Genomic DNA, 72,089 nt, shown 5'->3' with positions numbered 1-72,089 from the left:
TGCTTGAAATATAAAGCATATTTCATAATTTAAAAAATCTATTATGCTCATATATTTTCTATTAAATTTTATATGTAAAACTCAAATTCATTACCCATTGAGATAAACAACAAAATGTATTAGATTCTTCTAACCTATCATAAGTAATCATAAATGTAATCATAATGAGTCCTAATAAAAGATTGCCTGTATTACTTCACTAATACAAATAATAAAATGAGAATCTAGATATTCTATAAAATGTATTCTTTTGGTTATATATTCACTTCTCCAAAGCTATAATTTATATTATTTATATGTACAGTCAACCTTTATTTAGATGTTGCAAAAGATAAATGTCAAGCAAAAGTGCTGTTGAAAGTAATAAAAACGTCAAGTTATTGCAATATTGGGTAAATTAAGTCACTTAAACTGTTCCCAAAGGAGAATATGAGTAGGGTCAGTGAACTGTAGGCAGTATGCAGAACGGGAGAGCCTTTTTCCCCCAGGACCCAGTTATTGTTAGCCTTGTCATATCAAGAATGGATATAGCATTAAAATTAGGAGAAACTTCAGGTCTTTATAAACATGACTGAGAAATAGGATATTCTGTTTATGTTTCTTCCCAAGTATATCCAGCTTCCAATTGCTTCAGGCCACATGCATTGCTACCATCTGAATCTGAGCCACATCCATTGTCACTGGTATTATTGCAGAAGACTCTCAGATTTTCCTGTCTCTTCACTTGCTCCCCTGTATGTTATTCTCGTTACATAATCAGACAGATCCTTTTAAAATGAAGGTTTAATCATGTCAATGCTGGGCTCAAAATTGTAAAATATTTCCTCATTTACTCAGAGAAAAGACGTCCTTACAGAAAACCACATTCTGTGATTCAGCCACCACTCACTCCCTCAAAGAACTTATCTCCTTATAGATTTTCCTTTCACAGTGCACTACACCCACGCTGGTCCCCTCTGGGTCTTTCAGTGACCCAAACAACATCCCCACCTTATAACATTTGTACTGGCTCTTCCCATGGTTAACGCACATATCCTAGACATCTGCTCAAATGTTGCCTTCACAATGAGGTCTATTTCTTTGAACTCCAATTATAATCACTAAAGTTCCCGTTTCTAACTTGCCTCTGGATTACTCTTTCCCAACTCTGTTTTATTTACATGAATAATCTTTAATGCTTGATATACTAGGAAACATATTCTTATATTTCATGTTTATTTCGTGTTCTATCCAGCTAGAATAAAACTCTGTCTGGGCAAAGACCCCTCTCATTTTTATTCATTGATCAGTCCCAAATGCTTCAAAGAGTTTCTGGCATATAGTACGTATATACCTCAAAATTATTGTATGTAGAAGAAATATTATAGAAAATACTTTTAAATCATGCTTTGAGGAAGTAATATATATATATATATATATATATTGCTTTTAATGTGTATATATATATATATATATATATATATATATATATATTGCTTTTAAAGTAATTTAACTAGTACTCTATACAGATACAAAACTCTAATATGGAGGTGATTTGATATAGGAGCAGTTTAACAAAGAGGTTATTTAATATACAGAAACGTTACAAAGTTGTTATTTTTGTGTAAAAAGGAAAACAGAGGAGCTTTTTTTTTTCTTTTGAGAAGAAAGGAGGAACAAAAGGAATACCATGTTTATCTCAGCAATTAAAGCAGCTGATACCCCCAGGGTGGAAGTCTCAAGCCTACACTAGCTGTTGCATTTTGTATAAAGATGCAGAAGAGTTTCTACGTCAACTGAAGCTGGAATTGCCAAAATGGTGTGTTTGCTGGGCTGCTAGTTTCCAGAATTACACAACTGCTATTGTTGCTTCAGCAACTTTTAGCAACTTCTAGCACTGCCTTCATGTTTAAGCCAGAATTTGAAAGATGGTTTTTTCTGTCCACCTCCCTATGTCATACTGACAGAACTGAACAGAAATTCTCTGGAAAGAGAGCCTAAAAAAGTATGATTTGTAGATTTCCTCATACAGCAGAGAAGGGTTGGTATGGAACTGAGAAATAATGGAAAATAGCCAACACAGTAACCAACTACTTTTAACAATTAAATCTGAGTCTCTTTTTTGGCACATACCAGGTCAATGTGTTATGGGGAATTTTGCATGTTATATTTTTTTCTCTGACTTTTTTTTCTATTACATAAATACAAGTTGAGAAATAAATAACATGAAAATCTTGGACCGTTTTTGCCATATGTAATGTCCAGCGTCATTTCACTGGTACCAAACAATGACTTTTCATTTTGGTTTCCTTCAATTTGTTACAAATTATAGTAGCTTTAACTAATCTTTCCATGGCTACATTTTCTAATTTATAATGCTCTATTAACGTTAAATAACATGTTCCAGGCCACCAGATTTGATGATTTTTTAAAGAGATTAAACACGTTTGATCACTAGAATGGTTTCCAGATATTTCATACCTTTGGAGAACACTTTTTTCTTCATGAATCACATCGTGAATTACACTTTCTAGGATAGTAAACATAGTTGGATATTTCCTGAGATGTGTAAAAGCAATACTATTTTCTCACTAAGCAGAAGTAATATACACATGGAAACACTAACACGACAAAAATCCATACCAGAAAACAGATTTATGCATGAAGAATATTTATAACTTCATTATATGCAGTTTCCTTACCAATCTTCTAATCCTCCCTACACAAACCAAAAACTTTCCATATTCTTTCCTTGAAATAAATATAAAATCAAAAGTGAGAGTTGAAGATTTCATCAAGAAATTGTCACCTTAAAAACAAAAAGATTATTAGTCAAATAATAATTCACAATCACAAAGTTCAAAGTCTTGAGCTAAACAAGGACATTTCAATAAGCAAATGTTACAATCAAGACTTTAATTTAAACACTGGGCAGTGTCTCTCTCAGAAAATATAAGTTTGTGAAACAGGAATCAAAACTAAATATTAAGATCATGAAGGAACTTATCAACTCTTATTATTTTTGGATATGATTCATTCTATACACTGTTGTTTTACCTTTAAAAATAGTTTAACATAACATTTTTAAAAATTTTACAGGTAGGGGCTTCCCTGGTGGTGCAGTGGTTGAGAGTCCGCCTGCCGATGCAGGGGATATGGGCTCGTGCCCCGGTCCGGGAAGATCCCACATGCTGTGGAGTGGCTGGGCCCGTGAGCCATGGCCGCTGAGCCTGTGCGTCCGAGCCTGTGCTCCACAACGGGAGAGGCCACAACAGTGAGAGGCCTGCCTACCGCAAAAAAAAAAAAAAAAAAAAAAAATACAGGTAAATTGATTTGGTTACATTTAAAAATCAGTCTTGATGTAAGTCTTCATGAAGAAACAAGGAAACAAATCAAAATAAAAGCAAAAAGAAAGAAGAACAATAATGTCTTGACAAGAAAACAAAATTCCCCTAACATTCTAAGAGACAAAGCCACTTAATAGGCTTTTGCCAGAGTTATACTAACCCCTGCCATGTTTGCCTGTTTCTGCAGTTCCCCAGGACCTGACCTTCCTCCATCCCTAGGCATCCATCAGGAGTTGGCTCCATCTGAATTCTTGTGACTATTTAGTAGCCAACTAAACCCCACCATGCCTAATAAGATCATATCATTGGTCATCACCCAATATGTTTTCCCTCTGGCTATCCATCTCCTGTACTTCTAACCCCAGCTGTTCTGAGCCCTTTCCCCTGACCCCGATTGAAATGCTTCTTTCTGGAACACTTGATTTTCTGTGTTTGTTTGAACATTCTATATTCTAAACCATCTTTGAAGGCTTTCACCTTTAATTAAAAACAGATTGTCTTTTCATTATAACATGTCCCCTGCATCCTAGACTATGCCCATTATCCCATATGCTATATTGTTGCATTGCTTCTGTATGGGAGGAAAATATTTTCTTCTACCCTTCTGAGTTCTTTAGCTAGTTAATAATTAAATTTACATAAAACAGATTAACAAGAGAAAAACCAATATAATTACTTATGTATAGGAGCCCCAAAGATATGGGACCCAAGGGCAAGTAGGAGAGCTGAAACTTATATGTTATGTTTCACTAAGGAATGGGATAGGGACCCAGGGTTTCAAAGGGGAAAATGGTAACTCACAGGACAATAAAGAGAGCCGATGTTTGAAAGTTACATATTTGTCCTTCCATATAGGTAGGTTGTACAGATGAAAGTTATCTCTGGTAACTGCACTCTCTTGGAGCTACCCCTCTACAGAAAATCTTTTAGGTGGTTAAGGGGAAGGTAAAAAGCTCTACCTGGGTCTTCAGCTCAGAATAATCCACATGCCAAAGTGGATCGTTTTGTGGGGTCTGGTTGTGAACACCTTCACTTACCTCTTGCAAAAATACTTACGTTTTTGAAAATTGTGGCTTTACTACTTCTCATCCCTTTCTCTTCTCAGTTTTCTACTGACTTTTTTTTTCTTTTTTTTTTTTTTTGCGGTACGTGGACCTCTCACTTCTGTGGCCTCTCCCACTGCAGATCACAGGCTCTGGACGTGCAGGCTCAGCAGCCATGGATCACGGGCCTAGCCACTCCACGGCAAGTGGGATCCTCCTGGACCGGGGCACGAACCCATGTCCCCTGCATCGGCAGGTGGACTCTCAACCACTGCGCCACCAGGGAAGCCCTCTACTGACTTTTTAATGCCTTTGTTTATGTAGGAGTTAATTGGGTAGTTGCTATTTGTTTGTTTGTTTCTACTCCAAGTTATTTCAATCATCTTGATTATCCTAATTTACCTATTTACCATGTTGATAATCCAGCTATCTATTTAGATTTGTGTTATTGAAATTATGATTTCCAGTCAAAAAACTATAATTGGTCCACAATGAGATAAGCACTGAAACTGAAAGTAAGACATTGGAGATCACAACATCCTTGCATATAATTATTTTTCTAATTTCATTTGTTTGGATTTTTTATGAAAGCACTTCCATGTGACAAATTTGCAATTAAAAAAAAATCATCTTCCTCTTTCATGGGCTTTGAAAAACACTCTTCTAGATTAATTCTTTACCTCATCAATTTCAGAGGCCTTAATATCAACCCTATTTCAAACTTTGAAGTCTGTGCACATCTCAAGGATTTATCAGTGATTTTACAGGTTCAGCGTTTATAATATTATATTGAAATATCTTACTAATTCACTATAATCTACATTTTTGTTTCTTTCATTATAATTCCATCATTATACCTGTACTTTATGTAAAGATATCTAGTCCCTTACTCCCTTTATTTAAGCTGAGTGGCCTTCCTTACTGCTTAGATATCTAGCTAATGTTTCCCATTCTTAATTTCAACTATTCTTTTGCAAATTTACCCCTTTTCAAATTTTTTCCTACAACTGAAAAGTTCAGCACTATTAAAAAAAGAAGAGGGCTTCCCTGGTGGCGCAGTGGTTAAGAGTCCGCCTGCCGATGCAGGGGACACGGGTTCGTGCCCCGATCCCAGAAGATCCCACATGCCGCGGAGCGGCTGGGCCCGCGAGCCATGGCCGCGGAGCCTGTGTGTCCGGAGCCTGTGCTCCACAACGGGAGAGGCCACAGCAGTGAGAGGCCCGCGTACAGCAAAAAAAAAAAAAAAAAAAAAAAAAAGATGTTAAAAAAAGAAGAAAATTTGCTAAATTATGCTACTTACACTATCTTTATTTCTAATCTGACTAGATATTGAATGATCCGAACAAATGTTTTTGTTTTTCCTTTTCTAGTCATCACTCTCTTTACTCTTCTCAGCCTTACCACCCTTCTAATTCAGTGCATATCTTCACCTCCTACTTAACAAACGAAATATAAAGAAAGCATACTGACTTTAGAAAATGAACTGATTGTGTTGCAGGAAGGGGGATCTCTTCTAGAGCTGGAGAGTGGACTCTTGTCTAACACTCGGAAATGAATTGGTCAGGGAGACACGTGTTCTGACAAAGCAAAAAGCTTTATTGGGAAGGGGCGCCTGGGCAGAGAGCAGAAAGGTAAGGGAACCCAAGAGAACTGCTCTGTTAAGTGGCTCACAGTCTCAAGTTTTATGGTAATGGAGTTAGTTTCCGGGTAGTCTGTGGCCAATCATCTTGCTTGTCCCATATTTGGTCCGACTCAGTCTCCTTCCTGGTGGCACATTCATCTTTCAGCCAGTATGGATTCCAGTGTGAAGAATTATGGGAAGTTGGTAGGACAATATTATGGGCTGATATCTCCTCACTCTTTTTGGCCACTCCCAAATGGGAGTCCCTGTTGTGAAACAACTCATGCAAGTGGTTATCATCAAGCCTAGCCAAGGCAGGTGGTTTCAGTCAATCGCTCCCTAACAATCACGTTGCTGGTTTAGCATTTATTCTTTCATCTTCATTTACAATAGATTTATTTTTACTAGTTATTTCTAAACTCAATATTAATACCATTGTCCCTAATTTTATATATTTGTAGAAATTGACCTGGTAAATATTCCTTCATTTTTAAAATATGGTCTACTTTGACCTAAAAACAAAACAAAACAGAAGGCAAGACCAAAAGCAGCAATATCCTGATATTCATGTTTTCCCTGTGACCACTAAATATCTACCATTTTCAATTAAATTTATAAATTAACTTAAAAGGAAATTTGTGATGATGAATAGTCCTATCTTAAGTTTTTTTATTATTTCTATATTGTTAATTTTCATATGAATCATAATTTTATTTTATATAATAAATATGTATATATAACATTATATCTGTTCTTACATACTCTAACACACATAATTATGCATATAATATACATACACACTACATATATTTGTGTGTATGTATATTTATAGTTATATATATATATTTAAAGTTTGATGTTAATGCATTTAGTAGTTGTACAACTTCATTTATTCAGTTATTTATTCATTTAACAAAAATTATTTAGCACCTGATATATTCCAGGGACACAATGGTAAAATCATATGTGGCTTCACCTATTGTACGAATTTGTTTACAATTTATTAGTGAAAAGGCATTTGAAAAATAACCACCCAAATAACTACTCAAAAGCACATTTGATTCCTACTCTCACTGAGATTACAGTCTAGGCACCCAGTTCTCTTTCCTTCTATTCCAAGTGCCAGATTTTCCTTGTTTTTGATAATCTTAACAGTTTAGGAGAGTAATGGTCACATAAATATGGAACACTCCTATACTGAGAGTTGCCATATTTTCTTTTTGCCATTTCTGCTTTCCTGACTGTAACTTGAATTATATATAAATTATAATTATGAATTTTGGGGAACACAAGCATTCAGTCTATAACATAGCCTAACATAAGACTAAAGAACCAACAGAATTAACCTACATAGAGTATTTTATTCTTAATTGTAAATTAAGATCAGAAAGTAATTATGTAGAAACAAATCTGAAATATAGAGAATTAAGAAAAAAACAATTTTTGGAAAGATAATTAAAGTTGACAAATCTTTAATAAGAATGCAACAGAAAAAAAGAAAATACATAAATATGCACTACAAAGAATACCAATTATATCATAAAAACAGAGAGAGCAGAGATAAATATATTTAATTATATGAATATCTATACAATACACGTATCTGTCTATATCTATATACACACATACATACAGTCTACTCTTATAATTTATGTTCTATAAATTGCCACAAACACTGAATTAGCAAATACTTAGCTCTTAGGGAAAAAGCACAGTTAGGTTTCTGCAAATATCTGGTCAGAAAATTTCATCAATTGATCAGTGCAGACCGTTGCTTTACTTGTGTCTTTGTTTACAGTTTATTTAATATATTGATATTTTGTTAATTTATGAACGTTAAATTCTTTGCCAACAGCATTATAACTCATGCCTCAACAGAGCTTATCTGACACATGTAATTTCTCCATAAGTTCCATCACACTCTTGCACTTAGAACACTAGACAGCATTTCAAGCACTAAACTTGGGAGGTATTTTAAAAAGTGACATCACCACCACAAAGTACAAAACTGTGAAAAACTTGGCACTTAATAAACCACAAAATGGATGACTGTTTATAATAAGAGAGCTAAAACAAGAAGGCAGAGCATTACCATGGCCAGTCTCACCTGGAGATATGTGTATTGTATCGGGTAACTCAAAATTTTAGCTCTTTGCATATGTCCACAAAAGACCATGTAAGTGTCACAAATAGTTTTTAGATTCCAAACACATTTTAACTAGTAGGTGAGTTTACAGATATGCAATCCTTGAATAATGAGGATTGCTAGTGTATATATATATATATATATATATATATATATATATATATATATATACATATATATATGGAGAAAGAGAAAAAGAGAGAGTGTGTATATATATATATATATATATATCATAATGCAGCATAAACATACCATACTTAGTGTATATACATCATATAATGATAAATATGTGTGCATGTGTATATATCTGTATATACGTGTAGCTCAGAAACAATGCCAATTATCAATGGTAGGATGAATTTAAGGATACATTCAGAATGTAAATAGAATAGATTGATTCCTAGGGAAGTCCTATCAGTCAATTGATACATAGCTCTAATAGCATACAAAACTATTCTAGTACATAAAAATGTATAAAACACTACTGCTATCATTTTCCATGGCAAGTGTAGTAAACTGAATACAAAAATGTGACAGGGATAATCTGAGAAAGGAAACTTCAGTACACTTATAGATTTTCGTGCAGTGTTTTGTAGAAAATAATTTATCAACACAAATAAAGACAATTACCAATCACGTTTTGTAAAACATCAGAATTGTCGGGTAAATATTGCATTATTTTCTGCAGCTTCATAAATTTATAGTCAATGTGCTGAATGATTATTGTACTTAAGCATATACATGTCTACAAATGGTAATATTGGAAAAATTCTATTTGGCTCTAATAAAAATTGGAAAGAATTTTAGTGCATACCTTGATGAAATATTTAATCACAAATTCAGTAAGAAGGCTTGGTGTCTAATACAGCTCCAAGTCCAGTAGAAGAAACACTTATCATTATCTTATATTCTTATCTTTAATAAAAATCAGTAATACTCAGCTTGATTATTAAACAAATAAAAATGCTATTTTGACATTTCACATATGCACACAAACTTGCACTTCAAAATGCCGATTTATTATATTTTAAAAAGTTTCCTACATATAAATAGGTTCTGTGTTAAAGGTTTATTTTTGGCACTTGAACATTTTCTGCAAAGTCACAGTGATGACCGCTTAAGCAAATCAATCAAGCTACTTAATTTATAAGCTTAGTATAATAGTCTGTGCTTGAGATCTGTATCAGGACCAGAAGGTATTGGAAATAGTTGAAGGAGATGGAAATTAGGAAAGTTCTTTGATTTTCTTTTTTTTCTGACACAGAATAGTTTTTTGGGTACAAATGTCATTGAAACATTCTTACTCTGATTTAACTTCCTCTGCATCAAAATAAGTGCTCACTGAGCTACTTTCTCTCTCTGGCATAGCATTAAGACCTGCTCAAAAGTTCCATGCTTCAAACTGCCTTTATTTTATTCTTCCTAATCAAATATTCTATTTTTTATCAGAGCTTATTTGCTAATAAATATCAGAATTGTCACATTTAATATCACTAAGACTATACAATTTCATTCAAATATATGATTATATGTTATATATTTTCATGTTGAAGAACAAATTATTAGATGAAGATGGATAAATGAAACATTTAAATGTTCATGGACTCAAAAAACCTTATGTTTGAAAATACATAGAATTCATGTGCATAACTTATCTAAAAACAGAGCAAATTTTGTAAGTATATAGGATAGGGGGGTCTCCCGGGAAAGAGAACCAGGCATGGTTTTCTTGACATAAGAGAAGCCATTTTGGCCTAAGCCATTTTGTGATATAAGCTTGGCCAAAATTTTGGCCCTTGAACAGGTCTCAGTAGTTTATGATCTTAAGGGAAGTGAGGGAATTCAGAACAAAAGAAAAGCAGTCAAGAAACAAAAGTTCAGTGATAAAACGGAGTCCTAGTTTCTCCTCAAATGGTAAACATAACAATCTTTTTTGTTGTTGTTTTTTAATTTTTTTAACTTTTTATTTTATATTGGAGTATAGCCAATTAACAATGTTATGATAGTTTCAGATGCACAGCAAAGGGACTCAGCTATACATATGCATGTATACATTCTCCCCCAAACTTCCCTCCAATTCAGGCTGCCACATAACATTGAGCAGAGTTCCCTATGCTATACAGTAGGTTCTTGTTGGTTGTCCATTTTAAATATAGCAATGTGTACATGTCAATCCCAATTTAAGTGTCAGAAGTCTAAAACAAATTGAAGTTGGTGCTTATATCTAAGAAAGAGTTTCTTCTTATGCTACAGTGTACATTATTTTGTATGATTATGATATTTAATAAGACTGTTAAGATTCAGAAATAATTTTTTTTCTATGGTAGGGCATTTAAGGTTATAAATTTTGTCACTCAACATAGGTTATTTATTTAATTGTTTTACTTGCTTAGTCAATAATTTCAATAAAATATTTAAGATCACTTGAAAAGTCATTGTCTTGTGAATTTCTGTTCCCTATTGTTATGAAAATCTTGAGAAACTACTGCCATCCTTTTATCTATCCTTCCTCTAAGTTTTTTTTTTTTTTTTTTTCTGGTTATTGCTCTTGTATTCTCCACAAACAATACTGTTTAGATGAAGCAGAGCACCAGGCATTAAGAAGCAGCACCTAGGGCTCTGCTTCATCTAAACAGTATCGTATCTCTGCTCTATCCCTTTTCACATTCCCCAGTGAGTCAGTTCCTGTCTACTTTTCCTTTATTATTTTCTTACTTTTATTCCTATTAGTTCACGTTACCTTCTAACCAAAATGATCAAGGACTTGACTTTATCATCTCTCCTTCATTGATATTCTTCTGTTATGTTTTCAATCTGTCTTATTTTCCCATAAAAATAGCATGAGTCATAATCCCAGATTGTAAGGCCTAATAACCTTGAAATTGCCAAATTGTTCTTACATGGATAATTTTAAAATAATCTTAAAGTTTTTATTCAAAAAAGGAGAAATAAACGTAATTCCAAATCAGTTTTGTTTAAAGCAACTCTACAGATACTAACAAATTTACCTATTTAATATAGTTACCAGTAAATTTTAAGAATGTCCAAATCACCATGGTTTGGAACAAGTTAAGTACAGAAACTAATTAACAATTCAATTTTTCATAAAATTAAAGTTAAAAATAGTGTTTTTTTACTTGCAGACATTGATGTATTTCTATTATATGAATGAGTGAGATAGTTCTTGGAAGTGTAAGATAAGTAAACCTTCCTCCACCTTCCACTAATCTAGCTCATTTCATGAAAATGAATGTTTTCTAACTATATTGGAAAATTGTGACTCAAATAAATCCCCCTTTTTGATACTCTCTAATAGTGTGCTAGGAAACTTGCAGCTTTGGTTGAGTATTCATCGATTATTTAAGTTTGTATTGTTTTGAGTAATATGATTGAACATTTGACTTTCATCTCTGTGGTGTGTAGGTTTATGTTATTGTTTTATATTTTGCTAATTGCTTGTTATTTCTCTTGTAGATTTTTCTGGAGAGTCTTATTTACTAAAAATTGTACTTCTGGGTGTATTCGTATGTTGCACACATGGAATAAAGTAGGAGTTTTAATTTTATTTTCTTCAAAATGTGGTGTCAGTTGTTCCAGTGCCATCAATAGCTTTTTATATATTAAATTCCAATATATGATCAGATATGTTACTACCATCCTTATTATACCTAGTCTTTTAGTCTGCCCCTTTCTCTCATTATTTTTTTGGTAATAGTAGTTTTTGAAAGAAACCTCATAAGTCTTTAGTTCTTAAAGTCTTTTTATCTTCTGGCTAAATATTATTGTAACTGAGCAGAATCTTATGGGACCTTCCTGGGACAGACAGCTCCCACCCAATGTCCTCTGCCTGCCTCTTGTTTGTAGAAAAACTTAAGCCTCTTAGGCTTTCCCTGAGTTCCAAAGAATAAATTTAATATGAGAAGTGCAGAAATAAAGGAAAACAGTCAAGCAAGAAAAAAAAAATAGTTTAGCTATTAAAGTCAAGGACATTTAGCTCCTCCTCAAGGGCTGTAGAAAATATTTGGAGTAATATCCTTTGAGCTATTTGCAGATACTGAAACCCCCACCAGCTTGAAGTTAACTGTATGCTGCCCACAAGCATTTAGACTCCTGACCAGTTGGAATCAGAAGGTCAATGATGTTGACTTCTGGTTACCTCATGACCAACCAATCAGAAGGATGTCTGGTAGCTGGTAACACACCCCACAACACCCCTCATTCACCCTGTCATTAAAAACCTTTCCCTGAAGGCCATTGGGGAGTTTGAGTATTTTAGGACTAGCTACCTGGACTCTTTGCTTGGCACGTGCAATAAACTCTGCACTTTCCTTCACCACAGTATTTGGCTTTACTGCGTACAGGGGAGAAGACTCAAGTTTGGTTTAGTAATATTTTTGCAGGCTAATAAACAAGCTAAAAAGTTTACATTTTGATTGATATTCTTTAGTTTACCTAATAATTTGGCAAGAAATGAACTTCACTGAATATATTAATGTATTCTATACTTTCTCCCATATCAGGAAAATGAATTTATGTTACTATCTCCTTAGGTGTTGTAGAGGAGAAAAATTGGAGATTCACAAGCTGAGATACAAGTTAGGAAACTATGATAAAGCAACACAAAAAATATAATGCTTTGGGTATTTGACATAATTTAGTAACACAAAGTAAATATTATAAAAATTTATTCTTTTCCTTTTCTCTGATATGAATCCAAGTATAAGTCTCCAGTGATGGAAATATAACTTACAAAGCCATAGTCTTATGTTCTTTCTCTCTTGTTGCTATGCCATGTCCAACAGAGGGCCCTGGTGGTTGTTTATGTTCTCAACCTCATATCCACACTGTAGTCAGATGGAAGGAAAAAGAAAAAGGTGGTGGTATGATCCTTTCTTTGACTGGTGAAACCTGAACATTGTATACACAACTCCTATCCACTTATGAAGGCCAGAATCTAGACCTAAGTCTATATGTAACTGGAAGAGAGGAAACATATATTCAGCTGCTGAGTATGGGTCCAACCAAACTCCCATTAATCGATGTGTTTAGAATCCATATTGGTAGATAAATGGCAATTTCTGCCATAGTAATCATTGTTATATTCTAAATTTAAAAAAAACATTAATTTGTAATTACCACTTAAACTAGGTTTTACTTAAGGGAGGTGGTCTGTTAGTTTTCCCTAACACTTTGTTTTTATTTCCTAGTTTTATTATATGTTGTCAGTATATATATATTTTTCCCTTTTGAGAATTTATTCAGAATTTCCACATGACCTAATACATAATAAATATATAGGTCCTTTGTATCCTATTGGGGTTTTCATAGAAAATGCATTACCTTTTCTACAAGACACTTTTAACCTATAGCTATTGTATCTGATTTTCAAAATTTCTGTATAATTTATCTTGAATTATGTATAAATTTAAAATATATATATTTATTTATTTATTTCACTAAGATAGTAACCATTAACCAAGAGGTAAGTTAATAATATTATCTGGAATTTGTACATAAAATTAATAAATAAATTTTAGTAAATATGATGACTTTTTAGCAGATAAATTAATTCTGCTTCAAAAGCATAACATTTAAGCCTGCATATGCATATTATATTCTTTGAAAACATATTTTCCTATTATATAAGAGGAAAAAATCTATTCTTTTAACTCTCCATTTTGCTTCATAAAATAGAAACTAAATATTTAAAAAAATCATAAAAGAGAAACTAAATGTGTTTGTGTGTATTATATATATATATATATATATATAGAGAGAGAGAGAGAGAGAGAGAGAGAGAGAAATTCAAAAAAACTTTAGTTCAAGGGATTTACAAAGAGATCATTTATTCAAATATACCAGTGAGCTCTTAAAAAGAAAAATTTTTGTGTTCTAATTAAAGTAACAAACTTCACAACTTGAGTTACTCAGCTCATTTGTTTCCTGACTTCTTTATTTCAAGTTAAATACTTCCAAGGTAGGTCATATAATTCAGTGACCTTTAAAGTAAAATTGAAATATTTGATTTTACCAATTTTCTTTATCTCTTTTTCTTTCACCACGTGCAGCCTATAAATTCCAGTAGAATTAATTGCCTAATTAAAGGGAGTAAAAACACTGCCTTTTGTAAGGTTTCAAATTTGTATATCCTGCAGTGGAAATTTTGCTTGACTACCTGACCTATATAGTCTGCACTTCTTAAAGAAGGAAAATAAGAGGTCTACTTTGGAACATATTTTTAACTTGATAATGAGTGCAAAAAGACTGCTCTATAATTTTATATCATTTTATATTTAACTGCTTAATCTAAGCTGTTTTACTGTTTAATCTTTTACCATAACTATTATATATACTCTTTAATAAGATCCATTATATGTATTTTTTTTCCTGGATACAATTTAATAATATGGCACAAAGGTAGGAATAAAGCAAATACTAATCATTGCTAGATTATATCTCAATGGCACACATTTCCCAACAAGAGGATTGGATGAGTTTGATTTATAGGTTACACAAAGAAGCTGTATACCTAAACAACATACATAATTTCTTTTACCATATCACTTGAAGAAAAACAATATATATGTATTTATATATGCTTCATATTAGTTTTACCTATTAGGCAATCGTCTTGCCTCTGAGAATCTTGGGTTTCAGGTATACATAGTATAGTCATGTCAACTTTATAAGGTCCTATTTTAAGCATTAGATACAAAGGCTGGGATATAATGGCAATATTTCTAGATTAAAAAGAGGTATTTTGTGACATTACAGGAAGACAGAAGCAAGAGATATTTTGTGATCAACCTGTGAAGGAAGAATGAACCTGTGACCTAAAATTTAGTTCAGATATCTAAACTGATGATGTCATAAATGAATCAAGGGGATATCAAAAGTTTTATTTCTTATATAGTGTGGATTTCTGGAGAGAGTATGGCAGGCTTCCAAGCAGGTCTGAAAATGGCTTGTGAAAAGCTGGAGAGATCACTAGCTTGCCTTTTATTGTAGTTACTGTTGGGGACAGGTCAAGGTTTCTTGTGAATTTGGTATAGCGTTTACATGGTTTGAATGTCCAACTGGTACCAAGGTAAGAAACAAGATTGTATTATTGGCTTCACAAGATGTGGGACAGAAGAGGGAGGAGGAGTGGTGGGACATGAAAATAGTCAACAATTAAACAAAAATGGATTCAGAGGCAATTACAACTTACCCCAAGGTTTGGCTAAACTAAAATGTACCATGATTCATTTAATTGTGTTTGAAGTTGTTAAAACAAGCCATTATGATGTTCTGTGAGACTGGTAAGGAAGTAAGAGTTTTGATTGAATCCCTTGGTTAAGGGCTGTGATGGCTAATTGCATGTATCAACTTGACTGGGTCATGAAGTGCTTAGATATTTGCTTAAACATTATTCTGAGTGTTTCTAAGAGGGTGTTTGTGGATGAGATTAACATTTAAATTGGTAGATTGAGTAATCAGACTATCCTGCTTATTGTGGGTAGGCCTCATCTAACTAGTTCCAGGTCTGAATAAAACAAAAACACTAATTTTTCCCAAATAAGGAGAATATTTTCTGCCTGATGACCTTCAAACTTAGACATTGAGGTTTTTTTTTTTTTTTTCTTGCTTTCTAACTCAAACTGAAGCATCAGCTCTTCCTGGGTCTTGAGCCTGCTGACTTTCAGACTGAAATTACACCATTAGCTCTTCTGATTCCTGAGCTTTTGAACTCAGACTAGAACTAAACTTTTCTCCCTATGAATAAGTATTTAAATTTTTGTACCATTTGAAAGAAGCTGTAGACATCATGATTTATCACCCTTTAATACTTCAGCACATATCTCTTGAAAAGAAGGAAAATCACATAGACCAAATAATGAAAGTATTCTGTTGTCCTAGTGATGTAAAAGCAAACCCCTCCTGATGTTTTTATTGATAGAACTAGAGGAAAATCAATGGTTGAGAATCAGAAGCCAAGCACTGAATTAATTTGTTCTAAGTTAGATGTTGATATCTAAGAGAGAGATTCCAACTAGAGCACCATTTGATTAAGATTATGGAGGAGGTTGTGATAGAAGATGATAATGAAGCATGAAGCAAAGCCTAAACATGCAGAGCTTTATAAATTATTTGATCAAATCTATATGTTCAAGGATGTAAGTAGTTAAATAACAAGAGGGCTTAAACAAAGCATTTTCATATTCATAAATATGCCTATTTACTTTTTTTAAAGAATGGATTAAAGTTCCAGAAGGGCAAGGCAAACAAGACACAGTTCATAAACTGTAACTGTAATCTAGGGGGATTATCACAGTGATTCAATACAGGATACTTGTCATGGGTTAGAGAAATATAGAAATACTTGATTAAACAATTACAAAAAATAAAGATCAATTTATGACTAATCAGCTAGAGAGAGCAAAGGAAAGGAAGTCTCAGATACATGTGAAGAACTTCATCATTGCTGACTCCACTGACTGAGATAAAGAATATAGATTAGGTTTTCTTTTTTGAGGGTTAGGGATAATGAATGTAGGCTTTTGAGAAGGATGATTAATAATACACCTATATTAAGTATCTATTGCTTTGTAAGAAATTACTCCCAAAATTCATGTCTTGATAAAACAACAAACATATTTATCTCACACAATTTATTAGAGTTAAGAATTTGAGGATTGTTTAACTGGACACTTCTGGCACTAAGTATTTTGTGATGCTGCAATCAAGACATTCCTGGGGCTGCAATGATCTAACTCATTGGCCGGGGCTGGAGGATCCATATCTGATGTAACTCACTCAAATGTTTGCAAGTTAATTCTGGTTAATGAGAGAGACCTCAGTCACTCATTTGATCACTTCCCTCCAAGGCTTCTTGAAAATACCTAAAAAGTATTTCTGTAGATCTGTGTTTAGTAGGATAGTTTATATATCCTTGAGATGGATAAATAGTTATTTAATTATTCACCACCATATCTGGATAACAGCAGGCTCTTCTAATGAGTACAGTCCCTGACCACAAAGCAGGGAACTGACCAAAACATATTAATCCTGTGGAGAAGGAGTAAGAGGGCAAAGAGTAAGAATTTATTCTAATACTTCTAAGATAATTACCTCTAAATAGAAGGATAAGTTTAAGAAGATTTTCCCCTAAGAACGATTTTGGGCATGGAAATCTTTACATATCGTGGGAGTATATCTTGAATCTCCCTGACCTGATCCTATGCAAGGAACTAAACTGGAGATAAAATATTTTATTTGAAAAACTATTGAGATTTACCTGGGGGAATGAAAAGAGTAAACTAAAAGAGAAAAGGGTCTATTAAAGAGTTTGTTATAAATATTTATGCTCTATTTTTTAAAAAAGGTAAAATCACAGCATAACAATCATCAAAGCATCTGGTTTGACATTCATTTACTTTTTCAGTCATTTTTGTTGTTTCTGGAATAAGTCAAAAATAAAGTTAAATTTATTTTACATAAAATAATAAAGATAGTATATCATATATGTTTTATGCATGCATTCATACACGTGGATTAGTAATAGGAAAACTCTAAGAAAAGATGGCTAGAAATTGATGTATGCACAGAGCTGATATGTACTAGAAAGGAAATAGAGTATTTGGGGAGCAAAACTAGCAAGTTTTTTAATAAAATTATATTAAAACATATATCTATCTAAAAAGTTGTTTAAAAATAATTATATATTTATTCTCAAATTTTTGGCTAGGTATTTTGATGTTTGATACTCATTCATGTGAGTTTATATATACTAATGTTTCCTGACCATCCAACAGTACATTTGAAAATTAACAGCAATGTGCAGCAATGAATTGAGACAAGTGGTCCATGGTGTTTCTCTGAGATGTATCACTTCCAACAAAGTCTACTGAAATCCCCTTTAAATTAAATGCTTGTTGCTTACAATAGATTTCACATGGCTTCCTCAGTAATCCTGAAGTTTCTAAAGTAAATAAAAATGGACTATGATGTACACTTGAAACTAATATAATAAGTCAAACTATACTTCAAGAAAAAAAACAGGAAAAAATGTATTAGAATGCTAAAGGTACATTTTCCCTTAAAATTTTATTTATTTATTTATTTATTTATTTAGCCACCTAGTGTGTTTTGTGGGATCTTAGTTCCCCAACCAGGGATTGAACCCAGGCCATAGGTATTAAGAGTGAGGAATCTTAACCACCAGAGCACCAGGGAGTTCCCACCCTTAACATTTTAATTAAACTGATTTACTGCAGGTATAGAATACCTTGTCTCACAAATACCTAGAAAAGTTCCTACTAACCCCCAAGAAGTTATTTATTAATGACAAATATTTCTCAACTAGTGATTATATTTGCAAATTTTTCTATGTAATTCTTTAAATGTTACACTTTAGAGAATATTTTTATAAGTCTACAAGAGTGCTCTAGTATCTTATTCCTAGTCATTGTGCAATATTATTAAATAGTATTTAAATAGTTTACATATTCAAATGTATGTATATGTGAAATATTGGGAAATCATAAATATATGTAATCTTAGAGAAACATCACATTATGGCTTAGAAAAATAACTCACAGCTTCAATAACTGATAACACATAGAGTTGAATATAATTTTCCAAACTATTATAATCAAGAGTATAATCACGCTTTAGTATATCATGAGTAAACAACTTGAATTTTGTAAAATTGCATCTTTATGTACCGTGCAGTGTGTTCTGCTTCATTACCATTATGAAGATTGACTTGCTAAACTGTCAAAGATACGGTATGGTAATGAACAGATAATTACAAATCAATTGCAATCAATCAACAGTTCCCATAACTTCCCAGACTTTCCTCCTTAGATTATTAAGTTAGATGTTATAATGTTGTCACTTAACTAATTCATATTTGATGGGCCATTTTCCTAGCATAATTTTATGTCATGACGGGAATTTAAAGTGAATTTAATCAATTTGCTGCTATTTGAAATAGGAATCAATGCATTCAGTATTTTAATAAACTAAACATTACATTTTTTTTTAATTGTTATTGGAGTATAGTTGATTTACAATGTTGTGTTAGTTTCAGGTGTACAGCAAAGTGAATCAGTTAAACATATACATATATACACTCTCTTTTAGATTCTTTTCTCATATAGGTCATTATAGAGTACTGAGTAGAATTCCCTGTGCTATACAGTAGGTCCTTACTAGTTATCTATTTTATATATCATAGTGTGAATATGTCAATCCCAATCTCCGAATTTATCTCTTTCCCCTCTTACCACCCTGGTAACTATAAGTTTGCTTTCTACATCTGTAACTCTATTTTTGGAATTTTAATAAATTGTTTAAATGATAATATGTAAAGGAAAAAAATTGTTCACCTATATATACTGCATCACTATATTAAGGAACATACCTATGAAGAGATAATATTTTATATACAAAAATTATGTGTATGGATATTAACAAGATCTTTAAATATTTAAGTTTCATCTATGACCTACAAAATTATAACACAACATTTTTGGATATTTTGAGGGTAAAGGAGATAATGCATGTAAAATAATTTACACATAAATGCATTAGCTAACTGTTCTATGCAGGTCGACAAATTTTAGGAACTCTAGTGTCTAAGAAAAGAGTTTGACTCTAACCACAAGGCAAAGCATATGAGCTAGCTGCTGACTACACTTAAAGGCCACGTGGAAGATCAAGGTTGCAAAGTAATGATAAAGAGCAGCCAAAGCCTGATAAACATTTTCAGAAATAAAGACTTGTTCTGTAGTTATAGTAAGATTTTTTTTTTTTTTTTTGCTTCTCTGGATTTGGTTATTCAGAGTTTTGTGAATTATTCACCCCATCATTCTTTGCTCTTCTATTCCTTTAAAAACATATTATTTTTGCTAGCTTATTTATGTGTATTTTTTTCAAGAATGTATATATATTTTTTAAAGTTTTTTTTTTTTAAGATTTATTTTTTATTTATTTATTTTTGGTTGTGTCGGGTCTTAGTTGCAGCACACAGGATCTCTGTGGAGGCATGCGGGATCTTTTGTTGCAGTGTGCTGTCTCCCCGCTGCAGCATGCGGGCTTCATTCTATTTGTGGCCTGAGGGTTCCAGAGCATATGGCTCTGTAGTTTGCAGCATGCAGTCTCTCTAGTTGAGGTGTGCAAGCTCAGTAGTTGTGGCGTGCAGGCTTAGTTGCCCTGCAGCATGTGGGATCTTAGTTCCCTGACCAGGGATTGAACCTGTGTCCCCTGCATTGGAAGACAGATTCTTTACCAGTAGACTACCAAGGAAGTCCCAGAATGTGTATTTAGATTGAGCTAGATGCATATTAGATAATTTACAAAATTTAAGGAATGTACTTTCTGATAGCTTTATATAAATACTTTGCTCAAATTGGAATGATGGCTAATAAATAGGTCAACCAAATGACTTCCCTTGAGACTAAAGCTAAAGGCTGATGACAGGTTTGATTAGATGATGGAGAAAATAAGGCACATGGAGCTGAGCCACGTTAATGGTGGATGCGCTGTTTGATAATACTTGTTCCTAACTGTCCTTCTAGTTCTAAAACCATAAGTCTCACCCATTTTACCTCTCTCTGGAAAGCAATGAATAGATCTTTTAAGTCAAATCCTTGTTTTGTTTTGTCACAAGCTGAAGCAATTAAAGGAATACGAGGTTAAATTTAATTTTATGAAAGAAAAACAAGTGCCAAGGGAAGGGCATTCTGTTTTTCATTCATAAAATTCTTTGGTATAAAAAGTTATTGAAAATAAAATTTTATATTGCTGTATTTGATTATCTATATATATAGTGTAACGCTATATTCAATGAAAAATCAGACATTTTTTAGTAAAATATTTTAAATAATATTTAGAAAATAAATATATTTGTTTATAAATATGTTGTTCAATGTAATTCCCAGTAGCAAATGAATCATTAGAATAAGGGAAAGACATTTCTCCCAGTGAATATCTGACATTAAGGAAGACTCATATTTGAAAATGAGAAAGAAAGTGGTTTGAGTAGTTTATGCAAAAGTAGGACAGTAATCTTGCACATTACTAATGCATCTTGCAATTTTAGCAGCCTTTCTTTCCCTCACAGGTGAAGATGAATTGGAAAGATGCATTAATCATTTCCACATTTGAAAGCCTTTATTTTCCTCCATGTTGGCTGGCAGCCTATGGCAGATCCGTAAGGTCTGTGCCTGCCCAGATGCACAGAAAGTAATTGGCATGTCCATTTTATTCGTTTCTTTCTGGACTTCAGCTGCTATATTCATCCATTTTCTAGTTGTGCTTTTAGTATTTGACACCAATGACAGAAAGTGGTCATTTGCTCTTTAGTAAATAAGATAATGGTATATAAATGATGAAAAATAGATATCAAAATAGACAGATCAATATTGAAAGAGCTCTAATCCCCAGATAACTCTCATTCTTTCATAGATAAAAAGCTGCTAGAATAACATAATTATTTTAAATAGTCAATTTTCAGAGAGTAAAACTTGTCAGTAAACATTAACCAAGTTAACTCTCTCAAGATTCATTATTAATTCTGCAGAAAACGTCTGTCATGGTTGTTGGGCACACACATGGGGAAGAAGGGGAAGGCAAATTGCAGAAAGTTGAAAGGTCAAGTTGGTCTTTTCTGCCAAGCATGGGTTCAAATGTACTCCATGAAAGCTAGAGAGGTGTCAGAACCAGAACAGGTGTCTACATGGCTGGGTCCAAGTGTGTGGTGCAATTTGTCCTTATTGCAAATTTTAGTGAATTTCACAAGTCAGTTGTTAAATATACCCATCCTTATAAGGTGAAATTTATCAACTTAAAAGTAAAAAAATATATTAAAAACAAAGGTATGAAGCACCTGAGCTTTTCATGTCTACTCCATGTTCAGTAAGATTAATTTTATAGCTTAAAATTATTATCCATGGAGATAATATTTACACCATGGAAACAAGCAAAAATACAAATTGGTACTAACACATATCAACTTGACCTTTGACCTTAGACTTAGAGCTTGGAACTTAGATGTGAGCTTCCAATGCTGAAAAAGATCTTGCAAACTAGAACAGTAGAATCTCTGTGGTAAAAGATAGCAATTAATGACTAAAGGAATTTTACCAATGGGACTTGGAAGTGGAATTAACCAATATAAATAAATATTTAAAAATTAAAGCTTAGGAAATTAATACTCTTTGAGATAAAAGAAATTGCAAGGCATCTTACAAAGGCCTATAACGAATACATCTTCTTTCCTCATTGAGCTAGCATCACTCAGAGACAGGCTCGTGACTGTAATATATTCATTCATTTAGAAATAAATAGATAAATTAATAAATAAATAAGGCTGATCTATGCTCTGGTAATGAATACTTCTATTATATTAAGCAAATCTCTTATAGCTTCTGCCCTTCTGGACTGATTATACTCTTGGGTTGGAGATAAAATAAAACAAAATAACAAGCAAGTAAGTAAATAAATATGTCACAAACTGTAGAAAGAACAATGAATTAAAGAGTAGAGAGTAATATAGATGAGTACAATTAAGATGGGACTGTAAGTTGAATTAAATAAAGCAATTATTGAAGGCCTCTATTAGAAAATGATACAAATGGGTGTTCTAATCACCTCCTTCCCTAAAATGTAGTATGTCACCTGAATATTTTGCTCTAACTGGAAACTTCTCAAGTGGAGGCTTTCTTTTTCCCACAAGTCCCTACCCTAAACACTTAACCACAGGTAAATCTGTCTCTGAACCACAAGAAAGATTTCCTCACAGACAACCACTATCATTTCCAAATCATTCATTTTTCCTTCCCCAGATTCTTTGGAATTCTTGCCCTGAGATTTTACCATCAGGTGCCCTTCCTTTTGCTGCCATCTGCTGGCCACCCCATCTCTGCTTCTGATTTTCAGAACACTTTAGAATCAGATTCGCTCTCTTCCTTTCTTCACCTACTCATGTTTCTGTTTTTGGCAATTTCAACAGCTGCAAGTATTCAGCACACTGGCTTCTCATCTACTTGACCATCACTTCCGTAACTCTCCATAAAACCCAATCATACACATACTCCATTACTTGAGGTTATTGGGCTGAATTGTGTACCCCAAAACTCATATGTTGAAGTTCTAAACCCCAGTATATCAGAATGAGATTGTACTTAGAGACAGGGCTTGTAAAGAGGCGATTAAGATAAAATGTGGCCATATGTGTGGGTACTAATTCACTATGACTGGTGCTCTTTAAAAAAAAAAAAATCAGCAATTATTTTTTTAAATTAAAAAATATTTTATATTAAAGCATAGAAGATTAACAATGTTATGTTAGTTTCAGGTGTACAGTAAAAGGATTCAGATATACATATACATGTACTTATTCTTTTTAAAAATTCTTTTCCCATTTAGGTTATTACAGAATATTAAGCAGAGTTCCCTGTGCTATACAGTCCTTGTTGGTTGCCTATTTTAAATGTAGCAGTGTGTACATGTCAATCACATACAATTAACCATGACTGGTGTTCTTTTAAGAAGAGGAACTTAGAAAAGAAGTCTGGGGACATTCAAAATGGAGAAAGAGGAAGACATGGATATCACCTTCCTCCCCACAGGTATATCAGAAATACATCTACACGTAGAACAACTCCTACAGAACACCTACTGAATGCTGGCAGAAGACCTCAGACTTCCCAAAAGGCAAGAAACTCCCCACGTACTTGGGGAGAAAAAAATAAAAGAAAAAAGAAAAAACAGAGACAAATTTAGGGACAGGACCTGCACCTGGGGGAGGGAGCTGTGAAGGAGGAAAAGTTTCCACACACTAGGAATTCCCTTCACTGCTGGAGATGTGTGTGTGGGTGTGAGGGAAGATTCAGAGCCACGGAGGAGAGTGCAGCAACAGGGTTCAGAGGGCAAAGTGGAGAGATTCCTGCACAGATCATCAGTGCCCACCAGCACTCACCAGCCTGAGAGGCTTGTCTGCTCACCCGCTGGGGCAGGTGGGAGCTGGGAGCTGAGGCTTGGGCTTCGGAGGTCAGATCCCAGGGAGAGGACTGGGGTTGACTGTGTGAACACAGCCCGAAGGGGGTTAGTGTACCACAGCTAGCTGGGAGGGAGTCCAGGTAAAAGCCTGCAACTGCCTAAGAGGCAAAATACCATTGTTTCAGGGTGCACAAAAAGAGAGGATCCAGAGCACCACCTAAATGAGCTGCAGAGATGGTGTGAGATGCGGCTATCAGCGCAGACAACAGAGACGGGCATGAAACGATAAGTCTACTTCTGCAGCCACCAAGAAGCCCTGTGAAAGCACAGGTCACTGTCCACGCTTCCCCTCCTGGGAGGCTGGGCAGCCCGCCACTGCCATGGTCCCATGATCCAAGGACTAGTTCCACGGGAGAATGCATGGCATGCCTCAGGCTGGTGCAACTTCACGCCAGTCTCTGTCACCACAGGCTCGCCCCGCACTCCGTACCCCTCCCTCCCCCCAGCCTGAGTGAGCCAGACCTCCCTAATCAGCTGCTCCTTTAATCCCGTCCTGTCTGGGTGGGAAACAGACACCCTCAGGTGAACTACACTCAGAGGCAGGGCCAAATCCAAAGCTGAACCTCAGGGGCTGTGCGAACAAAGAAGAGAAAAGGAAATTTCTCCCAGCAGCCTCAGGAGCAGCAGATTAAATCTCCACAATCAACTTAATGTACCCTGTGTCTCTGGAATACCTGAATAGACAATGATTCAGCCCAAAATTGAGACGGTGGACTTTGGGAGCAACTGTTGACTTGGAGTTTGTTTTCTGCATCTAATTTGTTTCTGGTTTTATGTTTATCTTAGTTAAGTATTTAGAGCTTATTATCATTGGTAGATACGTTTATTGATTTGGTTGCTCTCTTCCTTTTTTATTTTTATTTTTTTAGTAAATATATATGTATTTTCTTTTTTACTTTTTCTCTTTTTGTGAGTGTGTATGTATATGCTTCTTTGTGTGATTTTGTCTGTATAGTTTTGCTTTTAACATTGGTCCAAGGTTCTGTCTGTCCAATTTTTTTTTTTTTTTAGTATAGTTTTTAGTGCTTGTTATCATTGGTGGATTTGGTTTTTTTTGGTTTGGTTCCTCTCTTTTTTCTTTCTTTTTCTTTTTTTTATTACTTTTTCCTTTTTAATTTTTTTATTTTAATAACATTATTTTGTTTATGTATTTATTTATTTTTCTTTCTTTCTTTTTCTCCCTTTTTTTCTGAGCTGTATGGCAGAGAGGGTCTTGGTGCTCCAGAAGGAAGACAGGCCTGAGCCACTGAGGTGGGAAAGCTGAGTTCAGGACATTGGTCCACCAGAGATCTCCCAACTCCAACCAGCAAAAGCTCTCCCAGAGATCTCCATCTCAATGGTAAGACCCAGCTCCACTCAACGACCAGCAAGCTCCAGTGCTGGACACCCTATGCCAAACAACTAGCAAAACAGGAATACAACCCCATCCATTAGCAGAGAGGCTGCCTAAAATCATAATAAGGTCACAGACACCCCAAAACCCACCACCAGATGTGATCCTACCCACCAGAAAGACAAGATCCAGCCTCATTCACCAGAACACAGGCACAAGTCCCCTCAACAAGGAACCCTACACAACCCACTGAACGCACCTTACCCACTGGGGGCACCAAAAACAACAGGAACTAATAACCTGCAGCCTGCAAAAAGGAGTCACTAGACACAGTAAGTTGAAAACAGTGAGAACACAGAGAAATATGCAGCAGATGAAGGAGCAAGGTAAAAACCCACCAGACCAAACAAATAAGAGGAAATAGGCAGTCTACCTGAAAAACAATTCAGAGTAATGATAGTAAAGATGATCCAAAATCTTGGAAATAAAATGGAGAAAATACAAGAAACCTTTAACAAGGACCTAGAAGAACTAAAGAGCAAACAAACAATGATGAACAACACAATAAATGAAATTAAAAATTCTCTAGAAGAAATCAGTAGCAGAATAACTGAAGCAGAAGAACGGATATGTGACCTGGAAGATAAAATAGTGGAAATAACTACCACAAAGCAGAATAAAGAAAAAAGAATGAAGAGAATTGAGGATAGTCTCAGAGATCTCTGGACAATACTAAACACACCAATATTTGAAGTATAGGGGTCCCAGAATAAGAGAAAAAGAAAGGGTCTGAGAAAATATTTGAAGAGATTATAGTTGAAAACTTCCCTAATATAGGAAGGAAATAGTCAACCAAGTCCAGGAAGTGCAGACGGTCCCATATAGGATAAATCTCAAGAGAAATATGCTAAGACACATATTAATCAAACTATCAAAAATTAAGTCTAAAGAAAAAATATTAAAAGCAGCAAGGGAAAAACAAAAAATAACATACAAGGGAATCCCCATAAGGTTAACAGCTGAGGTTTCAGCAGAAACAATGCAAGCTAGAAGGGAGTGGCAGGACATATTTAAAGTGATAAAAGGGAAAAACCTACAACTAAGATTACTCTACCCAGCAAGGATCCCATTCATATTCAATGGAGAAATTAAACCTTTACAGATAAGCAAAAGCTAAGAGAAATCAGCACCACCAAACCAGCCTTACAACAAATGCTAAAGGAACTTCTTTAGGCAGGAAACACAAGAGAAGGAAAAGACCTATGATAACAAACCCAAAACAATTAAGAAAAATTTAATAGGAACATACATATCAATAACTACCTTAAATGTTAATGGATTAAATGCTCCAACCAAAAGACATAGACTGGCTGAATGGATACAAAAACAAGACCTATATATATGCTGTCTACAATAGACCCACTTCAGACCTAGGGACACATATAGACTGAAAGTGAGGGTATGGAAAAAGATATTCCATGAAAATGGAAATCAAAGCTGGAATAGCAATTCTCATATCAGACAAAATACACTTTAAAATAAAAACTATTACAAGAGACAAAGAAGGACACTACATAATGATCAAGGGGTCAATACAAGAAGAAGATTTAACAATTATAAATATTTATACACCCAACATAGAAGCATCTAAATACATAAGACATATTCTAACAACCATAAAAGGGGAAATTGACAGTAACACAATAATATTAGGGGACTTTAGCACCCCATTTGCACCAATGGACTCATCATCCAAAGTGAAAATAAATAAGGAAACACAAGCTTTAAATGATATATCAAACAAGATGGACTTAATTGCTATTTATAGAACATTCTATCTAAAAACAACAGAATACACTTTCTTTCAAGTGCTCATGGAACATTCTCCAAGATAGATCATATTTTGGGTCACAAATTAAGCTTTGGTAAATTTAAGAAAATTTAAATCATATCAAGTGTCTTTTCTGACCACAATGCTATGAGACTAGATTATCAGTTACAAGGAAAAATATCTGTAATATCTGTAAAAATTACAAACACATGGAAGCTAAACAATACACTACTAAATCACCAAGAGATCACCGAAGAAATCAAAGAGGATCTGTGGTGATGTTACTCCTTTCATTTCTGAAATTAGTAATTTGTGTCCTCTCTCTTTTTTTCTTAGTTGTCTTGGCTCCAGGCTCATCAATGTTGTTGATCTTTTCAAAGAACCAGCTTTTGGTTTAATAGGTTGTCTCTATTAATTTCTTGTTTTCAATTTCATTGATTTCTGCTGTGATTTTTGTTAGTTCTTTACTTCTTACTTTGAATTTAATTTGCTCTACTTTTTCTAGTTTCCTAGGTAGGAAACATAGATTATTGAATTTAGATCTTTCTTCTTTTCTGTTATATACATTAAGTCCTATAAATATTTTAAACACTGATTTTGCTGCATCCAACAAATTTTGATAAGTTGTTCTTTCAGTTTCATTCAGTTCAAAATATCTAAAATTTCTCTTTAGATTTATTTTTTGACCCATGTGTTTTTCAAAAGTATGTTGTTTAATCATTATGTATTTTGGATTCTAGTTTAATTCCATAGTAATCTGAGAGTAGACATTGTATGATTTCTATTTTTTATAATTTGTTATGGTGTGTTTTTTGGTACAGAATTTGGTCTACCTTGGTGAATATTCCATGTGAACTTAAGAAGAATGTGAGTTCTGCTGATTTTGTGTCCCCCTACCCCTAATTCATATGTTGGATCCTCAGTGTGATGGTATATATAGCTGATATATTTTTTGAAATAATTCAGATTTGATGAGGACATGCAGGTGGTGTACCCATGATGGAATTAATACCCTTATAAGAAGAGGAAGAAACACATGAGCATTCTCTCTTTTCATGCATGCACAGGGAAGAAATATCATGTGAGCACCAACAAGAAGGTGGCTATGTACAAACAAGGAAGAGGGCCCTTACAAGAAATCTAATCTGCCTGGCAATTGATCTTGGACTTCTCAGCTTCCAGAAATAAACATTGGTTCGTAAGCCACACAGTCTATGATATTCTGTTATAGCAACCTGAACTGATTAAGTCATACAAAATGAGATTTTGCATATGAATCTGTTATTGAGATATTATTATCTATTGCATCTTAAAATGATATTTATATTTAATGGACTATAAGAAGTGGAATGCAGTACTCAGTGTGTGTACTAGCCATACATTTTCTATCACTATCCACTTTTTATTTCAAGCGTTTACCAATATTTACTAATATTTTCACAGAGTAAGTCAAAGGTTTTTTTTTTTTTTCTTAGCAGATCTTCCCACCACCTCTCAAAACCTCATTTTGCTAAAGATGTCACAAGTAACTCCAGATTTAGGGCCAAACAACCTAGCAACTCTAGTAAGAAAAAAGGGCCTCTTTTTTTTTTTAATTTATTAGTTTCTGCTTTATAACAAAGTGAATCAGTCATACATATACATCTGTTCCCACATCCCTTCCCTCCTACGTCTCCCTCCCTCCCACCCTCCCCATCCCACCCCTCCAGGCGGTCACAAAGCACCGAGCTGATCTCCCTGTGCTCTGCGGCTGCTTCCCACTATCTATCTACCTTATGTTTGGAAGTCAAAGGTTTTTTAAATGTTTTAATATGTTCTCAGATCTTTAATTTTAGGTGAAAATGCCTTTAATGTTTTAAATAATACTTTCAAAAATTGAACAGCTATTATTTTCACATACTATAAAGATATGTGTTAGGTTTTTATTTATTTACTTTATTCTAATACAGGCAGTCATATATGGATTCATATCATTTTTATCTTAAACAGAATTTTAAAAATTAATGTGAAAGTGCATCTGTATAATGGTAAAGGAAAATATATATGTATACATATATATATACATGTACATATATATAAGTAATGCATGTATAATATATATATATATATATATATATATATAAACATATATATTTCAAAAGATTGTATAACCTTTCAAAATCATATACAGGTACAATAAAATAACTTCATTTCTGAATTATGAGACTAGAAATTCAAATGCTGAAACTTCTTTGAAGATGATAATTATGATTTGTTAAAATGGACACTTTGCTCAATGATATTATGCCTGTTTTTGTAAGTATGTTTGTTTTATTAAATTCAATTGGTTACAGTAGCAATGTTTTTATAGTGATTCTTATGGACCAGGTTCTCTTCTAATTGTTGTATATATATTTACTCATTAATATTTACAATAAGCCCTATAGGGCATTTGCAATTACTCTAGCCATATTTATACATGAAAAAACTGAAATGTAGATTGTCTAAATAACAAACCACAGTGCTTGTGACTGGCAGATCCGGTATTTAAATCCTCACTCTCTGACTATGCACTAGCCACTACTTTATACCCCTCTTTTTACTGATTCATCTAGTAAACAAACATTTATTGATTTTTATGTATCATTTCATGAATACAATAAAACTAATCTTGATGAGGCAAGTGGGAACTTTTTGAGCGCCAGAAAAAATTAAAATTGGAAAGTTTTATTAATGTTTCAAGGAAATCCTCAAGATTATTAAAGTGTAAAGGAATATAATCTGAGGCTGAATTTTGAAGACAATCAAATTATGCACTTGATAAGAAACAAATTCTGAAATTTGATTTAAATCTAAAATGCCATTTTGAAGAAAAGAGTTACTGGTTCATCTTCAAGTCACTGAAAAAGAAAATGTGAATTTGTGGAGAATATAACATAACAAAACTGAACTGCACAACTTAAATTTACCCTATACTAGATCCTCTCTGTGTTTAACATTCTCTCTAAATATATGTTTAATTCCATAGTAAGCTGTAAGGCATTTTTCAAATATTTCTGATCTTCAGGACATCTTTTAACTAATCTAGGTTTCACAGAGCTAAATAGTCCAACTTTGATTGAAAATTGCATGTTAGATTTCAAAAATGCCTAAATATCTCCCTGGGGCTACCTTAAGTGGTTAAAGAACTTGGTTCATTAGAGTATTTGTTTAAATATTTCAATTATGCTAAACACATAAACATCAAAATGCAATCAATTTATAGAAGTTTTATTTAAAGATTCTCCTCTATCCTTCTTGTTATCTGTTTATCTAATCTGGGGAAGTATAAATATCATTTTTCTAGCAAAGAAACTATAATAATTTTGTAGATTTCTGGTGGTTAATTTGAGATAGAAGTAAAGAAGTAAGGATTTTACATTTAACAATAAAAATACTATCATCCAATTCTCTGTTTAGCTTATTTTCTTCTCTAAAATTCATGATAGAAATATTTGTATAAGATGTATAAAATAGTACAACTAATTGTTTATCATTTAAAATGAAGTACATTAGACTCTCAAAGACAAGAGCTAAAAGGTGATTAGTTTTCAATGAATACAATTTTGTGTAGATTAAGACAGAGTTTCCAAGACTATACTGACCTGGAGAACATTCTGCTCAGACTAAGTTTACTTCTTGATTTAAAACACAAGTTTTAAACCAGAAACATTAATCAGGCTCCATTAAGAACTCAAAATATTTTAAAATAATAATTATATGAATAAATATATTTCCTTCTATTATTTTTTTCTTGGAGGATGGGTAAATTTTAAGTAATATATTCAAAATGTATATAATTATGATACTTCACTAACTTTGAAAACTATTATAGCAAAATGATATTTTTGTGATAATTTGCATATGACTTATTTTTGTGTATTCTGTCTCTACTTCATATCATGGAAATGTCTGGTAATATGAATATGGAGAGAAACTCAATGACCTTCTGAGGAAGATGGACTTATCCTTGTCACAGTGAAGGTTGCACATATTCCCATATCTGTTGAACATCTGAAAAGCAGAGATTTGGTGCATCAAATGATGTTATCAAAAATTAAAAAGAACCTACTGAATGATAGAAAATATATACCTATCATATTTCTGATAAAATTTTAATATCCAACATATATAAAGAATTCTTACAGTAAAACAATAAAAACAAGCAAACCAATTAAAAATGGGAAAAGGACTTGAAGAGTCATTACAATAAAGAATATATACAAATGGACAATAAGCACATAAGAAGATTCTAAACATCATTTGTCATTAGGGAAGTACAAAATCAAATCAAAGTCACAATGAGATACCACTTCACACAAATGGCTATAGTAAGAAAAAAAATTTATAAGTTTTGGTAAATATGTGAAGAAATTGGAACACTCATATATTACTGGTGGAAATGTAAAATTGTGCATCCACTGTGGAAAACATTTTGATGGTTCCTCAAACTGTTAAATATAGAATTAGTATATGACTTAGCAATTCACTCCTAAGGATGTACCCAAAATAATTGAAAACGGGAACTCAAATGGATATTTGTATACCAACGTTTATTGCAGCATTATTCAAAATAGCCAACTGGTGGAAACAACCCAAGTGTCCATTGACAGATGAATAATAAACAAAATTTGGCAATGACATATTATTAACTATAAAAAAAAATGAAATTTTGATAAATACTACAACGTGTGAAAATTGAAATCACTATGCTAAGTAAAATAAGCCAGATATAAAAAGACAAACATTAAATAATTCCACTTATATGAAATACCTGGAATGAGCAAATTCAAAAGAGAAATTATTACAGCTTACCAGGAACTAGGAGGAGGGGAGAATGGTGGTTTACTGTTCAATGTGTACAAAGTTTCTGGGTAACAAAAAAGTCATGACTGCTGTACAACATGGTGAATGTAATTAATACCACTTCATTTTACACTTAAAATGGTTAAAAAGGCAAATTTTATATTATATATATTTTACCATAATAAAATGTTTAAAAATATGATACATACAGAATCCAAAAATTGACTACTATAAATAAGTCCAGAGTTTCAATGCCAAAATTATATCAAGTGTAACATGTGTAAAAATAAGTCTGGTGTGAAGATATTTTAAAAGTAAAGCAACCAAAAGTAGCATAAGAGATACATTTTTCATTTTATGGTTTCTAGAAAATATGAATTCATATTTTTCTCTGTGGTACCTGTATCTTTCTTAAGATAAGATATGCATGAAAGAAGGTTGCTCCACTGCACATGCAAACAGATAGATGAGATCAATTCACTGGGTGGCAAAAAATGTCAGAATTTAAATGCAATGTTAAGAGCATCTATTGTTTGACATCCTGAGTTTTCTATCACACTTGAGCATCTAGGAAGAACCTAGGTGAATATATGAGTATCTAGGTAAACAGTATGCAGGGATCTAATTTATTCTCCTGGGTTCATAGCCCTTATACGCCTATATGATTTACAATATTTTCTCAAGATAAGGTAAATGTATATAATCTGAACCTTTTCTCTTGTAAATATCTTTTGTACCATTTAAGCTATTCCACCAGACCCAGACCAAAATCCCCATCATATATTCAAAATATATGTCAAAGATTTGGGAGTGAAACAAAAAGTGGACAATGATTTCCTCCCTACTGCCTTAAAATATAAATTTAAAAATTATATATATATATATATATATATAAATCTGGGTTTATCTGTATTCTTATACCAAATATGAGTTGATATAAATAATGTAATTGGAGTGCAAATTAAAATTAAAAAATACAACTGACGAGTGCATTTTAGTGGGAAAGATCATCCAAGCAAGGTACAGAATCAAGAAGCCTCATGGGAAAATATTGAGAATTTTGACTACATAAAATTTTTGCACAAGAAAAAAAAAAGTTCCATAGAAAATGTATAGGTAAATTGTAAAATATATCTTTATAACATATTTTAAGCAATGGAATAATTAACTTAATCATATTTTAATTTATCATGTGTATATGGATCATAAAGAGGATCAGCATTAAAAAATCAAAGCAGGGCTTCCCTGGTGGGGCAGTGGTTGAGAGTCCGCCTGCCGATGCAGGGGACACGGGTTCGTGTCCCGGTCCGGGAAGATCCCACATGCAGTGGAGCGGCTGGGCCCGTGAGCCATGGCCGCTGAGCCTGCGTGTCTGGAGCCTATGCTCTGCAACAGAAGAGGCCACAGCAGTGAGAGGCCCGTGTATGGAAAAAAAAAAAAATCAAAACAAAATAAATGTGGGAATGCTTTATGGAGTATTAGTTATCTGATATTATTTAAAAAAGAGTTAAGATGATGAATTGTCCTAAATCCTTAACTTTTGTCCAGTTCCTTGTTATAAGTTAATGTGTAAAATATGTTAAATAAGGATAAAAAGAAAATTGGGTAAAATAATGGTAAATGGTTTTCACTAAACGTTTTTGCTCTAATTTAAAGTACAAGAAAATATTTTACATATAAATATTTCTGATAACCATAATTAATGCCTATTAGTAGCATAAATCCTTTATTATTAGTACTAAATCATTCTCTATTTCTTTCCAACTATCCTAGGGGCAGTTATTACATGTGTCATGTAAAGTGACTCTTTATCATATACCCCGCCTCTCTCTCCCCTTGATCTGAACAACCTAGCAATGGGAATCAGTTAAAACTTTAATAGAGTACATGTTTCTTCTGTATGAGAGAAAACAGTAAACATTATTTCAGAAAAACCTGCAGAAAGAATAAAGTAAGTCTATCGGAGAGATAGATACCACATCTCTAAAGATAAAGAAATAATATTTGCAGTTTTCATTATTTATGTTTGCTAGGTGTTAAGCCCTGCTTCAACACATAGCATGTTATTAATTTATTTAATTACATTTCTCTTAAAAAATTACAATGTAAGTACCCTCATAATCTTTCGTCCCTTAACCTTCCTAAGTCCCAGTACATGGAGAAGCCTGGCAAATGGTCTCAAGACTGTCTATTTTTCCTATGGAGAAAGTCCCACTAAAAATTCTGAAATAAATTTGGCATCTATTTTAATTTCACTTCCTTTATAATTAGATTATATAAGAATGATTATTTTGAGGCAACTTATTTTACACTTAGACGTTTCTCTTTTTCTAGCTTACTGTCTTGGGAGAAGTAGGATGGATAGAAGTGGGATGGTGAAGAAGATGTCTGGATCATATTAAACCCGAGACAATGCAGAATACATATGCAGTGTAATTTAAAATAGATAAGTATCCCAAGATCCTTCCTAAGAATACATTTTGTTAATCCTTCCAAATCAATCTGATCTTGTCTCTTTTTATTGTGTACAAAAGGAGATATTTTATGACATTAAGTTTTAATTTCATAGTATTTTTTCTTTCTACCTTATATGAGTCATAAGCTGTGTACTGCTTTATGTAGGAATATTACTCCTAAAGAGAAGATCAATTAATAAGTGAACTCTTAGTAGATGATTTTGGTTGAAAATATATTTCATATATCAATGTAAAATTGTTATTCTAGATTTTGAGTTAGAATATGCTACTTTCCTTTAAAATATGGAATATGTTTTAAAATAAGGAAAAGGATGAGGAAGCATAATATTGAGATGACATTATCAGTAGATTTTCACACAAATCTATAAATCACGTGTCAACTCTATGTAGTTAACACTTTCCATTGCTCCCATTATGTCTGAATGATGAATGATGAAGCCAAATTCCATATTTCTACTGATGCATTGCTCTTTTGAAAGGAATAAATTTGAAAGAAGACTTTGATTTGCAATGCATACAATTTTATGCAAATGCATAATTTAATCATATCATATAGAATGCTTGTCAGCTGGAACAAAAATAGTTCAATATCAAGCATAAAATAGCATGCTACCTTGGAAAATTATTCAAATGAAAGTGATGAGTGAGAAACTTCATACTTTGGTAATTTATCCGAACAACAGATATATTTAAACCATACATGAATATACTTTTCACACATATCTAACTTAACTTGCTAAGTTTTAGCACATAAGCCAATTAATTTAAAAAGTTTTCAAAGCTATCTTATATTGCTGGTATTAAATCAACTTTTCCCCAGAATAAACATTTTTTTAAGCTTTGATTACACAGTGGAAAAAACTTGAGGTGAATAACAAGATAACTGAAGACAAAACATATCAAAAACATAAAAATAAAATCCACAGGTTACTAGCTCAATTTTTATTGATTTTTAATGTACAATATACCTTTTTTGATGATGATATTATGACATTATTCAGTAACAAATGTCTTCATATAGTGAATTCAGTGATAAATATCCAGGTATCTTCAAAAAGTGCTGCAATATTTTTTCAAAATTTTATAATGAATGCCTCTTTATTAGTAGTAGTACAGTATGTTGATAGTAGATCCTACCAGGAAATATTAAACTTTACTTGATTATCAAGCTAATTGCTATGATTATACTCCTTTTTATGAATAAATGCACCAAAATTCATGTTGGAGAAGCAAATTTTCATCATCCATGTATCCACTCATCTTTCATTTGTCCAGCAAATATTAACTGGAGGTTCTCTGCATGTCAGCGTTGTCCTACAAACTGTTTCTAGTGCTGAGGCAAACACACAATTGCCCCATGCCACTTACTTTTAGTAGGAATAGACAAATATTAAATGAAATAAATATTTTAACTACAAAGAAGTTTACAAATTCTATAGAACTAAAGCAAGAATGGGGAATAAGTTTTCTAGAAGTCAGTTTACTGAGATTACACAGGGTGATAAAAGAACGTCTGGTAAGAAAATAGTTTGTCAAGAATGAGGGGAGGGCTTCCCTGGTGGAGCAGTGGTTGTGGTTCCAGCTGCTGATGCAGGGGACACGGGTTCGTGCCCTGGTCTGGGAAGATCCCACATGCCGTGGAGCGGCTGGGCCCGTGAGCCATGGCCACTGAGCCTGCGCGTCCGGAGCCTGTGCTCTACAATGGGAGAGGCCACAACAGTGAGAAGCCCACGTACTGCAAAAAAAAAAAAAAAAAAAAAAGAATGAGGGGAAAATGACAGTGATGTAGTTCTCTAGGGGAAGAGCATTCAAAACATATGAAAAAGAAAGTGCAGAGTCCCTGAGTTGGGAGAAACCTCTCTATTTAAAAATGCTTCAAAGGAGTGGGTGAGAGGGAGGCAGTAGTATATAAAATAAAAGAAATAATAGAGGGACCTAGACATTGTAGTCCACTGTAGAGATTTTGTTGTTTACTTTCAGTAAGAAGGTAAGATGGGAAACTTCTGGAGGGTTTTTGACGTGATGTGACTTCTGTTTTAACCAAATAATTCTGACTGCTATATTGAGAATAGACTATAAGAGAACAAGGTGATCAGTTATTACATTCTCTTGAATGCTGTAAACATCATGCAGCTTCTCCACAGTAATAAAGCACTGTTTTCCCAGTTCCTGAGAACGTTGACTGCTGATGACTTCCAGATGGGTCATGCCAGAAATCTCCTTTGGCTGTAGGAAGATGCATCACCTGAAGCTACACCTGGCACCTGAACTTCAATTCAGTGCATCTCTGAAGGGTTATCCCAATCTAGAACTTCCTGGAGGATTGTGAGACACCTCTTGCAACTGAACCACAGTTCAATTTTCTCCCTCTATCTGATCATCCTTCCAATTATTTTTCACAAGTGTTGTTCTAGAGAGTACTCCTTAATAACTGCCTAAGTCTCCATTGCAGAGTCTATTTTTAAGGTAACTCTGCCTAGAACAGATACTGTAACAATCCAGACATGTAATTATGGTGTGACTGATGACCTTTATGTTATTAAATCCTGTGGTTAATACTTGTCCATCAGCAGAATTTGACACTGCTGTTTTATCTCTTTTCCTTGAGTCAATTTATTCATTTAGTCTTCAAATACCAAATTCATCTCTTTTCCACTTAACATATCTGTTCACACCAAACTAGTTTCTTGTTTGATTCACTTTATATTCTGGATTCCAAAAGTCACAGTGTCTCAGGGTTCCTCCTTCATCCATGTCTCCTGTGTGTCTGTTCTCACTGAATATAAATTGATACAATTTCAAATTTCTTAGTTTTTTTTATAATATATACCATATTTAATGTCTGTCATAATTCAGAAAATAGACTCTATGAAGAAAAATATAAGCTTGAAAGGTATTTTTCAACACAAGAATCCAGAGATCTTTGAGTTTTGATAAATATTGTTCTGTTGCTCAATATTTGCTGTGACAGAAAAACATCAATTTTCAAGCAACATCAAAATAAATGTATGGATCAATTTTTATATTCTATTTGTATATTTTTAAAGAAAGGACTTGAAGTCTCATATATATGATTTCTTTTTCCTAATTGATTTGTCTGAGTGGCCTATTCTAATGCTTTCTTAGGTTCACCTGGTGTTATGCCCACCACCATCTTTTGTTGGAATCAGCATAAGATTTTAGTTCAAATTAGGGTCAAGAGGTAATATAGATTTATATTTATAGGTTGCCCCTAAATTTATACCTACTGTATTTTTGTTAAGAATTACCAAAAATACATATCTATGTATATTTCTGTTAAGACTTTTACAGTCTCTTGGCCTTTTTTCATCCAAGAATGCTCATGCAAGGGGATGAGTTGCTTCTTTCACAACTGTTGTTTTCCCCAATACCATCTGAAACGTTAGAAAATGTGTCATTCTTGATTTTAAGGTAAAATTATTGGTAAAGATGTAAAAAGCATTCAATGGGCCATCTTCAGATGCATAGCTCACAGTTTTTAATCCCTTTTTGAAAATATGTTTATTCTCTAATTCTGGGAAAATGCCAAGAAAACAAACATAACAAAACCTATGACTTGGTAAACAGGTGCCAACACAAACGTAGACATACGTAGAAAGTGTATGTTTCGATGCTCCCAGAAACTCCTTTATTATTTATACCCTCCCTTTATTCTGAACTCTGTTCTGGAACAAATGGGTATATATATATATATATATATATATATATATATATATATATATATATATATATATATATATATACACACACACACACACACACATATATATATATATATAATTTGTTAAGAATATTGCTGTTTATCTTACAATAAAAATATTCCTTACATTTTCTATAGGGTACGCAGATACATTCAAATGAACCATGTACAAACTTATACATTTTTAAATTGAATTGATCCATATTAACTAAGTGCATTCAATTTCCATTCCATTGCATTCTTAGAGAAGTAGTCACAGAAGGAGAAGTATTTTGTGTGTGTGTGTGTGTGTGTGTGTGTGTGTGTGTGTGTGGCAGTTCGTTGAACACTAGCTTCTTCATTACTAGTATTATGTCAGTCCTGGAGCTATTTTTCTGCATGGAAATTGGCTTCATACGCATTCATAATAGCGGCAGGAAGCCCAAGTGTGGCTGCTTAGATACTTGCCTCTTCACAGCAAAAAACATCATATAGCAAAAGATGAGCCTTCTTGACAAAAGAAGTGCTTCATGTTGAAGATTTTAAGATGTAGATTTAACTTCCGTGGGGCAACACTCTGTCTACTTAAACAGTAGAATTCCAAACTGAAGTAATTCAGAAATTCACTACAAGCCAAAATTTGAAGCGGAAACATGCAGGTCCTCAGTGAGTTATATTTTTCTTTTAGTTAAAGATGAAAAGAACACCTGAACTTTCCCACAACTTTGGACATTTGAATTCACATTAATGTCTTTGGAACAGCTGGGTATATTCTCAAATTAAGCAAAACTTTCTATTTGTATTCCTTTAAAAAATGACCTTTGGATTTTTCTAAATCTGTATTGTTTCTTAAGCTATTCAAACCCTGTATAGTAGTTTTTATGAATCCTGTTTAAACTAGGCTGTCTAATTTCTGAGCAACTTTTCTTGAATTTTCTATTCTTTCCAATCAGATATATCATTTTCCACTGAAAAATATATTTTATGCATTATCACAAAGTTAAACTTCATTAAAAACTGACGGAGAGTAAAATAAAGTGGTTTTAGAAATATTTTAAGGAAGCAATTCTACAATACCTATGTAATGAAAATATTACTGATTTGAAATTCACTACCTATCTATGTATCTATGTATCATATCTAATTATACATCTATCTGTACTTTCATCCAACTACCAAAACATCAAGGGCTTCCCTGGTGGTGCAATGGTTGAGAGTCCACCTGCCGATGCAGGGGACACGGGTTCATGACCCGGTCCAGGAAGGTCCCACATGCTGTGGAGTGGCTACGCCCGTGAGCCATGGCCGCTGAGCCTGCACTTCCGGAGCCTGTGCTCCACAACGGGAAAGGCAACAACAGTGAGAGGCCTGCATACCGAAAAAAAAAAAAAAATCAAGAAGCGTGGCTCATATATTATCATTAGTGAAAAAAGTAGAAAAAACCGTTAAAGTCTGAAAATTAATATTTCAAATATTTGAGAGTAAGACATTTCTTGAAGAGCATGCTGAAATATTCTTTGGATGAAAGCTCCTAAGTTTTAGAGTATATATATACTATGAAAGAAAAAAATAATAAATATGTACACGCAGTATTAGTTTCCTAACTCTCAAAGGTGGACCTGATGAAATATAAAAATATTTTTATGGCATAGATATATTTTGAGTTATCATGTTACAGAATAAACTGAAGGAGGCCATCAAATTACAGAATAAAGGTGTGCTTGTGTGTAATATTTTTTTGCAATATTGATGTACTACACTTTAACACAGAAGACAGTTTCATTATCATTTTTGACATATTATAAAAGCAGAAAGATGAGATGAGAAGAAATATCAAAGATAAATGAAGACTCTTGTAGATTGAACTTGTATATTTTATAAAAATTTTACTCTGTGATTTGTACACTACCAAGTTTAACATGGTTCAGAATTATGACCTTATCAAAATGTGACTTACCAAAAACACAAAAATCTAAACAGTGAAACAAAGACATATAAAAACAGATCAGCCAATTCACAACGAATTAACACAGGGGTTAAAAAACAAAACAAAAGAAAATTATTTGTCACAAATAAACAAAAATTAATGACATCTTCTAGTTATAAAGAAATGCCTAATGTGTCAAAGGAGTGACAGGTACAAATATAGCAGGTTGATCACCTGAGTGATATACAAAAGATGAAACCAGTGGATCAAAGGCCATGAAAGAAAAAAATGTTTGGAGTCTACTCTGATATACAATCATTTGTTGTTGTTAGTAACCTACAGCTAAACCTATAAACAAAGAAAAATAATGACTATATTCTTGTTCATAGGTTTCAGATATTCAGATAGTCTTCACTTATTCATCCATTCATTGAATAAATATTGAGATCTCAACATTCATCCAATGTTGTAGGCATCAGGAGCCTAAAACCAAATACTGTGTTATCATCGGTCAAGAAGATTGATTTTTAGTGAAAGAGACAAACACTAAAACCCTTGTGTTTTAGGTAAATATAGATAAATGAACACAAAAGGAAGGCTGTGAAAAATACAAGAGAGTCATGGAAATTTTCATATGACAGGGGCTTTAATTGACTTTTGAAAAATAAATTAAAAGTATGGTGTGCATGGTTCATCAAGGATATAAAGGTTAAAATTTACCACATATAAGTGAACACTTATAAGACATTCTTTATAACTCCATGTTAGGAGCTCATAGTGAAAGGTAACAGTTAATTTTGCTTAAAATCTAAATAGCTTTGGGTATCCTTTCATATGATCTAGGCAGATGCCTTGTCCATGTGTCTCAAGGTATGGATGCTAACAAGTATTTACTCTAATTGTTGTATAATAAACTAATTTTTATTGTATAATATAAGATTACACACTAAACACACATACAAAAAAACAGACACAAACATACAAACACTGGAAAACTTACTTATTGGTCATAAAAGTCTAATTTAAATATTACTCTTGTTATTAGCCTATTTTATAATATTTTAGACACAGCAGAAAATAAAAGTTTATTTGAAATTAACATAATAATTTTAATTAATATAATAATAGTAGACAAAAAGAAATAATGAGGAGGGAGTTAGAAAAAAATGTAAGAAGTTATTTAAAAATAGTGATTATTGAAACTAAAAACAAAGTAAATTAAACATATGCAACTTAGAAATGCCATGTTTAAATGTGATTTTTTAAAATATTTGTATTAACCATGGAAGGAGGATTAGAAGTACTATCAAAACACATTAGCTAGGATTTCCAAAAATGACAAATGGTTTATTTGGCAGAAAGTTAACTGTTCTGTCATAAAGATTACAAAACCTTGTCAAAAAGTGAAAGCAATTCATGAAAGAACTAGAGAATTCTGGAAAAATAATTAAACACAACATTGCCATGTGAAAGTGTTTCAAGACCAAAGAACCAAATTGTGTAGCATATTTAGTTAATGAGATCATAAAAGGCAGATTGCAGTGTCTGTGCTCTCCAATTTTATAGGTTAATCTGGTGTCAAGAATGTCTCTTAAAAGTCAGCAGCCAGTCTTTCTCTGTTGGGTGTATCAGGAAAAAAGAATGAGCCCTGAAACCATTAGAGACCTTCTTCTCCCCAAATGCATATGGCCAACAATTGTTAGAGTTTAATGATATAAAAACATCTCCATTGACCTTGATATCAACCAAGGTCACAGTTATATTGACTCACCTTTTCCTTATCAAGATCTAGTTTGGAATGGAGTGCTGAAAATAACGGTAGTTTGTTGTCAGTCACTGCTTTTTTGTCTCTTAGATTAGTAATAAAAGACTGTTAATCACATCATCTTATTTCTGCTTTTGCTATCTGGGGAGAGACTAACCCTGGAGAAGATAGACATTTTGAGCAGGCTTCATTTCTTGATGTCAGGACTTAGCTCTGGCCAAAGCTCAGGACTGCGTCTACTAGAGTCACTTCATTTTATAACCCATACTATAATCTTTAATTCAATAGTCATTCATTACATGCAATATATGTGAATTTACTTGTTACATTTGAAATTTTTGGAAACAGATATAACTGAATTCCATAAGTGCTTGTTTATAAGAGGTTTTTAATTGTCACATATGAGCTTGATGTATGTAATTCACACCCTTCTCTCTTAACAACACCAAAAAAAAAAAAAAGACAAAAAAAAAGCAAAGTTCAATACCATCATTTGATCTTCAGGTTGATCAGAAAATTTAGCTAGTATAATTAATGAGAGTTTTACAGGAAGGTTAGCATTATTAAGCCATAAATCAGTTTAAAAATATTTTTCAAATACACTGTTTAATTTTGCGTTTACATTCCTAGGAGAACACTCCTAGTATCATCAGCTCTATATGTCCACACTATAGTAACTCAGACATCCCCTTAGGAGCTCATTGCTGGATGCACTGTGCCTCTGGAAATCTCAACCCCAATCTTGATTCTGCTATTTTCTTGGCTGATATGGCCAATAATGAAAAGGTTTAATACCTCATGACCAAGCTTATCATCAACAGGTTCAGTGGTCTTTCCCAGGATAAAATTTAAGAATCCCTGAAAGAGCTTCAGCCCAGATATCCAGTTTACTGGAAACAATAGCAATATTTAAGAGTGCCTTTGAGCCTCATTGGAGGGACATTACAGTTAACCACGAACATTTCAGTGAAATCCAGTGAATTTATGTCTCCCAGTTAAAAAGACTTCACACACTAACCTCTCAAATTTCTAAGCTGATGGTAGATCTAAAACAAATTTCTTCAAGAGTGTCCAGAAGCAGAAGTCTTCATGAAGGAAACAGCTCTCCCAAGAACCTTAGATATTAGAAGATTATTACACATGGACATTTTATGCCCCAAACTTCCCTGACTGCCACACTTTCTTTCTTATTTTTTCTTCTTTTTTATTGAAATATAGTTAATTTACAATATTGTGTTAGTTTCAGGTGTACAGCAAAGGAATTCCATTAAGTTATACATATATATGTACATATCTATATTCTTTATTTTGATTTATTTCTATTATAGTTTATTACAAAATATTGAATATAATTCCCTGGTCTATACAGTAAACCCATATATTTTATATATGGTAGTATGCATCTGTTATTCCTATATTCCCAATTTATCCCTCCACCCCCTTCCCCATAACCGTAAGTTTGTTTTCTATGCTTGTGAGTCTGTTTCTGTTTCGTAAATAAATTCATTTTTACTACTTTTTTAGATTCTACATTTAATTGATATCATATGATATTTGTCTTACTCTGTCTGACTTACTTTAAAAACTTTCTTCTTAACCTTGTTTCTTTGTGCATCAGAAGTATAAACTGCATTATACTCAAGCCTACTAATAATGAAATTGTGTTTCCTTACAGACTTGGGACTGAGATGGACTATGTTCTCTTCAATGATTTCAGGTTGTTCTCTTCAATAATTTCAGGTTGGGAAGAATCTTAGCTTAAAAATATGTTCAAGATTTTCTAATAATTTTAATTTTCATCCTTGTTGTATTCCCAAGTTTCTTTTTGTCCTTCACTTTCTCTAGAGCCTTAAAATATTTTAAATAACAACTCATTTAATAAATGATAGAAATTCAACAACAAAGAGGAATAGTCATGAGAAGCCCTCATGACAGTCATCACCAAAGAGTCAGGGAGGTATAGATTTGTTATAGATTTGGAGGAATTAACAAAAATTGTCAAATTGTGAGACTCGTCTCTCCTTTGACTGAAGGAAGAAACTGTAAGAGACCCTGAAGGACTGAAAAATATCCATTTAGACTCATCATGACTTTGTCCCCTACAACTTTTTTTGTCCACCTCTGATATTTGCATGACCTTAACTGCTAAATATTTCCTTTTCAACCCCCTTAGTAAGACTTCATCATAGAAATAAAGAGCTATTCAATCTAAGAAAAAAATTCCTCCCTCTTCTGAGCCCCGTATTTGACCAACTATAAATGCACAAACAGAACCCACCCCATCCTATTGATATAAATTGTCTCTGTCATTGAGGTGACCTTTTCAAATTGAAGTTGCCATAGCACATGAAAAATGCAGAGACCCTCTTCTTCATAATTTTCATTTTAATCTTATACTTGAAATATCATTCATTTTTACAAACATCTTCTGTTTGATTGCTGCTCTTTCACAACAAATTTTGAAGTCTAAGATCAGAACAGAAAAGCTATTGGCTATTCCCTGCCCACCTTCTTCTGGCTACTCAAGGGCTTTACTCTTTTATCTTAGAAACATATGTTTCAAATTCAACAGCTAAATTATTTTTTATTCAATCAGAAGAATCAGGGCCGTTGAGAAACCACTGATCATAGCATAATCTAGAAATACTCTTCAGGGACACAGTTCTTAATCACCTAACCATATTCTGAGTCCATCTTGAGTCATAGTAGGAGAGGAGAAAAACTGGATGCTTTAAAGATTTGTCTATTGTGTTGAATCAATTCACTCACTAACTTAAACATGCAAGTGACATTTTCATTGCTCATTCAGAATAGGATAGTTTTTGTGGGATCTTAGAAAGGAAAAAAAAAAGCTATTTTTTCTCCTAAAGTATTATTTATTCTTGGACCCTTAAGAAATAATTAAAGCTCACTGTGTTTCTTCAAAGCAGTAGATAAGAAAAGGAAGCACAATAAGGTTTTAAAAAGTGCTTAATTTTAAATCTTGTATAATTCCAAGTGACAATAAAACAAATCAATGCTATGCTGCTAGTTACTGCTGCTTTGGTTAAATGGTAGACATTTCTATTTGAGAAAGTGATTAGTGTTATAGAGGGCAGGAGGAAAGAAATAGGTCTGGCAATTCTGCAAAATGTCCTAAGAATGTGAAAATGGCCAATTTTCAGAAGTGTCTAAGGATACACATTTTACCATTTACTATTTTGATTGGTTACATCTATTGCTATTGATGAAAAAAGAAAGAAAAGCCAAAAATAAAATATGATTGATTACTTACATTAAACTCTAGAAGACATGATTCTGTTTAGAGTTAGATTCATATTATAATATCTCAGTAGCAATAAGGAGTCCTTTAATATATAAGCAAATGTGATTGGTATATTTAAAAATGTTTTTAATAGTTAAAATATTTTATTAGTTCACTTTTATTTGATACTTCAAATTTAGAACATGTAGAATCAGAATAAACAAAAATGGCAAAATTTGAATAGCAGAAATGGACTACTATTAACAGGACCACCTCAACTTCTGCATGAAATGGAAATCTGTATCTTGCACATTATAAAACTCTGAAACACACAGCCTTATAATAGTATTTTTCAAAAACACTATTTTGTAGTCTCAGAATACTTTTAAATTAAACTGTTCTGGATGCTTAATGGTGAGAAATATATTTTCTTTCTTTACTGTTTTCTTGAGATATAATTGACGTATAACATTGTGCTAGAGTCTGCTGTAATGATTTGATATATGTATATGTTTTAAAATGGTTAGCACAATGAGAATATCTATTACCTCACATAGTTACATTTTTTTCTTGTGAGGAGAAAATTTAAGATCTACTTTCATATCAACTTTCAAATATGCAATTCAGTATTGTTAACTATAGTCACCATGCTCTACATTACCTCCTCAGAATTTATTCATCTCATAATTGGAAGTTTGCATATTCTGAGCACCTTCACTCATCCCCACTTCCCATTCCAGCCTCTGGCAACTACTAATCTGTTTTCTCTATCTATGAGTTCAATTTTTTTGTTGTTGTTTTTTTGTTTTTGTATTAGATTCCACATATCAGTGAGATTATATGGTATTTGTCTTTCTCTCTCTGATTTATTTCACTCAGCATTATGCCCTCAAGGTCTATCCATGTTGTAGCAGATGATAGGATTTCCTTCTTTTTATGGCTGAGTAATATTCCATTACACATTTTCCTTATCAATACATCCATGAATGGACATAATTTTTTTTTGATGTCCTGGCTATTGTAAGTAATGCTGCAGTGAACATAAGCATGCAGATATCTCTTTGAGATAATGATTTTGTTTTGAATATATGACCAGAAGTGGAATTGCTGGATCATGTGATATATCTATTTTTAATTTTTTGAGGAACCTCCATATAGTTTTCCATAGTGGCACCAATCTACATTCCCACCAGTAGTGCACAAATGTTCCCTTTTCTCCCCATCCTTGCCAACCTTTTATTTCTTGTTTTTTTGGTCATAACCCTTTGGTGAGAGGTGATAGCTCATTGTGGTTTTTATTACACTTCCCTGATGATTAACAATGTTGAGCACCTTTTTATGTACCTGTTGGCCATGTGTATGTCTTCTTTGGAAAACTGTCTATTTGGTTCCTCTGCTCATTTTTAATTTTCATTTTAAAGTTTAATACCTAATATTGTCTAATAAATTTACATTTCTTTCCATTAATATAAATCAGAAACAATTGAGAGTAAGCACAAAACTAATCAAGATACTAATAACAATAGCAATTCATATTTTTACTGAGCATTTCCTGTGAGGTAGGCACTGCACTAAATGTCTGAACATGCGATTTCTCATTTAATTACCTTGATTAGAAGTGTCACAGGCTCACTTGGTTTTCACAGCTGACAATGATGCCACTATGATAACTTGCCATGAGCTTGTGTTTCCAATCCTTTTTTTGGCATTTCAGCCTACATGTTGTATTTGTCTAATGTCATCGTATTTGTCTATATCAATATATACCAAAGGCCCATCATAAAACTGTTAAAGGAAAACATAAACAGAACAAAATACTTTCATGTATATGCTGTATATTAAAGTGCATAATAATCAACATTTAGTCAAATATTATGCTCTTAAGTCATATGTTTCTAAATTATTAAAATATCATGATTTGTTTAAGCAAAATTCTATATACCTATACAGAGACAGCCTGCAAAATTTAAGTTGCAGTCAGGTGCTCTATGTCAAAAGTGTGTGTATTTTTTTAAATAATTAAGTACTATTGCTAAACAATGTAACAAATTCAGTAACCTGAGTCTTAGTGCCAGGTATTAGAAATTATATTAAAATTACTTTTAACTTTTAAAGCAGCAATGGATTTACTAATATTTTGTTTTGAAAGAATATTATAAATTTTTAAAAAAAACAATCTGTTAAAAAGAGCACTATTGTAATGTTGTAACCACATCTCTTAGGGCCACATATTACTCACCATTTATAGCTACTAGAAGCATGAGAGCATTTGCACAATAGGCTCCCGGAGATTGGAATGGTAAATTGCAGCATCGCTGAAGCATGAATGTAGCCTAATTAACAAAACTGAAGCTGCTACATTCGTGCCCTCATTTCACTAATCTTATTTCCCTTGCATGATACATGCTGCTGCATTCAGTGAAATGTTGTTTCTCACTGGCATACTGCAGTATTTCCTGTCCACATGCTGCATCTTGACAGCCATTTCAGGATGCTGTAAGTGCAATTATATTTTTGCTCAGTAGCACTCTAATTAAAGTCTACTATATCACAGAACTGCTATTGAAAGCAATTAGAAATATCTCATCTCTGGAAGCACCTCTGAAAACATATTTCTTAACTCCTTGTAAGTCGTACATATGGATTTAATTTACTTCAATAAAATCTCAGCTAAATTCTTATTATTGTTAATGTACATACACATTAACTTTTATTAAAAAGGGCTACATAAAGAAGAAAACAAACGAGGCTTAGATTTCTTCATCACAAACAAAGCTATTCCTCTTTGAATGTTTCTATCAGTTTCTCTGTTGTCTTCAGAATATCCATTGATCTTTTGTTATCCCCCATTCAGTGAAATAACCATTTTGTGTAGCTGCAATACAGTAAATCATACAAATAATATTATCTCTTTGAAGTAGCGAACATCACTTCATATACGTCACTTGATAGAATATCTTAAACCCCGTATTTTAAACCTTGGTGCCATAAAGTGTGTAATAACAGCAAAACATTTCATGTTTCTATGGCATAGTTTCCTCACTGAATTATGAGAGAGTGATTTGATGACCTTTGGGATTTGATTGATTTCTAAATTTATTTGCTCTATTTATCTTTACTTTTTTTCAAATACAACTTTATAGGTAGGAACAAATTAAAAGTATAGTATGTCTATTTGTATTAATACCATAAAGTCTAAACAAAGCATCATTAATCAGCTCTCTCAGTGGCACTTTCACTTGTTTTGAACACATTGTCACATTGTCCTGAACTTCAATAAAGTTAGAGATTGATGGATCCTAAACAACCGTGTCAGGCTTGTAGACAGTCAATGTGTCATAACGTCATAATGGCAAGGAAGTTCTCACTGTGAAATATCTTACCTACAACTTGTAATGATGAGCGAAATTTAATGTATTCACAAAGACACACTCATATATGTTTATATGAATGTTTATTATATATGTCCACATTATATAAATTCATTACACATATATATATTCATTATTTTTTAACAGATGCACTGATGTATTATGTAGGTACAGTAAAATGAATATATTTAAATTGTACAATTTGATAAATTTTGACATATGCATGTACCTGTGAAATTATCATCACAGTGAAAAAATAAACATAACATTACCCTCAAAAGTTTTCCGTGGCTCTTAAAGTCCTCTCAAGTCCTTTTCAAGGTGGTGGTCTAATGCAATTTCTTTAAAAAAGAGAACATTTAATACAGAAGGGTTATTGAAATACATTTCCACCGGAAGCCATAATTGTTTTTTTCCTTCCTCTACCACCCACTCCAATGCTACAGCTAGTCTAGGCTGCTTGGATGATTAGATAGTAAGTAAGAGCTTAATCCCTAAGGGAAATGAGTCATTGATTTCCTTGCTCAGTTAAAGTTGTGGTAACTGCAATTGCCAATTCATTGTTATCACCTGATAGAGAAGTAACACTGAAACTCCAGTTTTCTTAGACAAGCTCTAATTCATATCATGAAGTCTAACTATTCATATTAACATTTTTCTTTTGCCTGTGGTTTTGCTGTTGAGTTGGCACCAAGTAGTTAGCTAGTGTCATCAAGAGATTTTTCTCTGCAGAGTGCAGTTTAGGTTTTATGGTTAATAATTCAGGAATTCAGCAGTGGCAGTAGCCATCATGAGAAGGAAGCCATGCATCTGTGCTCCTACATCATGTTCATTCTTGACATGGAAACTTTTCATAGATGGATCGTATAAACTCTATGTGGTCAAGAAGAGAGAGCAGCTGATATCCATCAGTTAGTTGTGAAATAACTCATCTCAAATGATGTTCTCCTTTTTCAGGGGTATTGACGTAAGTTTCAAAGATTCACATACCTTGTTCCCATTAGTGCAATATTGTCCTTATTCTCTAGACTGTTTTGTATCCAAAATTCTAGTTCTTCTTTCTATGCATCTTACTTATAAGCTAAGACATTCACCACTGTCCAGGAATCTGTATGTATGTCCTCATCAGGCCACATACACAACTATGCAAAATTTATTATCAAGAACATGGCTTATAGTGTGGATTTTCTGTCCCTGTTAGGGTTATCGTGGTTTGTTTTCTGCTTTAACATATTGAGACAAAATTTTCATGAACTACTCAGGAATTTTAACTTCCTCCATTAAATGGATATAAAAACCATACATATGAGCATAAGCACATATAAGCACATATAAGCATAAGCTTAATCTGAGGAGGTGGCAGATCAAGTGATGTAGGTGGGACAGGAGTCTGACCCACCTCTTTATGTAGCTTACTTACTGTGTCTTCTGCAGCTTTTGCAACTATCTAAACTATATTAGTTCCATCATATGTGTGATTGCTAATATCCCTGTTGACTTAATTATTTTGTGGACCTGACAATACCCTGAGTTGTAATAACCAACTCCAGTCACTTAGGTACTTGATATACCACTGTTCATCTCCTGACCCCGTTAAGTTTCAATAACATGTCAAAAACTCTTATTTAAATGGAAAATAGTTCCCTATGTCAGAAGACATAACCTTGCATTTATGTCTGTAGAAGATTGTAAACTCTACCATAAATTGCTTTTGACTCTCTTTCTTTAAAGAAGTTAAATCCACTTTTTCATCCCTTTGATTGGGGAAGGCTTTGTGAATTGCTTTAATTAATAGAATGTGTTTTGGAATAATACTGTTTTCTACCAGTAAGATTCTTTAGAAAATAGACTCTGAGTTGCAGTTCAGTGGGCATGGTATTTATTAGGGGATTTTGTTGGTGTCTACACCTGTAGAAGGAAGGAAAAAGAAGCAAAACTAAGCAGAGGTAGAAGTTAACCTATAAACAAATTCTAACAACAGCTTTAGCCAACCTGACAGGCAACTTTGGAACTAAAATGTCCTTAAGAATTGTCCTGCATTGGGTTAAAATAGCCAAGTCTTTCTATATATCACTATCAAAATCATTTGTTACATGTGGCCAACCTTGACAATGATGTGACTGTGAGCAAGGTGACTCTCTGCAACTGTGACAGCTTTTGCAAACCTTACATCAGAATGCTTTCTCTCCATCATATTCTTCATTGAAGGGGAATGTGGATGGTATATCAACATGTCCACTACAGTGTGACTTTCAGGCTAGGTTTTGAAATCTTTTCGATTATTTTTAATTCTCTCATATTAACATGTTTTTATTTTCTGTATTTTATGACGCTTTGCTGTCTTGGGGCCATGTAGACCTATGGAGGTACTCCTCCTCCCAGAGTTAGCTAATTCCTGAAGACAGCAAACAACTTGTCGATAGCATACCTTTGATATGCAAACCAACTAAATCTGAGTTCACACCTCCATCTGCCCCTGTAGTAGGGGACACTATCCGTCTACTGTCTACTCTAAATCCCCCTAGGGCCACTTACCCAACAACTAAGAGCTATGCCCACAACTCAGAGCCCACCAAAATTATTCAAACTATCCAATCTGGAACCTGCTTGCTGTGCCACACTCATTCCTTCCCACAAAAACACAATAAGTTTTTTTTTTTCCCATGCTTTTTCTCAGCTCCTTCTACCTCCTGACTGTCCCTGGAACTTCCCTTTGTTGCCTCTCCACTTGGGAACTGTGAGTAACAAACTATCTTTGCAAAGGCAGTGGTCTTCTGAATAATCTCATACTTAAATAAAAACAAAATCTCAGGTACATTTTAAAACAACTCTCTTTTGAAAACCATCAACCTTGTAAAGAAGTCTGGGTTAAATTACTGGATGATGAGAAACCACGTGGAATAAGAAAATCCACATGGAAGAGAATCAAGCTATCCAGTCAAGAGCTTCACTAATAGTCCATACATGTGAGTCAAATTTTCTTGGACATCCCAGGTCTGCCGAGTCCTTTAGTACCGTGAGTGATCACAGTCAACAATGTATCTACCTAGTCGACTCTCAGAAACATGAAAAAAAATAAATTTTTACGATTTCAAGACCCTGTGTTTCAGTATGATTTGTTATATCAAAATACATATTAATCACAGTAAGTAAATAATCATTTATTTATTTATAAAGAATAAATAAGAAAAGTAATGGACTGTCCTAACAAAACCTGAAACATATGCTGCCAAGGAAACCACTAATAAGTAACAATGGGAAAGATGGTTAGAAGCCTATGACAAAAGCTAAAGTGAAATAAAGTAATAAGAGGTGGAGTGTGGAACAGGAGAAAAAAAATTGCTATTGGAGGTGAAAAAAAGAGACATATATTATATGAGATAGTTACCTTCAGTAACACAGAAGAAAGAAAATATCCCAAATGAACTTGTGAATAAAGAGATCTCCCCCTTAAAAAAAAAAAAAAAAAAAAAAAAGATCCCCAGCATGACATTAAAGTGCCAATTTGCTTGTTTCAGGTGTTAACTTATAGACAGAAATAAACTGAAGAAGAAATTGTTAATTTTTCAAGCAGATTCTAGAAAGCAATTTTTTAGCTCGGGACTTGCTTGGTTAGAAAATAAAACTTTATCATTCCCAGTTTCTCCAGTTGGAAAAGAGTTGATAAATTAAGAAATGACCTCAGGCAAAAATTTAATTTTATCCAACTGCTCTTAAAGCCTACTTAAGGAGCAGAGGCAGATCTTGGGCAAAAAGTCATAAGAAAGTACATGTAGGATAGCCTGGATAAACTGCATTCCCCCCCCCTTGACAGATTATAGACTTGGTTCATAAATCCAATACATTAAGAGAACATAATTTTGCAAAGTGAAACGGGACATTAATTCATGGAGAAAAAATAGAATCTCCCACCTTACCTCCTGAGAGAATTTCTAAGAGTAAATTTCTGCCTCTCCACCTCTTGCTGTCTCCTTCCTCAGGTGAGGATTAAGTAACCACTGGGGAAACCCTGACACCTGTATGTAGAATATATATCTCTCAAACCAGCAGTGGTTGCAATTATTATTATTATTTTACTGACTGTCTGTGTATCACTAAGAAAGGCTAAGTTTCTCTTTTCCTTAAGAGTTTCCTCTTGACAATGAGGCTGGAAAGCAGGAGAACATACCACCTTCTCTACCTGTAAATGGGAAATAAGGCTGCTCTGAGATCCACACACTATTCCATTCAGTTTAGGTGGCATGAAGTTCAAGCATATTTTCAAACCAGTTGATAATAGAGTTTATACTCATATGTTTATTATATATCTTCTATTAGCTAATTACACAGCCTTCATATATTTACTCTGGGCCTGAAGTATGTATAGATGAGTGCCAGAATTTAGGCAGCATACCGCACACTTCATTGCTTACCAAAAGCTTTGTATAATATATAATTTGCTTTCAAATAAGGGCAAGATGGTGACCTCACCATATTAATTGTGTATATGTTTTCAGTTATTTCATATCGATTTATTGCACAATTTATTTTTATCCTCATTTCAGATTCTATGTGCTTTTAGGCTTTAGTTCTGCTAGAGTCAGCAATCCCTTTCATTCAGAGGTATGTAAATATTAATAATCCATGTCTCAAGTCTTGCAGAGTATATTTTTCACTGAAATTTAATTTTTGACTGATAGCTAAAAAATATTATTTTCCTTCTGAATATGCCCTCATTTGATTTATTAGTCAAGACAAGACATTTTTTTAAATGGATAGGAGGAGGAAGAAGAGCAGAAGGAAGGCGGGGGAAGAGAGTATGTTGATAAGGAGCACACAAGCCAGTGCTTGACAGTGAGGTCTTGATTGCAAACTCATGGCTACTGAAGATATGCTAGAGCAGAAATGGCTCCAGGTACTCTGTTCCCTACTTATCCTATCATATACCAGCTATTACTTTTTGGATCAATGGTAAAATCCCTCATGATTTTGCTCTTTCTTTCCAAAACACTAAACCTTGTGTTTATGTGTTTTCTTTGAACTTAATTCAGAATATAACTGCTAGATACTCTTTAGTGTTAATACTATGAGTTGAAATATTTAATTTTAACAAAGATGATGTATCTCATCTGTTTTTATTTATTTTTTTTTTATTTTTTTTGTTTGTTTATTTATTTATTTATTTATTTTTTGAGGTACACGGGCCTCTCACTGTTGTGGCCTCTCCCTTTGTGGAGCACAGGCTCTGGACATGCAGGCTCAGTAGCCATGGCTCACAGACCTAGCCGCTCCATGGCATGTGGGATCTTCCCAGACCGGGGCACAAACCCACGTCCCCTGCATCAGCAGGTGGACTCTCAACCACTGCGACACCAGGGAAGCTCTGTTTTTATTATTTTTACTTGTTAAGTATAAAGACTAGATCTCTAAAAGAGATATAATTCTAATTAACTAATATAATTTTGTCCAACCCTCAGTCAAACATTCACAGTACCCACATATATGTTAAGAAAGAAGGCTGACTCATGAATAAATAAAGAACTAAATGGTTTAGCTACAGTGAGGATAACTGCTATCATAAAATTTCATATAACTTTAATATTTGTGCTGAAGTAATATTTATAAGTCACTTAAAATAAATGTGCATTGTTGTTAAACATCAGTTAACATTTTAAAAAATCGGGAGTAATCAAATTCTTTGTTCTGTCATGAGTTAGACACCTTAAAGTATTTTTAATTTAATTCAATACAACTATGCAATAATTCAATGGAGAATTATAACATTGAATATTTAATAATGTACCCCTGGAAGGAGAAACATTTCAAATGTTTCTTGGGAAATTATTTCACCTCAAACTAAAAAGTTGGATTGAAATCTTATTATAAGTTAGGGATGATTGCTAATCCAAGGTTTCTAAAAAGTCACTTTTTATACAATATAATTTCTTTCTTACTAGTAAGTAGAAATGACTTCACCTTCAATTTTCCCAGAAAACTAATTTATTTAATTTCTTCCTCCCTTCCTCCCTCCCTCTTTCCTACTTTCTTTCTTTTTCTTTCTTTCTTTTTCTTTCTTTCTTCTTTCTTTCTTTCTTCTTTCTTTTTCTTTCTTTCTTTCTTCCTTTCTTTCTTTCTTCTTCCTTTCTTTCAATCTTTCTTTCCATTTCTTTCTTTCTATATTTTCTTTCTTTCTGTCCCTTTCTTCCTTTCTTTCTTTCTTTCTTCTTTCTTTCTCTCGACTGTGAGACACCTTTTTTAGGCAACAGTGGCAGTGAGTCCAAATTTAGTTTATTTTTATTAGAATTTATTATTTCCTTGTGAGCAAGACACACACACACACACACACACGTTATATTTTTTCCCTTAAACAGACCATTTTAAATATGTAAGTGCTGAGTAACAGCAGAAGCTCATTTAAAGATGTTTACAAAAAATTCCAATGATCCCACAGCATCACAGATATAAAGCAGATTTCAAATTATGATCTTGAATACATTAACAGGGGAGAAATTATGCTTTGTTTCCTTAATTTATTGTAGCACATTGATTCAAAATGCCAGACATTAAATGGTAAATATTAAGATATCACTTATAAGTAATTTAAAGTAATCTAAATTTAATTAGATGAGAATACCATTCAATGCACATAATTATTCTATTCATAGTGAGATTTAAATGATAATGCTTATTATAAAAGTAACAAGTTAGATAAGTCTTTTTCAGCTAAATTATTTATTTTAATTTTAAATAGGTTTATAAACTTTAAAATGAGGGTAGTAGTTGTAAATCCCCATTTCAATCTCTTTGTGTTATTTTTGTCTAATTTTTGAAAATAAGGGAAACGTTCCCTTATCTGTCAAAATAATCTCTAAACAAATTATTTAAACTATACTCATAGGTACAAGTCTTATCTAAAAGCTTGTTTAAAACATTGTATTATTCAATTTAACTCTCTAAATCTTGTAAAGAAGATATTTAAAGGGAAAGCACACAACAGATTTTTAAAGTAGAAATTATGAATATTGATAAATATAAATATAAATAGGTATAAATATGATATTAATATATTAATTAATATTATTTTTTTAATCCATAAATTGTAAATTATTTTAATTGCAAAAGATAATGGTCTATTAACTTGTGTTGATTCACTGTTTTAATACTAATGCCACTTCTAGGTGAGAGCAGCCCAAGCATAGTAAGGGGCACAGAAAAAAATGTAAAGATCAGGCAACTTTAGATTTCTTTAATTCACAAACAATTTAAATGGGTCACCTGGATACAATATCTAGATATTCCCAGTACAATATTATTTACAGACTGTAATGCCAATTATTCTGCCAACCTCTCATATTCCCATGTGACATCCTAACCCCCAGTACCTCAGAATGTGACTATGTTTGGAGAAAGGGCCTTTAAAGAGGTAATTAAGGTAAAATACCGTCATTAAGGTGGGCCCTAATCCAATATGATTGGTGTCCTTATAAGAAGAGGAAATTAAGACACTGATATCTACTGAGGGAAGAATTTATGAAGACACAGGGAGGAGACGGTTATCTGCAATCCAAGGAGAGAGACCTCAGCAGAAACCAACCCTGTAGATACCTTGATGTTGGCTTTCTAGTCTCCATAACTGTGAGAAAACAAATTTCTGTCGTCGAAGCCACCCAATCTGTGGTACTTTGTTAGGGCAGCCCTAGCAAATAAGTATACTGGTGCATAGAGGAAACTAGATAATATAAACATCCAACTACAGTGTTACCTACATGGATCCCAGGCTAAGTTAGAAGGGGAAAATACCAGGATTTGCTATATCTAGAAGCTATCAGGCATATAATGTGATTTAAACCCATCCCTACGTTAAGTTCAATTCTTTTACTAATGAAATATATGGTATATACATATGCATACACTCACATACAGATAAGGTATCTATTTGTAATGAAATATATATATATATATATATATATATATATATATATATATATACACATACAATATATATACAACCTATATATTTGAAATATAAGTATTTCATATATATATATATATATATATATATATATATATATATATATATATATATATGCCCTTTTTAGTTTTTCATGTACATATTGAAACACATACACACATAAAAACACTGCATTTCTCTCTTCCTCCATATACTTTTCATTTTTTCATAGGATCTTAATGACCTCTACACATTTCCTCTGAATTCACTGGCTTTATATGTTCTAGGACTACTAACCAACCTTAATGTTTTCTCCTCCTCCATCACAATATATACCATTCTAAGCAATTATGCCCTTAATATTTGGCTGTTTTTTTTTTATATCAGGGTTTTGAAGTTTCTAGATATTTCTCATTTTGTACAAAATGTTATGCGTGCATTTTCATTTTACTCTCTTTCTTAATTCCTTTTTCATAAGGCTAAATCTTTCAAAACACTTAATAATATAATTTTCCCTCAGCTCTTTATTTTAACCAAACACTGTTGAATAACACTTATAAGAATAAACCTAACGCATTTTGTGTGTGTGTGTGTATGGTACTCGGGCCTCTCACTGTTGTGGTCTCTCCCATTGTGGAGGCTCCAGACACGCAGGCTCAGCAGCCATGGCTCACAGGCCCAGCCACTCTGTGGCATGTGGGATCCTCCCGGGATCATGAACCCGCGTCCTCTGCATCGGCAGGTGGACTCTCAACCCCTGTGCCACCAGGGAAGCCCCTCCATCGCCTTTTTATTGAAGTTGATGTACACTATTATATGTTACAGGTGTAAAACATAGTGATTCACAATTTTAAAGGTTATACTCTATTTATAGTTACTATAAAATATTGGCTATATTCCGTCTTGTACAATATATCCTTACAGCTTATTTTATCATAATAACTAACACCTCTTAATCCCTTACCCCTATGTACCCAATATTTTTAATTAAAAATATTAAAAATATAAAGTAACAATTTATTTTATTCAGACCTTTAAGCTCACAGATCCCTTCCATATTAGAATGTTGTTAGTGAATCTGTGAGATAAATCTGAGAACATGCTCAAAACAAGGTAACACAGTACAGGAGAAATTTGGAGAAAATTGATGGGAAAAGGATGAGTCACTGAGGCAGAGCAGAGTGATGGTGACTGTAGAAGTATACAGTGTTAAAACGTCCTTGGATAAACAGGCATTTAGGAAATACTTATGCCTAAGTTTTGAATATTTTGGTACATAAATATCATTCAATTACCAAGGAAATAAATAGATAAGTAAATAAGCAGTCATTAGGTATACACAGATCTGTAACATTGCTTTTGATATACAGAAGACATATGTGAAATTTCTCAGGGATGCTCAAGTAATGTGTCCAATGATAGAATATTTGTGACTGTTGTTGTGTCCTAAATTAATTTTAGTCTCAACTATCGTGTGGAAACTTATTTCATAAAAACATCACTTACAGCCATAAACAATGAGTAAACAAAACGAGATTCATTGTTTTTAAACTGAACCTTAGTTCAACATTATGGTCTTTCAAAGCAAATATTTATATGATTTCAAAATTGTATTTTAAAATAAACATAAAATAAAATAAAACAAACTCATAGATACAGAGTGTAGACTAGTGTTTACAAGAGGAGAAGGGATTTCAGGGGTGGGTGAAGGGGGTCAACTCTATGGTGTTGGATGGTAACTAGACTTTTGGTGGTGATCATTCTATAATGTATACAAATGTTGAATTATAATGCTGTACACCTGAAACTCATATAATAAAAAGAAGTAAACTGAAAAAAAATGTGGTTACAAAAACAACTTTCTTCTGCTAGTAAACATCAAAATGGTAATAAACACTATTCAAACTTAGCTTCATATAAATTCTGTTTATAACTGTAGTCAAATAATTTAATTTTTATCTAAATACTTAAACTTTTTTACAAATTCCAGCGTTATAAAGTATAATTTGACCTGAGAATGTTTTCAATAGACTGGAATATATTCACACTTCTAACTTTAAAAGTAAAACAACTATTCTGTTAACACTAATTAGTAAAATAGTTGCCTTGTGAGACTGGCAATTTGAAGTCACATTTGCAAAAGTTATCATTACTAGTGGAAGCAAATTTTCCAGAGAATTTACACATATTGAGAAGTAACATTATAACATTTTTTAAAAGTAGAATAATTATTTGGACCTTTCAAAGTGAAAATAATTATTTTTTTCTTTAAAAGGATGCTTTCAATTTGCCAGATGTCTGTTCTGTACTCCAAGCATGTAAAGATGACTCTTAAATTTGCATCACCTACTGTTACATATTTGCTTCACTCCATACAACTCATCTCAGTCTGTAAGAAGCTTTAGTTATGTGCAAATATTTGTAATTCATGTTTGGAATAATTGCTCATGTTCATGGCCTTACACTCTACTAGGAGACATATGTATTATGTCACTTGATAAGCACACAAACCCAATGGCAGGTGCAATTATTATTCTTAAACCCCTTTTGAAGACCGATGCCATTCAGACCTTAAATCTATACTTTGCCCAAATGCTTTCCATTAAAACCAACTGAGAGTATTGTATAAAAAAGAACATTACTATGCTACGTTCATTGTCTCTTATCCTGCCAACTTTATTCTTCCACAAACATAAGCCTATTAATTCAACTAATGAAGATCTTCTACAGAAAAAAAATAAGTATAATTTATTTATCATGGTCACACATTAAGGATCCCCTCACCCCCCATTGGGACATATGATTTATTTTTTAAAGACATATACTTTAAAGGTTCACTACCTGGACATTAAAAATAATGTATAATAATTGAATATTTTCCTTTCACATTTCAATAGAATCAGAGTGAGGAAGAACATCTTGACAAAAGCTACTGATCATAGTATCAATTTCATGCCTTGCTGCATGACATGTCGGTCTGTCATGAAATTATTTCAACTGCAGCTAACTGTTTAAATGACCCTAGATCTTCTTCCATTTATATGAACTCATTTATATCTAAAAATTCCAATGTGGATGAAAAATAGCAATTTAACTGGATTATCTTTCATTCTTTAAAATACTCTACTGTTGTCATAAAAAGGAAAATTATGTTTAAGCCATTTTTACTATTTTCTAGTAAGTAGTGACAAATGGAAAGCACTCACAGGAAACTGAAATTCTGAAATGAATTGAAAAATAAGCCAAGGCATTTTTAAAAAATGTTAACACACAGAGAAATAAATCCCTTTTCTAAAAGAACTACAGTGAATAAGTTACACTGGTGTTATATTGTCTTTCAGATTGTTTTTTTCTTCAAAATATCTCTTTAGAAAATATAAAGTAAAATTACACAGCATTTCTATCATTGGAATTTGGGCAATAATAATTGCTAGCTATTATTATTTTAATTTTAGTAAAATCACCCATTAATTTACCTTAAGATAAAGTAACTATAAATTACTAAAATAGTTACTCTTTCCTCCCCAGTGGAATTTCTCTACTGTTTAAACTTAAAAGATTATCAACTTTATAAAAGGATATCAAATAGAAAAAAAAAAGCAAACTTTAATTGATAGTGAATTTTCTCTCTGATTTTAAAAAGTATCCTTATTTATATTTAAATTCTAGCTACTTTTCCTACAGAACATTAAGATTTTAATTCTAGGGCTTCTGGCTTCCCTGGTGGCACAGTTGTTGAGAGTCCACCTGCCGATGCAGGGGACACGGGTTCATGACTCAGTCCGGGAAGATCCCACATGCCGCAGAGTGGCTGGGCCTGTGAACCACGGCTGCTGAGCCTGCACATCCGGAGCCTGTACTCCACAATGGGAGAGGCAACAACAGTGAGAGGCCCGTGTACCACAAAAAAAAAAAAAAAAAGGGTCAGGACAGACTACCTTTTGAATGATGACTGCTTTTGAGTTTCATTGGTAGGATCACATCACATCTCATCATTCCCAAAAAAAAATCATTCATGTAATTAGCTTCATGCTTTAAGAAATATCCAAATAACTAGTATTGATAAATACATGTAAAGTTAATATTACAACTCAAAATGCCATACTTTTTTTTTTTTATTAAGTTCATTTTTTACGATTGAACTTTCTTCAAACAAGTTCTCTTCTGCATGTGTTTTTGACGATGTTGATCATCCATCTGCAGGACCAGTAATCCATGTTTGGGCATAGTGATAAAATTGAACCAATCAAAATATTCTCTGTGAATTTTCTACTCATGTGGTTGCTCTACGCTAGCCTTCTCTCATCTTATGGTCCCAACTTTTTGCTGGGGATGAATGTGAAATCACCAAGCAAAGAGAAGCAGAAAAATAGATGTAGAAGAAAAATGTAGAAGAAAAACCCTGATTATATTTCCAGGGTTCTGTAACTAACCATATCTGAAAATAATTCATTGAGTCTTTTTTAACTTTGAACTTTATGAAAATTATTTATTATTAGTATTTTTCTTTATTTTCAGTGTCTGAAACTTTCAATAGGCTGCTTTTATGAGCCACAATGTGTATTAAATTTCATTTTGGTTTGCAAATTATGTACACCTGACCGTAACTGTTCAACATTTGCAATCCAAACAATGAAATTGTCTGTACATGGTAGTGGGTGACATAAGCTATTATACATGATAGACCCTATATCATGGAAATAGTTGAGTCAGCATAAGATCTAAGATTGGGAGGCTTCTGATGGACTGTTGAGAATTCTGTTTATGCTAAAGAAAAAACACTAATTAACAGTAATAGTAATGATAATAGTAATTGTAACAGTTAGGTTAACTAAGACCTTAGGAAATATGGTAGAAAACTCTCAGGATGCTGGTGTGGGCTGCTACTTCTTGGGGTCTTCATTATGGAGAAAAAGACAGAGTCATTGTCTAAAGATGAAAATTGGTCATGTAAACATTTGAAATCCATTTAAATAAATGTCATAGAAGTGTATTCCAGAACAGTAATGATGAAAATTCTGCTTCTCACCATTTTAAATCTACTCCTTTTTTGCCCTCTGAACACACTGGGAAAGCTGAAATGCAATTATTGTTTCAGTGCCTTTAAAAATTAGGAAAGAAAGCTGTTCTGCTCGTGAATTTAACAAAAAGCATCACTAATGTTTTTCAAATCACAAGATGAATATAGTTCAATGACTGTATAACAAGATATTAGGAAACATAAGTTTAAATAAAAGTAATTCAGTAATATATATATATATATATATATATATATATATATATATATATATATATATATGCAGAAAACTATAAGACCCTGATGAAAGAAACCAAAGACAACACAGACAGATGGAGAGATATACCATGTTCTTGGATTGGAAGAATCAACATTGTGAAAATGACTATACTACCCAAAGCAATCTACAGATTCAATGCAATGCCTATCAAATTATCAATGACATTTTCACAGAAATAGAACAAAATATTTCACAATTTGTATGGAAACACAAAAGACCATGAATAGCCAAAACAATCTTGAGAAAGAAAAATAGAGCAGAGGAATCAGGCTCCCTGACTTCAGATAATACTACACAGCTACAGTAATCAAGACAGTTTGCTTCTGACACAAAAACAGAAGTACAGATCATCGGAACAGGATAGAAAGCCCAAAGATAAACTCAGGAACCTATGGTCACCTGATCTATGACAAAGGAGGCAAGAATATGCAATGGAGAAAAGACAGCCTCTTCAATAAGTGGTGCTGGGAAAACTGGCCAGCTACATGTAAAAGAATGAAATTAGAACACTCCCTAAGACCATACACAAAAATGAACTCAAAATAGATTAAAGACCTAAATGTAAGGCCAGACACTATAAAACTCTTAAAGGAAACATAGGAAGAACATTCTTTGACATAAATCACAGCAAGATCTTTTTTGACCCACCTCCTAGTGTAATGAAAATAAAAACAAAAATAAACAAATGGGACCTAATTAAACTTAAAAGCTTTTTCACAGCAAGGGAAACCATAAACAAAACAAAAAGACAACCCTCGGAATGGGAGAAAATCTTTGCAAACGAAGTAACAAAGGATTAATCTCCAAAATATACAAACATGCAGTTCAGCAGCAAAAAAAACAAAAAACAAAACAAACAACCAAATCCAAAAATTGGCAGAAGACCTAAATAGACATTTCTCCAAAGAAGACATACAGATAGCCAAGAGGCACATGAAAAGATGCTCAACATCACTAATTATTAGAGAAATGCAAATCAAAACTACAATGAGGTATCACCTCACACCAGTCAGAATGGCCATCATCAAAAATCTACAAGCAATAAATGCTGGAGAAGGTGTGGAGAAAAGGGAACCCTCTTGTACTCTTGTTGAGAATGTAAATTGATACAACCACTATGGAGAACAGTAAGGAGCTTCCTAAAAATCTAAAAGTAGAACTACAATTTGACCCAGCAATCTCACTGGGCATATACCCAGAAAAAAACATAAATGAAAAAAAACACATGTACCCCAAAGTTCATTGAAGCACTATTTACAATAGCCAGAACATGGAAGCAACCTAAACGTTCATTAATGGTGGAATGGATAAAGAAGATGTAGTACATATATACAGTGGAACATTAGCCATAAAAAGGAATGAAATTGGGTCATTTGTAGAGACATGGATGGGCCTAGAGACTGTCATACAGAGTGAAGTAAGTCAGAAATGTTAAAACAAATATTGTGTATTAACACATATATGTGAAATGTAAAAAAAAATGGTACAGATGATCTGATTTGTAAAACAGAAGTAAAGACACAGACGTAGAGATCAAATGTATTGATACCAAGGGGGAATGGGGGTTGGGATGAATTGGGAGATGGGGATTGACGTATATACACTATTGATACTGTGTATAAAATAGATAACTAATGAGAAACTCCTATACAGCACATGGAATTCTACTCAGGGCTCTGCGGTGACCTATATGGAAAGGAAATACAGAAAAGAGGAGATATATGTATACGTATAGCTGATTCACTTTGTTGTACAGTAGAAACTAACACAACATTGTAAAGCAACTATACTCCAATACAAATTTAAAAAAATAACATTACACTTCATTCCTTCAGAATTCAGGAACTGTTTTCACTATGGGCATACTTGTGGCTTAACACTTCTTGAATTTTATTTTCAGTAACATTATCTCATTGAATTCTGGCAGAATATAACATATAAAGGGGCATTAAGATCATAGGTCCTCTCTGTAATGAAGTGATGGATTGTCTTATTTCTTTTTACTTATTTCTTCAGTATATCACTTTGAGTAAATGTTGATAACTGTAATAAATTGACATCATATTGCCAAACCCTCTCCCCTATACTGAGGGTCGTTTGGATATTAGCTTGCCAGTAGTTTCCAATAACATGCTATTCTCTAGATAATACTTAAAATAAAATTTGTCAAGGAGCTTTATTGGAGGTGGGCTTAATGCTAATTATATGCAGAAATACACAGCTCCTTTGAAGTACACTTTTAAAAATTTAAGATTTGCATTTTAAGCCCTCTATGTATTCTAATTAAGTGTATGTTTTAGTTTAGTGTTAAATATTTGAACATGGGCAGAAAAAGGTATAATTCTCAATTTTACATGATTTTATTTAATCTCATTGACAGAATGCATTGCAGTTCTAAAATTCCAAATATCCTGCTCAAATCCAAGAGTGTTTTACTTTGACAACTTAAAATAATGTACAAAATATAAAAACATGTAATTTAAGTTATATTGCTAGAATTAATGTACAATATGAGAAAATGTAGTATGTACAATGTAGAAAAAGGTTACCATGGCAACCATGTGTTTCATGAAGTCAAAGAATCATTTCTGCTGTAATACTACATGAAATCTAGACCTTTATTAGAAGCTTCCCAAGAAGTCATAACCTGCACAACTTCTTATTCTTCAATTCATTTCATATTCTAATGACTACATATATAAAAATAGTGCCATCTCTTCTGAGTTTATAGCATGTATTACAGTATTTATTCTTTAAGAAAGAAGTCAAAGGTATGAATAAGTAAACATACTAGAAACAATATGTCAAAGAAAAATAATTTCTTCAGAGGAGAAATTCTTTTATTTGAGAAAATTTTCCCTTTCTTGAACATTTTTTCTAGTGTAGCCATGGATAATAGTTTAAAAAATTAGGTCTCACATAAGGTGCTTCATGTTGCATGACATACAAGCGATGGTATAATCCACATTTTTAAATTTTAAAGGAGCTAAGCTATATAGCTCTAAAGCCAGTAAAATAAACTTATTTCATAAAAGTTTTGTAATCTCTGTTATAGACATAGCTAGAGATTGTTAACTATTTGTGAAAACAAATTATTAAGGTTCTTATTATAGTATATAAAATGATGTTTTTTCTTTCTAAATTATAAACCAATAGGACTGTTTGTCTTAATTAGTGGAATAGTCTGGAGACTTTCATATGTCTCCATAAGATACTTCATTTGAAATCTCAATTACATTTCTTATTTTTGGAGAACAACGTTTTTGGAAGATACAATTGATTTTAGATTTTTGTTTTTTATTCTAATTAATACAATGTAATGGTTTTCAGAAATTTCTTTGGACTACTAAAAGTTCTATGCATAAAACTTTAGATGCAGAATCAGTTTCTTTTATTACTTTTGACCACAGTGGTGACTGTAATAGACTGTAAGCCTCTGTAATTGTAATTTGGCAATAATATTTTCAACATATAGATATTTTATTTTGTATTTTACTAAAAATTGTATTTCACAGTATGTTTATACCTGTCTTTTAATAGTTCTTTATTTTTTAATAAAAATTATATGTATTTAATTTGTACAACATGACTTGATATACATAGTGAAATGATTACCACAGTCAAACTCATAACCATATCCTCTCCTCACACAGTTACTTTTGTGTGTGTGTGTGTGATGAGAACACCTGAAATCTGCTCTCTAAGCAGATTTCCATTATTCAATAGAGAATGGTAAACTATAGTCATCATGCCTTGTATTCAATCTCTAGACTTAGTCTTTGTAGACAGCTGCAACTTTATATCCTTTGACCAACATCCCCCCATTGTTTCCACCTCCTTGCCCTCACTGTTCTACTCTTTGCTTCTATGTATTCTACTTTTTTCAGATTCTAGGTATGAGTGAGAGGATACAACATTTTTCTTTCTGTATCTGGCTTATTTTACTTCACATAATGTCCTCTAGGTTCAACCATTTTTTGCAAATGGCAGGATCATCTTTTTTAAGGCTAAGTAGTAATAGTCCATTATGTCTATCTACTGATATCTATCTATCATCTATTTATCTAGTTAGCTAGCTAGCTAACTAGATATATACCTCTTTTAATATTTCTTAATATTTTAGGCATTTTAGTTAAAGGTAATAAACGGTCTAATATTAGTATGTACTTACCTATTCTGGGCCACATTCAGAACCACCTAATACCAAAAATAAATAATTTGTAGTCTTTAGAATTTCAAGATATATATATATATATATATATATATATATATATATATATATATATATATATATATATATATTTCCTTTAGGACATATGTTGCAATATATATCCTACCTTTAGCTTGGTGAAATTATGTCTATAAACCTGGAAACAGCTGCAGAAATATGTGAAGTGTTCTCGGTCTCACTTCATCACAGATTAAGGAGAAAATTAAGCTCTAAATAACATATCCATTACAAAAAATTGAACAAAATTACAAATTTACTTAAAGAAATATTTAATTTAAATGTTACATATTGGCCATTTTCTGCTGTTCTCTCTGTCCCTCATTGTATTTTCATACTCATGCCTGCCCCAGTATATTAATGAGCAGGTCAAGTAGGCTATTCATTTAGAGAATTTCATCTCTTTAGACACACTTACTACTTTTGATTTGGTCTTATAACATAAGAAGATATAATCAACTAATTAATTAATCTAATTAATTATAATTAGTATGTAAGCTTTAATTTTAGATGCATTTGATACAGGAAAACTTTACTATATCAATTTTTGGGGGAGGGCTATATATTTCTAACTTGCAGATGATTATTGTTTGGGAGATCCATTTAGCACAGAAAAATTTGCAATAAGTAAAAGAAGGGTATATAATGTGCAAAATGTTCTTAGTATCTCCCTAATTTTCTACTTAAAACCTTCACTTCACCCAGATGGAACTAGTCACTATTTTCTAAACACAGTTTTAAATATATATATATATATATATATATATATATATATATATATATATATGTACACAATGCCCTTCAAAAGGTAATTTACTTATATAAAGACATTTATTCTGAAAATGTTGCTTTCTTATAGCAAGATTGATGTCAACATCACCTACTTTTTCATCAGTGCCTACATGTTATCTGAACAGAAAAGGAGCTCAGTATATGCATGAGAAATGGAACATGCAACTTTCCTAAGGGAGCCATGACAGACAATTTGACAAATTTATTATTAGTTCCTCAGTTCAAAATATGTTGTTTTTACCAATTTATATATTTTCTGCCAAGCACTTGGAATCTACAAATATTAAGGAAGAAAATTGGAATCACAGAATTTTAGGTTTAGAACTCTTAAATTCAATCTGTGTTTTCAGTATTAACAACTGAGATCCTGAAAAGATCAATGAGTTAATCCTGGTTAAAAAACACAACTGAAGTTAAAATAACAACTAGAACTCTGGTATCTAATGCTTCTGGTTAAGGTCATTTTAAATTTTTCCACATTGTCTTCCAGAGATGAGTAAATTATATACACATTTAACACTGCTATGATATATGGCATAGTCCTATAACTATAAATGTAAAAGACAATTAAAAACACACAGTTTAAGGTAAATCTAGTTAGGCAAGCACTTTCCTAATACTTACAAATATTTTTAGATTATTAATTTCTGGATAATCATGGCTAATAATAACATTAAAATAAAGATTCTCAAGGGATTTTATGGATCAGAAATTCATACCATACAGAATCTACAGTCAAATTGTGTGAAAAAAAGTATTTTTAGAGCTCTTATTGTTTCCTAATAAAAGAACCAGCATCAAATACTTCTGAAATAAGACAGCTATAGGATAATATGGTTTATATCAGAGGATTTCAAAGGTTTCAGCACAATAAACCATGGTTGCATAATAAAAGGTAATATAAAAACAACATCACCACTCCTCCCTGTGACTATAACACATACACACAGTAATTGAACAGGCAAATAACAATGCTGGTGTAGTTGAAACAAGGTTTGTGGTCTGTATCCTTCACTCACAACATGCTCATAACCCTCCATCCAGTATGGGTTGCACTCAAAGAAAACCAAGGGGAATTGCTTGAAACCCATTAGTTTATTAGGAGATTGATTAAGCAAATTATGAGGAAGTAGTGATAAACTATTTTATAAGTAAAACATTTTTTAAGGCAGTAACATAATTGCTATACGATTTATGGAAAACACCTTTAAACATTTAGCTACTCTGTTTTTTTTTTTTTGTTTGCATGAAACAATTCTATACTATAATGCAGACATTTTAATGTAACATTGATATTTTCTGATTCTAATGATATATGTCATTCAAACAAGTTTAAGGAATAAAAGACCAGAGGGAAAAGCAAAATGTTGATATCTCTTTGATGAAAAGAGATATAAACTGGCAAATGTTAGTATCGTATATAATAGAAATCCAATAACTGAAAAACTCTTAAAAGCTCAATGGACAAAAAATAGATTCTATGATCACAACAGCAATTCAAGATATATAGGAAAGGTAAAACTCAATGGCATGTCATAGCTTCTGCCTAAATTATCCTAATCCAAGAAAGCAATCATAATATTAACAGCTAAATATATTCAATAACTTTGCTTATATAAAATTTAAAAGAATTTACAATATCTTTTCAAAATAATAATTGAAAAATAAATTGATTATTTAATAAGGCTAAAGTAAACAATGTTATATCTAATTGGAGCTAAAGTGAATCACCTCTGTGGATAATTAAAATACTACTGCAAAAAATATATTTTAAAAAAGGTTTTAGTTTAACTATTACATTTTTTTTTTATCTGAACAAAGTGACACTTGCTTTACCTACAAACTAAAAAGCAAGCATTTATGAAAATGGTGAATACACAGTATTCCAGGAATTGATATCTTTCAGCCTTTATGTTACAAGAAAACATAAAATTATGCTTAATGTTTTCTAAACATATTTTCATTCACAATTTGAATTTTTAAGGCTAAAGACATATATTTACATAGAAAAAAGGATCATATGAATAATCTATACAGTAAACCTTTACAAAAACATAACCAATATGGATCAAGACAAATGTATGTTATAGAAAACATGATCAGGACTTTTAATAGAGGACATGTAATTGTAGAAATTTAAGACAGGCATTTTCTATGCAGTATTAATTTCTTTAAAATCTTCTAATGTCTGGTTTAAATGTGAACTTTAGAAACGATTGCCTTATTTTGTGATTCTAGTCAAAGCTGCTGACAGATCCTAAGTAAGATTATCTATTCTATTTTTGCCACAAGATAGCAATTTATATTTTATTAATCCAAGTTTCATTAAAACTAATTTTACTGCTTCTTAAATTCAATAAAAATCTATTCCTTTGTCTCAATTAACATAGAAAAAGTGAGAAGTGGAGTTTAAATGACTTGTTCAAGGACACATGCAACTTAGAGGAAGGGAGAATTAGAATTCTCTTTGCTTAATTTTTTTGTTTGTTTGTTTGTTTGTTTTGCGGTACGCGGGCCTCTTGCTGTTATGGCCTCTTCCATTGTGGAGCACAGGCTCCGGATGTGCAGGCTCAGCAGCCATGGCTCACAGGCCTAGCCGCTCCACAGCACGTGGGATCTTCCTGGACCAGGGCATGAACCCATGTCCCCTGCATCAGCAGGCGGACTCTCAACCACTGCGCCACCAGGGAAGCCCTCTTTGCTTAATTTTAAAATTTGTTGCTGTTTAGAACTATTTATAATTTAGTAACTTCTTCAAAAAGAGATTGATACTTTGATAAATAACTTCTTTGGAGAATCTTGAATGCTCTGACAAATTTTTCACTGCTTTTTATTACCCATACAGGTTTAAGCAATACTAATTATGTTTTATTATAATAATTATTGCACAGAAAAAGGAGAGATTTTTAAAAATTACAATAAAATCTTTAAAACCTTATGTTTAAAATCATTTTTTCTGTATTTTGATGACTTCTAAATTAATATAGTCAATCCTATATTCTTTATTTTTGCTTCAAATATTTTTTTTCCATCTGATAAATAAAAGTTTCCTCAGAGGCAGATTGAAAGAAAATTATAATATTTTCCTAAAATTTAACAAAATGATAGTTTCATTTATTAAATGGATTTAATGTTCTCATTGGCCTCAAAACAGCATCTCTACCATAGAGTAAATGTCAATGTGTTTCAGGATCATTATTTTATTTTAATCTTTTATGCTTTTTCAATGCAAATTTAAACCCAAATTTTAAAAATACATATGATGCTACAAGATAACACCAATCATAATGCCAAGGTTAAGAAGCACACACACACATTTAATTACTATCTTGAGTCAAAAATAAAACTGAAGCTGGCTCATGGTTTCAGCTTTCCATAAGAAACAATTTCTGCATACAGTTCACCATTGTTTTGTTTTTCTACACTGTTTTTCAACTCTAAACTGGAAATGAAGTGAAACCAACTGCTTAACTTATGCAGTTTTAGCTGTACATACATCAGAGGAAGGTTGTTAGGATGTAATATAATTATCACCGTGCTGGCATTCCTATAATTTTCATCATCATCATTGTTAACACAGTAGCTCCATAATTCTGAAATTTCTTGAAATAGATTGTGGCTAAAAGAACATATGGCATGCACTATTTGTCCTAGCTGAATTTAGACATTTATACTCAATATTTAGGGAAATGACTCCTTTTTAAAAACACTTCCCAGAAACTTTCATTGCAATGGGAGAAGATAGTCTACATTTAACATTAAAAGAATAAAAGAAAATATTCAATAGACTGAGAATTCTTGCTTGAAGAGTGGAACCGCCCCCCCCCCACAAATTAAAACCAAATATTTGACTATTTTTTACAATTCCTTAGGAGTCCATAGTTATATCTAAATAAAATATTCTAAAATTTTAATGTGAGTTCAAAATCTCAAAGAAATGTAAATATTTTCTTTCTCCATAAATTCTATTTTAATTATGGTTTGCAGATTTTTAAGGGTACTTACCTATGTGAGTGTGTGTGTATGAATTAATTGAAATTATGAATTTCTGGTTTTGATATTTAATTTTGATTTTCCCTGTTTTCCCTTACCTTTTTTTCTCTAAAGATTAAAATCTTGGACATCTTCAAAACTCATCTCTCTGAGAGGCATCCTTATTGACTCCTATCACAAGAAGATGTAATTTGGTTGTGAAAGAACAGAAATTTCAAATATGGAGAAGAGCGGAAGTGTTTAATTTTAAAAGGTTCATTCATTCTGGGTTCATGAAAGATTACAGAAAAGGTGGTGGTGGGATTAATTGGGAGATTAGGATTGACATATATACACTAATATTTATAAAATAGATAATTAATACAAACCTGCTGTATAAAAAGTAAATAAATAAAATTAAATTTTTAAAAAGTGAATATATTTCTAGTTTTGTGGTACAGTATATGTTATAAATAGCACACAGACACACACACACACACACACAGAAAAAAAAAAAAAAAAAAGAAGAAGAAAGAAAGATTACCAAAATGGCAAAAACCACATAGGTTAGGTTTGGGATTGAAGAGCGGGTACTGAAGAAACCAAGGATGTTAACAAATGAGAAGTGAGGGGAAAAGAGGGATGAGTAAGAATCAGAATGTGTCTGCCTTCCAAGGTTTTGGAGAAATGTAAGAAAGAACTAGATTTCTTTTCAAATGAGTGCAAGAGAGATAATCTTTCCAGCAGATGTGAGCAATTGATTTAGGGATATCTAAATATAGATATTTTGTGAGATAATATACTTGCTACATCAATTTATTACCTCTTCAATACATGAAAGATTCAACGTGCAAACTAATAACATTTCTTTGAAGGTATAAACAAGTTCATATTTTCACAGAGACTTTCTTGCTGTGAGCACTGCTACTCTATGGTAGATTGGGGGCAAGTAAAGAAAAAATAATCCATCCAATCTGACTGGAGGACACTTTGTTTTCAATTTAAAATAGACTCATAGGGGCTTCCCTGGTGGCGCAATGGTTGGGAGTCCGCCTGCCGATGCAGGGGACACGGGTTCGTGCCCTGGTCCAGGGGGATCCCGGATGCCACGGAGCGGCTAGGCCCGTGAGCCATGGCCACTGAGCCTGCGCATCCGGAGCCTGTGCTCCATGACAGGAGAGGCCACAGCAGTGAGAGGCCCACATACCACAAAAA

This window comes from Mesoplodon bidens, assembly GCF_964165515.1.
Source record: "Mesoplodon bidens genome assembly, chromosome: 5".
NCBI classification, from domain to species: domain Eukaryota; kingdom Metazoa; phylum Chordata; class Mammalia; order Artiodactyla; family Ziphiidae; genus Mesoplodon; species Mesoplodon bidens.
Note: the sequence above shows the minus strand (reverse complement) of the source record.